Source organism: Aythya ferina, assembly GCF_964211825.1.
Source record: "Aythya ferina genome assembly, chromosome: 7".
NCBI classification, from domain to species: domain Eukaryota; kingdom Metazoa; phylum Chordata; class Aves; order Anseriformes; family Anatidae; genus Aythya; species Aythya ferina.
This window is the reverse complement of record NC_140302.1, coordinates 30,882,059-30,952,273: the sequence shown is the minus strand read 5'-3', so window position 1 is coordinate 30,952,273 and position 70,215 is coordinate 30,882,059. Positions and strand designations below refer to the sequence as shown.

The window sequence follows — 70,215 nt, the reverse complement described above, 5'->3', positions numbered from 1 at the left end:
TGACTCATCACAACTTTCATTCATTACCAACATGAGTGGGATGGGAGCTAGAGCTTGACCGGAGGGGAAGGCTCTGCAATGCATCTCAGCTCTGCTCCAGCCTTTTCCTCTTGCCGTCACCTCTGTCTTGCAGTGGCTGACATCCTCTATTTCATTCTTATAAACTAACAAGAGTCAGTGTTCTGTTGATAGCTCCTGCTTACACAGCTCTGCAGGCCAGCTGGTATAGACCAAGCCTTTGGAAGAATGAAAAAAAAAGGGACTTGTATTCCATGTAAAACCAGCCAACAAAACAAGTTCTGCAACAACTGAAACATCTGGCTTTTTGCCTCAAGCTTGTCAGGCTTTCATGATGACAAGGTCATATTATTCAGACTGAAACATCCTTAAAAATTACTTACTGTCCACTACCACTCCATATAGCAAGGAGTAGGAGATGCCCTTCCCATCACCATAAATTAGCTTTTCTGTGCTCTGCAGAATTATACCCTTTAAGAAAAAGCCCCCAGGTCAGTAAGGCCGGCCTGGTTGCATGACAGGCCCCCAAGCCCCTGCAGCAACTCTACAGCAGGGTTGTGGTTACCACCATGAACAGTGCCTTCCCCGCTTAGCCTGCTGCACGGTCCCATGGATGGAGACCCACGTGCATGGGGCTGCACCAGTTATAATCACAGCAGAATGTGTAGCATAATGCACAAAACATTTAGGAAGTCCTCAGGTTCCATGGTGCAGGAACTTGAATTGTCTGAATCTGAAGCATTTTGCACAAAGTTCTCACCATTGATTATTCTTTTTCCCTACAGAAATATTCCCTTTCCCTACAGAAATAATAATAATAATAATAATAATAATAATAAATTAAAAAGTGATCAACAGATTAACAGCAGGATTTTTTCTTCTCCTTTACTAGCTGTCTCTTTCTAGTGTTCCTGTGATATTTGTTTTTTTCAGCTTTGTCACCCAAAGATATTTGAAAAATAAATCAACAAAGAAAAAAAAAAAGAATCAGCTACTTCAATAAAAATGTAATCTGTCAATGGGAAATCTCACTCAAGCTTTCAGAAAACCAAAACATTTTAACCAACTCTGGTATCAATAAATAATACATGTTTCTGTATGTGTCCATGTGTTTATGTAACATCTGAGGTAGTAACTTCTCTGGAAAGTGAACTCACAAATGAAACGCAACTCTCATTTTCTCTTTAAACTCCTCTCCTTTATAGAATTACTGCCATGCCAGATGCAATTTAAAGATGTGTTTTTCTGTCCACCTCCAAAAAAGTGGGCTAGAATTATTCAAGCCATCAGTTACCATATTTTACCATTCCAGATGTTTCACTGCATATTTTAAAGAAGGGAGGAACATTAATTAATAAACACCTCCTGTAAGCTTCTACTCGCTGTAGCTCCCTGTCCCACCAATTGTACCCTGTGACTACTGGGTATAACAGCCCACATATACACTTGTACTTCAAAATTCAGTGCCAAAGATAAACCAGAACTGCTCCAAACTTTTGGCAAGAAGCAGTTAATTTTGACAGTAAATATGGCAAAACAAGCTAGTTGTTTCATGAGCAGAGGACCCAACAAACCCGGGCTTCCTCCAGCCAGGCATGTGCACCCTGCCCTTCCTACAGGCTGCACTTAAGTTGGCCCTTCTCCCCTGTATATTTATATAATTCTTTTCCCAGACGTAATTTCACACTGACTTTCACTGGAATAATATTCAGCCTTGTTCCTCAGTTTTCTGTGGAGCTTCTGTTAAAACTAATTGGTCCCCCGGGACTAAGAGCATTTGGCGATATCCCCAATAACCTGTTACCGATTCTGCTCTCCCAGGGGAATAATTAGGGAGAAAATTCATTGGGGAAAACTTCATGGAGGTGTCTTACTCTTTTCCTTACTAGCATGGGCTTTGCTAGGAAATTAGCTTATGGTCCTGAAGAACTGATCTGGGTGACTGAATGGCTGCCACCACCTATTTGAGCTCATTGCCAGCAATCTCAATGAGATCTGATGATGTGCCACCCCATGAGATGAACAGTAGTCCCTTTTCTTCTGACATCTCTGGCTATTCCTCAGTAATATTCTGTTCTTAAACTGAGCCTATCACCTTGGCATCTGAGTCACCCACCTGTCAGTAAGCTGTGGGAACTGCAGAGTGGCCACACCACCCAGTAGCTATTTGTACAACATAATTAATGCACCTTCCAGTTTTCTGACTCCTTCTGACTCCAGAATTACAGAGGTGTTTCAGACTTAGAATGAGGATGAAGTTCCATGAGCATGAGGTTCCTCATTGCAAGAAGCTCCTGAAAATACTAAAGACTGTTCAGGGCAAAATTAAATTATAGCGAGATATTCTTATGCCAGACTTGAGAATTTATGCATTGAATGCGTATAAGCATGTAATTGTACACAATAGAATAAAAACAATAAAAAAATAATTTTAAAAAGAACATAAATAAATTTTTGAATATTAAATTTTGATGTAAGTACATCATGGCAAAGTCTTTGTCTTCTTACAAGTCGGTATGTCATTGCACCCCTAGAAAAAAAAAAGACAGAATAAATATTAAAAATCAGATGTTTTAATTACTTCTCCAATCCCTGCAGATCTCTCACATGTATAGTGCAAAATTAAGGGCAGAGCCCATTCAGTGGGCAACTGCATTCTTTCTTTGACCCAGAGTAGAATTTTACCAGAATCAGAAAACTGTGGACAACATGGAGAAATTCTCATTTAAGTTCCCATTTTCCTATCCCTTTGATGACAGACTCCCTGTAAATGAAAATGGCCACCCAAACACACCCTTCTGCTTGATAGGGACCTTACCATCCCATCACCCTGATGTTGAATGGATGCAGTGGAGCTGTGTGAGGGATGACAGAGGCTCCTGCTCGTGTTTACTCCATCCTGGAGCGAGGTGTGATTGTCTGAGTGCTGGACACCACACACTTACTGATGCGTAACTGCAGATTTTCTCATTTAGCCAATTGCCCTGCACTCTGGCTGGGGGTGTGTAATTTGCATAATCATTGCCCAGGTACAGTGCAGTGAGTGCATCCCCTGCTCTGGCAATCAGCCACCGTTCACCCAATCAGGGATTTGCATAATCCCTTTGCAGCTCTTTCCCAGCAGCTTCTCTCTGGATATGCAAATCCCTCCATTCTCGTTGGCTGCTGCAATTCCCCTGTGCTGATTGATTTCTCTGCTGTTTCATTTTTCAGATGTTTTCAAAAAAAAAAAAAAAAAAACAGCTATTCCTTTAGCTCATGATGTCCTTTTCCATGAAAAGAAAGGAGAAACCACACTGGCATCTCCATACAGGTTGGTGTCTCCAGTAACTTCCTCTCTCTTTCCCTTTTGGTTTTCCCTGTCCCACTATCCCACTCTCGGCAAAAAAGACAAATGATAAATTGACAAATGTCCATTTTGTGATTCCACCAGGAGACCCATGTTCCTGTTTGCACTCGAGCTTTGTAAGATAACAGGTAAAGCCGGGCTGTGGAGAGTTGCTTTTCTGGTCCTTTGGGAAGGTGAAAGGGAAAACAGAGGATGCAGAGCTGAACAAAGAGCAATTTAGAAATGATATGTCACCTACAGAAATACAGGTCCTGATTACCTTACGGTACTTAATCCACAAGAAAGACATTGAACTGTTGGACTGGGCCAAGAGGAGGGCCAGGAAGATGTTCAGATGGTTGGAGCTATGAGAACAGGCTAAGGGAGCTGGAGGTGTTCAGCCTGGAGAAGAGAAGGCTCCAGGGACACTTAATTGTGATTTTACAGTACTTAAAGAGGACTTACAAAAAGATGGAGAGTGACTTTTTATACTGACAAATAGTGATAGGACTAGGGGAAACAGTTTTAAACTAAAAGAGGGGAGATTAACATTAGGTGAGAGGAGGAAATTCTTCCCTGTTGGGGTGGTGAGGCACTGTCACAGGTTGCCCAGAGAAGCTGTGAATGCCCCATCCCTGGAGGCGTTCAAGGCCAGGCTGGATGGGGCTTTGTGCAGCCTGGGCTGGTGGGAGGTGTCCCTGCCTGGGGGGGGGGGGGGGGGGGGAGGTGTGGAACTTGGTCGCTCCCTTCCAACCCAAGCCATTCTATGATTCTACAATCAAAATAATTTCCATTGTTCTTTCTGGTTTTGAAATCTTGAGTTTAATATGCTTTCAGGGCAATGCAACCTACAGAAGCAGCTAACACGAGTTCTGCAACACCAGCAGCCTTCACGTAACCCATGTAATATCGCTGCATGTTATATAACTATGAAATCCAGGGGTAGAATCCTGACTTCATCAGTGTCAGAAAATACTACAAGCACATTATATGAAAGCAATAAATGGCTGTGGCTGATTTTTCCTTCAGCCCATTTTAAGTGGGTATGTGTAACTCCATTTGCTTTTAATGAGTTATATGAATGCACAAGAAAATCACATATAATGAGTGTATGATGAATCATCAGTTTCAAAAATAAAGTTGATTGCCAACACTAGCACAATCGTAATGTTGAGGTCATGGCTTCAATCTGGAAAAAAAACATCTCAAAGATAATTATTTTGTTTTGGGAAAATAAAAACAAAAATTATATTAACTTCAACTGGTAATGGAGTAAAAGGTGCTTGCAGTCTGGCTCCTGAGGTCATAGGCTATTTGTGAAATGCAACACCTTTTCCAAGACCTTTCAAGGAAATAACCTTAGCAATGATGTATGGTACAGCCTAATAGTCTAAGAAGAGTCTTTTGCTGACCACTTAAATAATCATGTGCTCAGATTCCCCACATTTTACGATGTCACAAAATGCCGTAATCCATAAATCTCTGGTAAATACCTACTTATCTCTAAAGCACCTACACATACTGTTGACAATGTTTCTGCAGAACTGTAAATTCTTACTAGTTACAGGTATTTTAATGTTTCTGCAACTCAGATATTTGCTGATGTGCCTTAGGAAGAAATATGCTCAAGGCAAAATTTTTACTTTATTGCTGTCTGTAATAGGCAGATATTTTTCTTGCAAGGGATTTCCTGCAATAAATACCATTGTCATTCTTACTACTGAAGTTGTTGCCTTGAAACACCTTGTCCTGAAATACTGCCTTTCCAAGCCATTATTCTATAACTATTTCAGCTTTTGACCTAGTTACATACAGCATACAGAATGCTACTATTTTCTTTCCCCTATTTCCAGGGAAAGGACTAAGCAAAAATATTTATTATTCAGGTCAAAATTGTTAATTTAGAGATACCAGGAGACAGGTGCAAAACATCTTTGTCTGAGACAGTACTTTGGCACCAGCTTATATTAACGGGCATATTCTAGCTCACATCTCTTCCATTTTATATTTCCATCTCAAAATTACTATATCTTCCTATGGAAGTATCTGTTGATTCTGTTACTGCTCTTCTACTCTTGTAAGGTTTTCTTCTTTCAACATTCTAGATTTCATTAAAATGGATCTAGAATAATCTTTGTGCTGTATTTGTGGAAACACAAGCAGAGTAGAGGAAAAGAAAGGTTCAATAGGGATAATCTAGTCAAGACAGTAGCCACATTCAGCCACTTTGATATATGCTCAAAACAGCACCTATAGTCCATGTCTGGATACAGAGGATAAACTGTTCTGTTTCCTGTCATAGAGTTATCTCAGCCCAACAACTTACAGTGAGTTCTGCAGAGAGGACTGTGGTTGACATCTTCACAGGGTAGCCTGAAATAACCTCAGCCAGCTGAACAGACTATGCATAGCATACAATTTAAATTTGTCCTTGTATTGAACAATTTTGTTCACAACAAAAACTTGTTGGGAAGCCAGTCAAGTGTGGCAGATTAAATCCATTTTTTAACCAGTCTGAGCTGTTGTTCTCTTTCCTCATTATAATTTTGCCCCAATACTAGTTAGACAATTTTCATACAATATTTGACAATATTATATTTTTGTCTTGCAAAATACAAAAATGCTTCATTAGTATCCCAGCTCTCAGTGCAGTCTTCTATTTTAATTTGTTTTCCCCAAACCATCTCTTTTTTTCATTCTGAAATGTAATGCTTGCCTTACCTGAAATGAAATGTTTGCTTTCTCACTGGAGTGCTGTAACTTCCTGTTTGCAAGTACTAAACACCATGCTCTTTAAGCCGCAGTTGCTATTAATAAGGGCTTCGATGACTGACAAGTCCCTACTTCATGCCTCTTTATTTTACCCATGGGAGATAGCTGAGCTTTATTGTTTGATTTATGTACATTGACGTTCGGATAGCACTGGCCACTTCCATTTCGGTTGGAGTGGAAACACATTCCTTACTGGCTCCCGATTAAACATTTGTTTGGCAATTTTTATGTCCACTCAGAATCTCTTGCTTTCTAACTACTTAAACACTGCTCTCATTTTTTGTCATTTTCTAATCTCACATACTCTTCTGAGTGTGGGAAGAAAAATAACTCCCATATGCCTCGTTCTCCCTTAGCTTGCCCAGTTCTTCCAAAATGTCTCTGTATAATTATTGTGCTGTTAAACAACCTATCCAGAATTCCTTAGAAATTTACTTCTTATCTCCCTTGGAAGTAAATCACAGTTTAATCACCTGCCAAAGCTGGTATTAAGTGTCCAATTAAAAAACAAACCTTTGCAGCTTATCACTTTATGTGGTAAGGAACAGGTGTGTTTTAGGTGACTCCTGGGCCAATGTCTATTGAATTATCTGGTAGGACTCCCACTGGCTTCAGAGGGTGATGAGGCAGATGGTGAGGATTTGTTTGGGGTAAGAACTAGATGGATATCTTCTGAGCCTGGCTAACTCCCCCAAGGCTGATTGAAGGTTGCAGGTCCCAAATTCTTAAGGATCTGTCCCTTTTCCTTATTATATTCGACAGCCATACAGCTGGGATTTTGCACATTGAACAGAACTGGAAATGGCAGGTACTTAAGAAAGCTTCATTAAGAAGAGCTGCTGGAAGGCTAGGGGATCACTGGCCCAGGCTTCTTCACCCTGTTTTTAGATGGTGAACACCTGCCACTGCAGCGCCCAGTAATGTTACTGCTGTTGTCTGACGGATGGATTTGGCATGAAGTTTGTCCTGGCAGCAGCATTACGGTTGTTCCATTATTCATGAGAACAAAGTCAGCACAATTTTGTGCAAATGACACCAAGAAACTGTTCCAAGAAAATGTTCAGATGACGTTGTTGGGCATTCAGGTGGGTTTAGGCTGGGGAGGTGCTGACATTTCCCACCACTCCTCAGGACATTTCAAAACTTCACAGAGAGCAGGCAGCAATCAGCAGAGCAGCAAAGTCTCTATACTCAGATCACACCTAGAGAGATTCGTCAGAGGAAAAAAAAAAAGGGGGGGGGGGCAACATTCTTATTTGCCTTGCCTTTCCCTGCCCATGCTTTAAATCTGATCCCCAAGTGGCACAGCAGAGCAGCACCAGTTCTCTTTCTGGGAATCTCTGTATCTGGGGAGGCGACCGGCTGTATTTGCTCATTATTGATCTGTAGGTATTCCATCACTGCACACAAAGAGAGACTATTTTCCTTATATTTGTGCTGTCCTGTTTGCGTGCCAAGGATGAATTCACATACAAAGCCATGTGCTGTACATAAGAAGTGCAGAATCCCTTGTAAGTTTTTCTGGTCACCACCACCAGCCCAGCCGTATGCAGTGCCACTGCCCAATCATTCCTACAGACACCACTGACTCCCCTCTTTTACTGTGCACTGTTCTTCTGTGGTGCTGAAGAATGCACTGCACATGCTGCTCTTTGCAGATACCTTCACTCTTTAATCTTTTATGCAATCTGTACACGTGATGTGTACTAATTGGCAGGGTTTTTTCTGTATCTAAATGTTGTCATTCTACAAATGGGCCATTTTGTCATGAGGGTTCAAAAACTATTTCTTCTCCTTTACTAAATGTCCTAGAGGTAACGCAAATCACAGAAAGTTGTGACTGAATGGAAACTTCAAGTCTTTAGCTGTACTTCTGATTAACTCTGCCACTACAATGTACAAAGCCCTTTCCAGTGGGCATTGTTGCAGATGGATACATCTGGGTCAGACCTTGAAGACCCTGCCTGAGGAAAACTCCCACTGAACTCAAGTCCAGAGTGAGAAGGGAAGGCAGACCCTAAAATTCTCTTCAAATAAATCAGGGCTGATTATCAGTGAGTGATGAAATGACCGTTTTTGCACAATGATATGTACACATTTGGCTGTTTGAGTTTTTTGTAGTTACATTCATTTCAGTCATCCTGTTAAATGAAAAACAGATGCCACCATCAAGTATTAAAGCTCACAAAGATGGATTTTCACATTTCTTTTAGTGAGTGTTTTTATCAATAATACACATGAAAAGGGCCTGGGAAGTTTTATTACATTAATTTAGCCACCATAAATCAACACAGAATGCAAAACTCATTTAAATTACCACCTTAGGGCCAACACAGGAATGATGAAGTGTTATGTTCCAACCCTTACTGTGGATTTGGTGAAAATCCTCTCTTTAAACATCGGTGAAGTGATCATGAGGGAGTAAGGACCGATGGACTTTCTGACAGCTCTCTTCTCTCAACCAGAGAAGACAGAGAAGCAAAGGCAGCCCTTGTGCAAAGGCAGCTCACAGTTGGGTGTGTGTTATCAGCCCCTGCCCAGGTCAGTGCAGAGGAGAGATGTGGCTACATGGTGTTTGCTCAGCCTCAGCAAAGCTCATGTTTTCACCTGGGAAAGACACCAGTTTAATAGCTCGTGTGTCATTCTGTGGAGGAGTCATCATGCAAAGGGGATTTGAGCTGCTGTAGGCAAGCCAGAAGGATGCATGTCACCCATGGGCGAATGTGTGCCACAGGTCCTGCCCACCACACTGCCTCTCCACAGGGGTCCGAATTGACATAGCCCCTGGCTACAAAGGTAGGACTCTTTTGGCTCGTTCGGCTGGTGCTTTTAGCTCTAGAGGGCTGAAAACCCCGGTTCAATCCGTGCTCTGTTAGCCAAGATAGCAGCAGTCACAGATGCTTTCCTAATCCAGCCACAGCTTGCATCTCACATCTCAGCCTTGCTTTACAGGAATCCCCTTTGGCTGTGTAATTGCTGCCATCCTCATACAGTTGTATAATTTCCTCTTATGAATTAATAATAATAATAAAAAATAACATTAGCCATTGTTTTTATTTCTGGTTGTTATTAATTGCTTGCTCAAACAGTCCTTGGCCTTCCTACAGAAATGGCCAGCACTAAAACCAAGCAGAAAACTGTTATTTTGTTAGAATACTGTCAGATGCCTCCTGAAACCAGTATTGAGACCACCAGTTCGTTCCAGAGAGGACATGCTCAAAAACTACCAGATGATCATGACTAATTGGTTCGTGAAGTCAGGTTAGTGGTCTAAAAGTAAAAGGATTTATTTTTTTGTTTGCTTGCTTAATCTCAACACCAATCCTCAGAGCCAGAACTGTTCCATTTTTGTCCCTCCATCAAGCTGTGGTTACACTGATTCGTCAAGATGGTTTGAAATTCTTTTCCCCGGTCCTTTGAGACCAGAGGCTTCTTTGTTCTTTAATATTTTCCTCTCCTCGGTATATTTTAGGATGGTTCTCTAACCCTGTCTTGTTAAACCTAATTGGACAGGACCTTAATCGGGGTGACTACATCGAATGTCATGTTTTCCTCCTCTCTGACCAGTACTGTACCCACTTCCAGGAGCTATTCTTTTAGAGAAACTGTTTCTTAGGAAGTACAAATGTTTGGAAAACAAATTAGCTCCAAATGTGACTAGCCACTCACCCATAAGTCATGATTTGCCTTTTTTCCCATGCTTTGTTTTTTTGTACCAGTCAAAGGAAAGCTAAAAACAAAATAGATTAAATGTTTTCGCAGCATAGCATCAAAGGCTATAATTTTGTCCATTCACATAATTTAAACAAGATCAGGCTTAGTGAATACTTGGAAGGGACCCACTGTAAATTCACAGGAAACCTAAGTATTTCAGGAACGGATGGTGTCTGTGCAAAATAGGCAGTTAGTGCTGAAGCGATGCCACAGTGTGGTTTTCAGGGAAAACTGTGAAAAATTAATCAGTTTGATTAGATCTGGTAAAAAATAAGGAAACATTCTGGACATAAGATTTATGATTTCATTTAAAAGAAGCGAGATTCATTTACTGCAGCATATCTTTTCAAAGAGCTTTGAAGGGGAAAATGGTACTTTCCAGTCGCTGAGTGTTGTTCACATTGTTGTTTTTTCAGCAGCTATTCTGCTGACTGAAATGCAAAGCTAGTTTCTTGATTCCATGATACTTTCCAAAGCACTAACTACCCTGCTGAAGAAATGTGCACTGTGAACTAATTATCCAGTGAAAACAAGCCTATTTTTCTGCTTGTGAACTGTCACAGCAGAACGTGACTTCTGCAAGTACAGAAGCTGATAAGTTACAACACCTTGTTTATTTGCGATGATAACTAGGAAAGACAAGAAACCCTTGATAAAAGTAAGTAAATAAATAAATTAGGCTGGAACTGAGGGCTTCCCCAAACCTTTCTGAGGATGTTCAAAGTGTGCAGCAACACGCTGTCCACCTCCCGTACCGACAGCAGGTCTTCTCCAGGCAGCTGAAGCCTGGTGAGCACTGGCAGGCCTGGGAGGCTGCGTTCAGTTAGCGTGGGAGCAAGGCAGCGAGAGAACTGCAAGCTCCTCCTCATGTCCAATGGGCTCGTCAACCCAAACATCTTACATCCGTTGCACTGGAGTCCTGGTGAGATACTACGTCACTCAGCAGGAAAAATAGTCTCATTTGGATCATCCAGATGCAATCCCAGGAGCTTATTAGCGAAACTGTGTTTGAAGACATTGAATCGCATTCAGTTATGTCGTCTAAAAGTTGCCCAATTCCATATCTTACGTATTCCGCTTTGTGGTTGTCCACTTAAATGCTTTTGCACTGTTCATGAAAGCATCAATTGCTCTGTAAAGGCTAAATAAATACATAATTGTGTTTCAGCAATATAGCTTTCCCCGAAACAATTCTTAAAAACATTCACAGATAAACCCATTGCCATTTAAACTGTGTCTAAAACATGAGTTTTTATTCAGGGTGAAATCCTGGCCCCAGTGAAATCAATGGGAGTTTTGCCATTGACTTCAGTGGGGCCAAGATTTCTCCCTTGATGCGCATGATATATTTTTCCTGACATTTAGTATGATGAAACAGCCCTGGTTCTGATTAGCCCGGGGTATAAATAGTATCAGTCAACTAGAGCAAAATTCAAATCAAACCTCAGGCATCTTTGCTGATGCCGCTTTGTTTCTGAGAGCTGAATACTAGAGAAGAGACCCAAGTGGCTATTTGGAGGCAAGGACCTCATCTGAATCATTTTTGGTGGATTTGAATTTAACCATAAATCAGTGCACGGGGAGCAAAGGGTTAGTAATCATGGAGACATCTATTCATATGTCTTGTGACATACATTTTTCCAGCGTGAATTCTTCATTAAAAGAACCCTTGATGTCTCACAGCTTGTTACCAAATTGGGCCTTGACTCTTAATATAATTTAGATGTGTTTAAAATATGTTACTCAGAAAAATCGTCTCTGCATTTATGAAAAATATATACAATAATATTTGGAAGAAATCTTCTGGTTGTTTTGACAGGTTTCACTTTTTAATATCTTACAAATGAGCATATGAATATATTTTAACCTGTTGCTTTATATTTAAGTCAACAGTACTGTAGGGGAGAGCGGCACAGCTCATCTTCCGAGACCATTCAACAAATTGCTTGCACATTGCACAGCAGAGAAAAATATTTCTAATCTTTCCCTAGAATTCAGATGGATTTTTTTTTTTACACAAAAGGAAAAAAATAAATGGGACAGTGTCATCAGAAAGCAAAGGAAAAAAAAAATAATGGCGCGACGGCGGAAGAGACGAATTGAGGCTAAATGCGAAGGGAACTGCTGCGACACGTCGTGCACTTCTCAGAGCTAATCCAGCAATTTCCAGGGCCTCCTTGCGTAGGTTCCCCAGCCCACGCAGTGCCCTACACCACTGCCGAGCATCTTCGTGCTGCTGCGGCGCAGCGGGGCCCAGCCAGGCAGCCCTGGCATGGCTCCGCTCACCGCGGCCTGCTCGCCGGCCTGCCCTCCCACTCCCTTGCCTCGCTGCCGTCCCGCTATCTGGCTCTGCCGCACATGTGGGGCTGCGATATGTCTGAGGGAGACGATAGAAAATAAGGACCTGTTATTTGCCTGCTATTCAGGCAAAACTCCCACTGGCATCTATGAGGCCTTAAATAGTACAGCATGTTGCAAGTGGAATTGTTTATTGTGTTCAGTCAGAGCCGGCTACAGCCAGCTCTCACTACTGACTCAACTACACGAAAGAGCTCACCCTCCTGTCATCCCACACTGCAGCGCTCACTGGGCCCAGTTCTGTTTCCACTTAAGCGCTGGAATAAATGGAGGCAAGGCAGCTCCACCATCTCCTTTCACCCCATCTCCGAAAGCAGCTAGAGGCCTGGAAGACGGAGAGAGCGGGTCAGGCTCTGTGCCGGCATCAAGGTCTGGCTGCCTAGGGCCAGCTGCTGCTGTAGCTTGCTCCCCTGAGCTCCAGCACTTCAAAACCACAGAGCTGCTCTGGGTGAGTGCCGGCAGCAGGATTCGGCCTCTCATGGGCCAAGTGGATGCACTCGCCCCTGGCTCTCGTGCTTTGCCCCGTAGCAGCATCCAGACACAACCCCGTAGCCTTCTCCCAACATCTGCACACATCTAGCACTGGCTGGCATTAGGGCTTGCGGGTACTGCTGCAATTTACTCAGCTTTATAAGTTCTTCTTGCAGCCCTGTTCACGCATGCTACTTGGCAGTGCTGCATGCAGCAGGTTGCATTCTTGTTTTAGCGGTGTTAAAATTCATCTGGTATCTCTTTCTTGCTAAGTGCAGGTAGACACACACTCTTGAGTGAATAGGATATGCTCCACTTGTGAAGTGTAGAAGCAGGTCAATAGACAACTTTCAAAAGGAACCATTTAGGATAATTAAGCAGCACATACACACCAGCAAGAGTTTATTTTGTATTGGAAGGCATGTGGTTAGGGAAACAATAGCAGTTTTTTCCCTAGAGAATGTTAATTAAATTGAACACCCTGGAAAACTGAACTATTCTTACCACAAATCTATAAATCAAACTGTTCTGTTTGCTTAATATAATGCTTTGCTATTCTAGTCACACTGAAGTGGGCCAGCCGCACAATGCCAAGATATTTCCATGATGAGCACATTAGAAACACTGATTGACTATAGATCTTATGGATGTAAGGCCAAGCCCGTATCTCATTTACTCCAGAATAACTAAGATGAAAATCTGGCCCACACTGTTCAGATTAGTACATAAATAACATGAAAGGTTTGCAAGCTCTCTAACAGATGCATTATGTACTTGTTAGTTGTGCCGCAGAAGTCCCTGGCAGCTTCAGACACTGGCCAGGACTTTGCTGTGCTAGGTGCTGTACAAATACAGAGGAACAAGGTTTGTCCTTCTGTTTTGCCAGACTAGCTTGAAAACACCTGCACACACAGGGACAGCTTCAGGTATCCTTGAGATATTCCACAGTGATCCAAAACCTGGGGAAAATTGTTCCCCTTTTCTTGATTGAGCTGTGACTCAGGTTCCCAAGGAAGACCCTTGGCATTCCCATTATGCACAGTTGGGAAAAAAAAAAAAAAAAAGAAAAAAAAAGTCATTTTAATTATAGTCTGCCAATTTGCCACTTGCATCTCACTCAAATTTAGACTTAAAAAAAGAAAAAAAAAAAAAAAAGATCAGAAAGTTCATGTTCTGAAAGGAGTTTTACATGTGCTGAGGAAATAAGTTTAATAGCAGGCTCTGTGCTCTTTGAAAGCAACGTGTGTGAACGAGCGTGTGTCCCTGAGACTGTGGCAGGCATTACGAATGGTCACGTAGTGAGAAACAAAGGAGCCACACCAGTGTTCACTGGGGTGCAGCACAAACCAGCAGTGGGTCCGTATCTCTGGGAGAGGTTCTCCTTAAATAGGCATGGTCCAAGAGATGCGTAATTGTTAACGGTCCTCGCGACATTCAGACGATTTTCTGGGCCATGTATGGATCACAGAGCCTGTATAAGTCAGCTGCACAAAAATATAAAGTAATCTAGAGTCAAATACCATAGGATCATAGAAGCAGGAAGGCACACACGGACACTGAGCACCTCACTTGGCAGTGGCATGCCTGCTGTGCTGCTGGCTGGTTGGATCCCACTACATGGTCACCTGCAAGGCATCCCAGCAGTGAATGTCAGGGCTTCTGACACCAGGCACACACCAAAGGCAGCCTCATTTATCATGATGTGTAAATCCTCCTTATTGAAATAAATAATAATAGTAATAGTAATAGTAACAGTAACAGTAACAGTAACAGTAACAGTAACAGTAACAGCAATAGCAATAGCAATAGCAATAGCAATAGCAATAGCATGTCTCAGCATGACAGACACAAATTTTGCACAAATTTCTGCATCCATTCTTTTTCAAGCAAAGCTCACTCAGTGCCTTTCCATCACTCCTCATCCCTGGGCCAGAACTGGAAGGGTTCCCACTGTTTGGCCCAATGACTCTGTTCAGAACAGCAATCTTATCATGAATTAATAATTCACGGTGACAATGGAGAGGCAGGAAAAGACGAGGTGGTATTTTGCGTCACCCTAAAAATCTAAGAAAATGTGCCAGTGCAGAGCAAGGACCATAAGCATGTGCACAGCTCTTTCACAGCTCTGTCACAATTTGCTTATCTGCATGTGTGAGACAGCATGTAAAACCATTATTTAAGAGCATGTAGATTTGCTGGTCTGTAGCATATAACCCAGATATGCTACATATATCCACTGGAACGATTTAGCTGCTACTGGGTTGAAGCTATTTCTTGTAAAAAAGACAGTTCTTCTGCATCAAAACAACGTCATGAGGTGAACATAGCTGGAACTTTCCAAAACATGTAATTTAGCCTTTTTAAGAGAGTTATTTTAATTCTGACATGTATTAATGTTTCAGGCTTTCTCGCAAAATATGCAGAAGTATGTTATATTAAGAGAGAGGTCTCATATGAACCACAGTTGTTCAGCCAAGCACCAGTCACATCACAGGAAAAGATGAGCAGTTCTTTCTTGCTCTTATTTGACCCTTCCAACATTGTATTGTCCCAGCTAATGAGCTGAACATTTTTGCTGATTTGTTATATGTAGCAAATATAGAAGCAATGAAACCCATCTGTGTAATTTATTCATTGATTTGGACTCGAATCCAAGTGTGTTCTGAGCAGCTCTTCTCTGTGTGCATGTGCGAGATGGAATAGCGCATCAGCAACAAAATGCCTTAAACTTACCTGCTTGAAATATCTGTGGATAATTAAAAAATAAATAAAGTAATTAATTAATTAATTAAAAAAAAAAAAAAAAGTGTCTCCTTGTGAGTGACCCAGCAACCATTTCAGAAATGGTGACTGTTTCTGTTCAGTAAGGGACACTGGCCTGGGCCATATGGTTGTAGTAAGAACACAAGATCATTTTTATCAGTTTCCCAGTAATTCCTTCAGTTTTTAAAAAATAAAAATTAAAATAAAATAAAAAGGAAGTATGAAATGCTGCAATAAAATAAAGCAAACTAAAACACACTTTATGTCTTCCGCTTGGTGCTGACAAAAATACACCAGGGTGGTGGTAGTTCTCTGGGTCCCATCTGATTTCCACTTTCTATAAAACAATTTTAATCTGGGGACAAGCCGTGATTTCTGCCCTGAGCTCTTCAAAACACTGGCGATTCCAAGTCACCTGTTAAAAATCATTTAGTGTTTTCCTTTCAGCTATGCAGGGGCCTATCTCTTCCTTCAGATGCAAAGTAACCTTGTGAAGGAGTTGTTTTTAAACAGTTGGTCTCAGCCTGTTTGAGTTCCCTTTGTGGACCTCAGCACCGGGGTGCTTGGCGCAGGCTGCGGGTGCTGCACCGAGGCTCCCACCCAAACATTCCCGCCTGTGCGAGCAGGACGGGAGCTCCCTCGGCACGTTGTTATGAATGAAGGAGGGAGGTTTGTGCTAGCCAAGTTTCTGGAGGCAGCGGAGGGGTGAAGGCCTACGTATACCTCCAGAACTTTCCGATCACACAGCCGTTTTCTGGCCGGGACGTGCAGAGGCAGAGATGCTGAACAGCGCTCGCTGCTCTGCAGAGCCCCTCTGGTTCTTCTTTCCAGTGGGCTGGTGCCAAACCTGACGTGAGCCAAATGAAAGAAGGGGAGAAAGTGCTCCAAAAAAACTGGGAGAACACGTTAAACCACAGGCTATACACTGCACTCAGCAAATGGGGTCACAGCCTGGCTGCAGGGCAACTGGCTTCCCCCATCCTGGAGCTTCGCAGCCCCACCAACTCTGAGATAAACCAAAGACTTTTTTTTTTTTTCTCTGCTCTGTACTTTTGCTTCTCCTCTCCCTTCCCAGCTGAGTGCTGGTGACAGCAGACTCCCAGGTCACTGGCCTGGGGCTGGGAACTCCTGCCACACTCACCACTCATTGCACTATGGTCCTATGGCACCATTTGCATGCACTGCCCCCCAAAAACACAAGATTGCTGGCTAAACCTGCCCATGCACACTGTGGCTCATCGTCTCCCAGACAAATGTCCTTGTCCCTGCCTCCTCACCTGGACAGCACAACCCCAACCACCTGGTGCCCAGCCAGGGAGGCAGGGGAGAGGCTGGCAAGGCCCTGAGCCTCCCTCTGCATCGGCTTCAAGCTGCTGCTCTTCCCCTTCAGCCAGCAATTATGGCGAGAAACATCTGAATCAACACAGCATCATTTACTTAAAGAATTGACAGCGCTTCCACTTGAACTGCTTTAAATTAGGTGACACCACATTCTTTTCCTCCTGTGTGTTTTGTTTTGTGACACCTCCCTCCCCAAACCCCCTTTATTTTTTATAGGAATATATAATTGCAGTCATTTGCCCAGCCCAATGCGAAACATCTCGGTGGAGGGCGAGGGGGGAGAGCAAGCCGGAGAAGGGAGGCTGAGCGGGGAGGCTGAGCAGGGAGGCCGGCCTCACTCCCACCTTCTGCGGGAGGCAGCGGACAGCTCCGGCGGGACGGGACGGGACGGGACGGGACGGGACGGGACAAGGAGAGAAGGGAAGGGGAGGAAAAGGGGGAGTCTGGCAGAAGGGGGGGCCGGCAGGGAGGGAGCTGCTACCTTCCGGCCGCGTGCAGATGGAAAAGCGGGGACATCCACATCAAATGGCATACATGCATAAAGGCAGAGCCCTTCGTTTGCAGCAGGCATGATTAAACGGAACGGCTCGGGAAACCTCCTGTATGAATATTTCATGTTAAATGATGCGATCCCCCTGAAGGTACAAGAGCCCTTCTTAATTAAACCGGTGTAAACGTTGCCTGTTACTCCTTGCTCATTAAATCGCGGGCAGGAGAGGGAAGCTGCCTGAATTTCTGCCTGGTGCCCCAAAAAGACGAAGCGGCCCCGTTCCGTGGATGGGGACACGGGGGCGGTGTCGCAGGTCCCGCAGCGCTGCGCGCATCCCACGGGGAGCGCGCAGGGACCGGCTGGGGCAGGGACAGGGACACGGGGACACGGCGGAGCCGGTGACCGCGACACCTCCTTCCTGGGAGGGGGGGATCCCAGGAGGGCAGCGCTGAAAACCGGCAGTGACCAAGGTGAAGGCTCCGCTCCAGCATCCCATCGCCGCATCTCCGTCCTGCCCCGGGTCCCTCAGCGGGGGACCGGGGTTGTGGAGGGGGGACCCGGCACAGGGGAGGTCGGGCAGCCCCCCCGGACCCCAAAACATCCCCGGTCCCCTCGGTGCTCGGTGCTGCGCGGGCGGAACGGCCCCGCCGCCTCGCAGGGGATCGCCGGGGTCGCTCGCATCTTGCCCGAGACACGCGGTAAAAAAAGCCCGACCCCAAAACCTTTCGGGACTTCGCCACAATGGTGGGAAGAAAGCGGATTTCCGAAAGCCCTTGACTCTGCCGAAGGCAAATTGGCGTGAATCTCCCAGCCGGTCCGCGGCTGAACTCGCGACCCTTCCCTGTACTCCCTGTGACACTTCTGGGTGACATCTTCATCAAGTGCCACGCTGCGAGACGGGCTCTGCTCTCACACTGCTTCCCTTCCTTCTCTTCCCTTTCCTTCTTTTGCTTTCCTTTTCTTTCTTTCTTTTTTCTTTTTCTTTCTTCTTTCTTCCTTTCTTTTTCTCTCTTTCTGTCTGTCTTTCTTTCGTCTGTCCTTTCAGTCTGTTCTTTTCTCCTTTCTCTTTCTTTATTCCTCTCTTTTTCTATTCCTCCCTTTCTCTCTCTTTTTCTCTTTCTTTTTCTTCCTCTTTCTTTCTTTCCTTCTTTCTTTCTTTCCTTCTTTCTTTCTTTCCTTCTTTCTTTCTTTCTTTCTTTCTTTCTTTCTTTCTTTCTTTCTTTCTTTCTTTCTTTCTTTCTTTCTTTCTTTCTTTCTATCCTTTTCTTTCCTCTCTCTCTCTCTTTCAGTCTTTCTTTCTTTCTTTCTCTCTCTCTCTCTCTCTCTCTTTCTGATTTTAGCCAGTGCTATTTCTTAGATCTGGCTTCTTCTTATTTTGCATTCCCCGGGAATTAAAGTAAAATAACGTTATTCTTATGAAAAGACCCTTTCAAGTGTTATTTGAGCAGCCGTTACTCTTCCAAATCCCGTCTTCCTCTTTCGTTCTTTTTTTTTCGTAGCTCCGAGGAACAAAGTCTGACAGCCCACGTAAAGCAGGCACGGGTCGGGCTTAAAGACCTCTGCAAAAAGGCAGCGGCTTTGCCGGGACAAGGTGGGCGATACAGGAGATAACACTCTGGAAAAGGCTTTTATAATCATATTTGGGTCCTAAATATCCCGTCATAGCAAACATCTCGAGCTTACATATGCCAAATAAAATAACCGTGATCGTGTGGATTATAAACGAGATCAGAGAAGAGTTTATCTGGGAATATCTCTCTCGCAACCCACAAGAATGCAGTTTCTTCCCTGCCTCTGATACCAACTTGCTGCTCGAAAGATAAAATAACAGCCGTGGCTGTATCCCCCTGCCCGGCCTTAGCGCAGTCGGGACTCCACGCACTCTGCGAAGCCAGCAAAACCACAAAAAGGTTGTTCAATTACCGATAAAGCTATGAATGAAAGCCACAAAAACAAGGGAATTCAGGACCTTCTCACTACTCGGAGGCTGGGCTCAGCTGCTCTTTCCAGACGCTCGGGACTTGACAGCTGAGTTTCCGCATCTTATCTAAATAGTTTGTTTGGGGCCAGGTCACCAGCACTCATTCAGTCAACGCTCGCAGTCAGAACTGAAATTGTTTTGAATTCTTCCTGCTTTTTTTTTTTTTTTTTTTTTTTTTCTTTAACACTATTATATGGCCAAAAAATAAATAAAAAAGCGGGTGAAACCCAGCACCGCCGATCTCTCGGGGATGGCTGAGCCTCCCCGGGGGGGTGGGTGCTGTGCCGGCCGGGGGTGCGGAGAGGGGACGGAGGGGCACCCACCCTGCTCTCTGCTCCCCAGGACCGGAGCCCTTCTATCTCCGGGCAACAGGAGTAGGGGATAGAGGGACGGGTTCCCTCACAACCCCCGAAAGGGCGTTTAGGGACGTTTTAGGTAGGCACCGCGGTTCCCTGCCAGATGCGCGCCGTGCTCGGGCACAAATTAGGAAAAGATGAAGGGTCCGGGCTCCTCCCTGCCGCCCCCCATCCCTCCCCCGGCTGACACCGAGCTCCTGACCTCTGCCTTCGAGACCTTCTCTCCTTCTGCGGGGAGGCATCGTCCCCTCTCACCCCCCCCCCGCAGGGAGCATCGCCCCCATCCCCAGAGCGGCTCCCCGGGGGCAGGAGCCCTTCCCCGGCCACCCTCACTCCCAGACACTCGCTGGTTTGGGATCCCCAGGGTGACAAAGACCGAGGGTGACATCAGATCCCGGCGTGTGCGGAGCATCGCGGGGGGGTGTCCTGGAGAAGCGGGGGCCGGAGCTTTTCTCTCCCTGTCCGCCCAACAGGGGAGGGTGCTGCCTGCAGCCTCCCACCGCGCTGCAGCCCTGGGGCCGGGGGACTGGGTGCCTGAGAGCCCCCCGGCTGTCCCCAGCGACAGCTCCTCGTTATTTAACTGTCCCAGGGACCAAATCAGCCCGTCTTTCTCTCGGTCCCCCCTTAGGGAAGGAAGAAGGATTAATCCTGGGGGCGACGTGCAGAGCATTGGTGGAAAAGCGTGGACTTTGTTTTAAGACATCAAAGGGGAAGGACATAAAAGGATGGACACTACCTTCCAATACACTTTACTTAGCCGGTGACAAAAACTCCGGGCATGCAGTGAATGCGTAATTACCCCCATCTGAAAATTCCCTATCTAATTTGATATTTGGTGCTCAGCAGAAGCTAGCCTTCGTAAATAATATACAAAGTAAGAAACCTAATCCAGCAGGCTAGAATGTTTAATTCATCATTATGCGAGCTAATTGGAAGGTGATTATATGGTAATTGCTCATTAGTGGTGTATATTTATCGCTGTACCTTATGTCAAGGCCATGGGAATTGTGTAGAGGCTGTTCTCTCATTTCAAGGCTCAGTTTCGGGAGCAGGAGCGAAGCGGGCCGGATCGAGTTCTGCCCGACGTCAGCCCCGCTGCTTGCGGTGCCCAGCGCCCCTATAAAGCCGGGAGAGCTCGGGGGGCGCGGGGCAGAGCTGGGAGCAGAGCCGAGCCGTGCCATGCCATGCCGTGCCATGCCATGCCGTGTGGCCGGCCCGGGGACAGCGAGGGGCAGGAAAGCGGGGGGCTCACCCGCAGCCCCCCGGTCTCCATCCCCGGGGCTCCCGCAACAGGCGCTAATTGCAGCAAGGTGATTAAAAGCCAGCGGGGGCTGGCGATTAATGGCCCATTCTCTTTCCAGAGGAGGACCACGGCCTGGGCTCCCCGACTAAGCCAGCTGCCCCGCCAGAAGAAGGGATGGGTTGAGGCTGGGGGCCAGGGGGTGCCCTAAATTCCCACCTGCAGCCCTTGGCAGGAGTAAATGGGAGCTGCAGGAGCACCGAGCAGGGAAGGAGGGCTGCTGGCTAAGGGGGCAGGGGCCGGGAGATGCTCCTTATCGGGGAACGCTGCCCTGACTTCGCCTATTTCCTACCAGCCGGGCAGATAGGCCGTTCGCTAATTAAGGGGAACTGCTAATTTCCGCCAAGCCCTGCGAGGTAACGGCGAGATCCATCAAAGGGGGGAGGTAAAAGGAAAACAGCGTGGCGAAACGCCCCGAAGAGAAGGCTCCGAAGGGACCTGCCCTCGCCCCCAGAGCGGCCCGGGGGACAGGAGAGGGGTGCGGGGGGGCGAGCCGGGAGAGGAGGGGTGGTCGTGGGGGCCGGGAGCCGCCGGCTTTGTTCGAGGGAAAGGGTTAAAAACCCCAAGGCGAGAGGGGCAAGATCCCGAGTGCGGAGCAAAGCTGGGAAGCGTCGAGGTCAGGATCTGACCCTCCCCACCTCGCCATCTGCAAGGGAAGGGGCGGGAGGAGGCGGTGGGGACGGGGTTTGGGGAGGGGGCCCGCAACCGGGACCCCCACCCACCCCACCCCATCCCACCCCATTCCACCGCACCGCTTTGCGGCCGCTGCTCCGCGGTGACACGTCTGGGGAAGGGACGGGGAGGGGAGGGGGACACATTTAACCTAAAACAAGAGCAAAAGCCGGGGGGAGACCGCGGGGCAAGCAGCGGCTCCGCCACGCACCCACTCGCCAGCCCCTCGCCCCGCAGCCCCCGACTCCGCACCGCGCATCCCGAGCGGGGGGGGGGATCGCAGCGGGGCCGGGGCTGGGGGCTCCAAGGGTAGAGCCCCCTGCACCTCCCGGCTCCTCCCGTCCGTCTGTCCATCTGTCCGTCCGGGGGCTGCGAGCAGGCACCCAAAATCGCATTCGAAAAAGCGGCAAAAATCCGCCCGAGCCTGCAATTCGCCACCCGAAACGTACCCTCCCTCCCCCACCCCGCGCAGTTATTTAATATAAAATGTATTTTTAAACACCGCTCGGATAGCATCTCGCCAATATTTATATTTCCACGTTGCCTGGCATCCACTGTCCCGCATTTGTCTTCTCCCTCTCTCTCCCTCTCTCTAATCCTGCCACTTTAAATAGATGAATTAATAAAGCAAATGAGGGTCTAATAAGCTGACTGTCCTGCCTATTGAGGCAGGGGGAGAGAGACTAGAAAGTGCGCCAAATTTGTTTGCAGTGGATCAAGGCTAGCCGCCTTTGCTTCACTTTCTTTATCTTAATTCCGACTTGAAAAGATATAATTATCTAGTTTGAACAGAGCTGCTATCAAATCCTTCTCTAGGCAAGGCAGGGGAGAGCTGGAGTGGATTGCAGTGTTCTGAGCCGCTTGGTGCAGCCGGAGATAGGGAGTAATGAAGTTGTGGAGTCCTGAGATACAAAGGGCATTAACCTCATTAGCATGAAACCTTTTCTTCTAACCATTGTGGGACCCTTTCAGACTCCTAATCCCCCCTATTTTCAAAGCTTGGTTTGTAATAAAGCTTTTAGGGTTTTTTTTCAAAGCTAATGGCATTCTCTGAAGATTTTATTGCTGTTACGCTACATAGGACGCTTAATTTTTTTCCCTCTCTCCCTCTTCTCTCTTCACTTTTTTTTTTTTTTTTTTTTTTAAAGGAGGGGAAAAAGTATATGGTTCCTGCAGAAATAAGCCTTTTATCAAGATGGGAAACAATTTCTAGGAAGGCCCGAGTCTGCTGTTCAGCCGCGACCCGTTTAATGTTTGCCCATTTGCATGGGTTTGAAGTGGAGCGCAGGCTAACTTGGGCGAGGTGAGCGAGGGGAAATGTGCGCCCTGCTTCGCTGCCCGACCTGCACCGTCAGCTCTTCGGGAAGGGGGGAAGGCGACGGGAGAAGTTTACCTTGGGAATAGCTCCACGAAATAATTAGCCCGGGTTGAAATGGAAGGGACCCGCATTGCGACATGCGTCCGAGCCCTGCCTGGGCCTCTCTCGTGTTTGGAGCGCCGGTGAATGGAAAGTCACCGGGATTGTATAGGGAGCGATGGTTAAAAAAAATAATAAAATCGGATTTTTTTTTTTTTTAAATAAAAATTTGCATAGTACCCGATAGAGCCAACACGTGCACGGAATGTCTAATCTTAACTTTTCAAGGCAGGATGTTTAACAAAGCTCGTATTTTCGCGATGCATTGTAACTTCGCCTTATCACAGTGTAAAGGGTAGTCAGATTGTCCTAAATTATGTCCAACTAGCCCCCCTGGATCCACGGATTAAGAGATTAAAGGAGACCACTGGGCAATGCCTCCTCTTTCCCCTTCATATTCCTGGTATGATAATTGCCTAAACTGATTTGCACTTTCACAAAAGCTTGCAGGATTCTTTGTAGCTCGAACAGAGCAGACGAGGTTTCTCTATCAATGGAAATAAAACTGATTAATGCAGTCTATCAGGCTAAGGAGCAAATGAAGCATGAAAAAACAACTGTGTACCCCCAGAAAACCAGCTAGTTTCCTCAAGGACCCAGAACAACTTTTTTTTTTTTTTTTTTTTACTTTTTTTTCTCCCCCCTAGGTCTTTAAGGCTGGAGTTTTCCGCAGAGCCCAGAATCGCTCCCGCAGCGGCGGGGACACGGGCGGCTGGGGCGCAGCCTCTGCAGCGACCTGCGGAGGGGATGTCAAAGACAAGAGCAGGGAAATTAAAAAAAAAAAATCTTTCCCGCAAAATAAAATACATATTTCTGCAAAGGAAACCCCCTGCTGCAGCAGCACTCTCCCTTTCTGCCGGGCTGTTGCTGCGGGCCAGCCTCCCATCGCGGCTCGGGTTCCGAGCGGGGAAGGGGCTGGCTTTGTTTTTCTGTGTCTTTTTTTTTTTTTTTTTTTTTTTTTTCAAGGTGTTTATTTACGGCGAGTGGGGCTCTGCGGCTTATTTTTAGAGGTCTGTTTACAAGCGAGCGGCTTCATGAAGGCGATGCGCCCGTGGCCGCAGGAATGCGCTGCGCGGCTCCAGCGCCCGGAGCGAGAAAAAGTCTGGGGAGGGGGGGAAATAGATGGCTCCAAATTGTAGGGCATATTGATAAATCTTTATTGACAAAATATTGACAATGACATACTTCTTGGAAGTATATAGCGTGTTAGAATTCTAACAAATTAAACACAAAACACAAAAATATTTACATTCTGGTATAGAAGACATGAAGGAAACATTTGTCACTTTTTTTTTCCTTTTTTTCTTTTTTTTTTTTTAGTAGCTCTATGATCTCGGAACGTTATAAGGTCAGTGCTTGAAAATTGCCCCAATGGCCATTAGGAAAAAAAAAAAAATCAATCCGCGATTTTAAGTCCTTTTTCTCTGGATCCTCTCAGCCTGGGAGGTGTCCCCACCGCCAAACCTGGTGGCAGGGTTTGCGCTTTAGTTGTGGTAAAAAATAATCACCAGCCGTTTTCACGATGGGGATATAATTGGAGAGGGGAGGGAGAGGGGGGGTAATTTAATTTGATTTTTTTTTTTTTTTTTGGCAGAAAAAGTTATCACCAGCCCCAGCCCCCCCAACCCTCCCTGTCCCCCCCCTCCCCCTCCCCGTGTTTGTCCATCGGGAAGGAACTCTATGCTTTGTTACTGCTACTTCATTTAGCTTTCACAAACACTTTGACGCCAGAAGTTATCATAAAATGTTTACAGACTGCACATTTCTCGTAAAATAAAATTAAAAAGCACACAGAACCTGTCTTAAAGGGAGAAAAATTACAATTCGTTTCTGTCTTTAGGAACCGGGGTATTTTTTTTTTCAATTTTTTCCTCTTTTTTTCCTTTTTTTTTTTTTTTTTTTTTTTTTTTTTTATGCCCAGACGGCTTTACACATGCAATTCAAGTTTCTGAAACAGGTGTGGGTTTTGGCTGCTTATGGAAATTTTTCTTTTAAAGACGGAAAAAAAACTGTGAAGTGCAAAAAACGTCCTGCAAGGTGGTACTATTTCTTTCTCTCTTTTTTTTTTTTCGTTTTTTTTTTCTTTTTAAGATTTTTTTTTTAAGATTTTTTTTTCCGAATTTTTTTTTTTTTGACGTTACGTTTTTAAAAGTGGACTGCGAGAAACGGAATACCTGTCAATCACCTCGTCCCGGAGAGTTTTGGCTCTGATTGACAGATCCCCTTTGCCAGAGTTGTGCCAGCGGTGCCCCAGCCTGCACCTCTCGCGGTCTCGCCCTCGCTCACTCGCGGCTGCCCTCCCAGACGGGGATGGCGATTTGATGAAGAAGATCCCGGTGTCCCTTCCCCGCACCGCCACGCCGGGGTGTGTGAGCCTCTAACACTTTATCTCGGTGGGGTGGCTGGCTTGAAAAAGTCCAAAAGTGCCAGTTCGTGTTTTTTTTTTTTTAATCGTCCGACGTGACGTCGATTTCTTCTGGACTGGCTTGTTTGGTGGCGATCCTCCACCGGTTAATGTGATGAGTCCCTTTTTTCTTCTGTTGTGAGTCTGAACCTTCCTCCTCCAACTTTTGCCGCTTGAACTTCGTCCTCCTGTTCTGAAACCATACTTTTACCTGCGGGACGAAAGGCACCGCCCGTTAGCCCGCCGCCCTCTACCTGGCCTCTACCCTGGTCCGGGGACCCCCGCACCCCTGGGAGCACCTGAGCCCCTCCAGACACCTGCAGCAGCCCCCCACACCCCCCGCAGGGCCGCGCAGTTTCCGCGCAGGGGTGCGCGCAGTGCCGCCGGCCGCCTCCCCGCACCGCCCGCCACGACGGCGGGGCGCCCCCCTGTACCGCTCCCCCTGGGGGCTGCGGGGCTCCAGCGGCTGGAAAGTGAGCCCAGGGATGCTCCGGGGACACCGGGTCGGTTGCGGGGTGTCCACCGCACGGGAGCCCCCGGCCCAGCACGGTAGGGCACGGCACGGCGCGGCGCGGCCACCGGGAGCGATGCGCACAGAGCCCAGCGAGAAGCTCGGCCCTAAACGGGGTGTGAGGGTGAGATCTTGCTCTTGGAGAAGTGAATAAAATGAAACCAAACCAGACCAAAAAAAAAAAAAAAAAAAAAAAAAAAAAGGCCTAAATTAAAAACGTCCGGCGCTGCCCCGAGCGCCTCCGCAGGGCTCGCCGTCCAGGAGCGATCGTCTGACGGCGAAACCTGTCCTAAATGCCGTCCTAAATGCCCCCCCGGATTTGTTCAGCCCCGAATAAATCTGACTTAACCATCCGGCAGCTGACTTCAGTGCTTTAATTACAGATAGTATTGATCTGGGAGCTATCTCCAGGGCTGGCCACACTCCTCGTAGTGGCCAAAGGTAAACATTTTTTTTTTTCCCGAAGCAGTTTAAACTCTGGTTCTGTCTGAAAGTGCCTGATAAAGGCCCCAGCGAGGGGGGAAAAGGGAACTGGAGCATTTTAATAAGCTGGTTTAACCCGCTTCGCTGCCTCTTCAGAACAGAGACCTGCCCGGCCGGACACACATCTCTGCTGCATTTTCATATTCTCCAAAAGTCCCCCATTAAAAAGCTGAGCGGGGAACAAGGGGTGAGTTTAATTTGCTTTTAGTTTGCTAATTGAAGGGGAGGACGGTTCATTTCTGCACGCTGATCTCCCAAAAGGGAGCTCATTTGTAGGGGACTGGGGGTTTGACATCCGGACAAAAGACCCCAACCAGCTTCGGAATCAAGCAGCACAAAGACCACCTTAAATACAGCTTTCCAGTGGAAATAAGCCTGTGACCGGTCCCTTGTTCGGAGAACCTCATAAAAGTGGCGATCCCTTTTTATTGTTTTGTTAGGGAGACATTTTAAAACAAAAGCTCCAACCTCTTTATTGCTTCCCCCACGAAAAGGAGTTAAAAAAAAAAAAAAAAAAAAAAAAAAAAAAGTGTTACAACTTAATCCGCCCGGAGAACGCTCTGTTTACTGGGAACTTTGAACTAGGCTGCGGCTGGGTATTATTATTATTTTTTTTAAAGTACAGTGCCCCATACTGTAGCGAAGACAATCCCCATCTGGAGCCCTCTCTCCACGATCCTCCTGGAAGGGCGCAAAACAAAAGCCCGGCAGCGGCACCAGCAGCACCACCACCACCACAACAACAACCCCCCCAAAAGCCCGGCCTCTCTTCCGGCGACGAGAAAACCCCGTGGAAAGCGCCCTCGCCTCGGGGCCGAGCCGTCGGGGCCGGGCCGTCGGGGGGTGCCCGCCGAGCCCCCCGCTCCCCGGCCGGCCCCGAGCGCAGCGGGCTCCGCTGGAGCCCTGGACCGCGGCCAGGCGGCGGGGGGGGTGAGGGTGGGAAGGGGGCTCATTGCCATCGGTAATTTCTCCGCTTTTATTTTTAATCTTCGTAGCCTCCCCAGCTCATTCCTCGTTTCGCCTCTGCCGGACCCGGGGCTGGAAATGAGCGCAAAGCTATCCAAAAAAACCGCATTTCCATCCCGGGATCCAAAGAGGTGTTTTGTTTTGTTTTGTTTTTCCTTCCCCCTCCGCCTTTTGTTTTCTGGGCTTTTTCCCTAACTTGTAAATATTTTCGAGGGGCACACCGGGCTCTCAAAAAAACCGAGCGGGGGCTCGCATTTGCCATCAGCGGATCGCCATCCCCGCCGCTCCCTTCCCACGCCGGGGTCCCTGCGGTGGCACCCGAGCTCCGGGGCTTCCAGCGGCCACCCCAAGGAAGGCGATGGCCCTCAAAACCGAGCGAGTTTTTATCACACGCAGCCACACGGGGACGAGAACCACGTCGCCCCCACTTCGCGGAGGCCTAAACCTCTGCACGGGGTTTTTGCACGGGGTTTTCGCCCCCGTCCCCCGGCTTTTTCGCTTCGTCCCCGGCCGCAGCTGCTTCCCCTTACCTGAGTTTCCGTGAGGCTGAGGCTGTGTGCCAGCTGTTTTCTCTCTGCTCCTACTACATAATGGTTCTTCTCAAAGGCATGTTCCAGTCTCAGTAATTGGGATGGGGAGAAAGCTGTACGGATCCGTTTGGGTTTCCTGGCCAGTGCGTTGTGCAATAGGAAGCTCTCCGGGCTGGTTTCATTCCCTGGGCAGCAGGGCAAAACGGGGATTAGCAAAACACCTTCCCCAAAAGCACTCGAGAGGAGTTTTTAGCGCAAGAATTTGGGTCTCCCACCATTACCCGCTGGAGAGCTCTGCCTCTTCTTTCTCCCTCCCTTCTTCCCTCTTTCTCTCTTTCCCATTTTTATTCAGAAAGAGACTTTAAAAAATATTATTTCGATAACTAGGTGCTAGCAATAAGTAGGGAAAGGAGAGAATGGGGAGAAAATCAAATCGTAAACATGAGGCAGGCAGCACTATTAAAAACACACGAGGAAAAAAAAAAAAAAAAAAGTAAAGGAACTGGCCAGAGCCCGGCTGCGGTGTCTGCGGCTTCATCCTACAGCTGCCCTGCTCTCTCTCACCCACCGTATCTCTCTGTGTTTGTTTGCTTATTTATTTCCTGGGAGGCAGGGCAAGGCTCCGAGCGCGGCCCCGGCACGACCCGGCCCGGCCCGGCCCAGCACGGCTCCGCTCCGCCGCCGGGCCCCGCTTCCCTCTCCGGGGCCTCCTTCTCCCCTTCGCCCCCCTGGTCCCGGGGGGGGGACAAACTTCGGGGAGGCCCCGGGGTGCCCACCGGAGCCGGCCTGCTGTGGAGCAGGGATTTTTTTTTTATTATTTTTTTTTTATTTTATATACATATATTTTTTTTGGGGGGTAGGGGGTCGCTCTCCCGGCTGGCCCCTGCATCTCCTCAAATCGGTCCATCCAAGGTGGAAAACCCACCGAGGGTCTCTCCCCGCAAGTGCCTTAAAAATCGTTGCAGCAGCAGCAGGAGGAGGGTGTGTTTGGGAGCAGGCTGTGGCTCAACACCGGGACGTTTCCGCCTTTCATCTCCCGCTCCTTCCCAATCGCCTGATGGCTGTGACAAATAATTTGGTGAGCGAAACCTGTAATTTTATTCTGCGAGGGTAATAATCCAGCTCGTATCTCGGTCCGCCTGGCTTCGGGGAGAGCGGCTCCTTTTCCAGCCCGGCTGCAGCGGCTGCGGAAGGCCAGGGAAAAAAAGGGGGCTCGCAGGTGGTTTGTTTTCGTTGGGAAATAACAAATAAATTTTGAAAAAAAAAAAATTAAAAAAAAAAAAAGGAGTTCTCCGAGAGGAAGCTGATTTTTTTTTGTTTGTTTGTTCGCTGGTTTAACGAAAGAAGCAGGGACTGGACCCATTACTGGAGGAAATCTTCTCCCCCTTCGGAGAAGACGCTGCCGGTCGCAAAGGGTTAAAGAAGGGGGATTTTATTGATTGGGCGCCATTGGGTTTGGTTCTTTTCCCTCAGCTGGGCAGCGATCACTCGGCAGCCCGGAGGCTTTCCCTGCCTGCACCGGCCCTCAGTCCCGGCTCTCACGGCAGCCCCATATCCTCGGCTCTCTCCTGCGCTGGGCTTTTATTTTTATTTTTTTCCCCCTTCTCCTTCTTTGGGCTCCGTCCCAGTCCTTGCTGGGGCGCCACCCGCGCACCCCTCCCGGCTTTCGGGGTCGCTGAGGAGGTTTGAACTAAAATACCCAGGCGGCTTTTCCAGCCCCGCTTCTTTCGGGGAGCAAAAACCCGGGGAAGCCGGGGCCGGCCGTTCCCTGATCTTGCTCGAGGGGAACCCAAACCGAGAGCAAACCCGCAGCCGAGCTCGACCCGCCGGGCTCCGACGGCTCCCGGGGGCCGGGGGATGGATAGGGGCCGGGGAAGGGCTGGGGATGGACGGGGGAAGCCCGGCCGCAGGTGGGAAAAGGGGGGAGAGGAAAAGTTGCACGTACCTTGGAACCTCTGGCCCAGATACCGGTAGCGGTGTATTAGCCAGGGGTAGAAGGTGGAGGGGTCCCTCTGCTGCGAGGCGAAGAGCGGGTGCGTGGAGTGCGAGGCGGGCAGCGGGTGGGCGGCCAGGGCGTGGGGAGGGGGCACGGGATGGACCGGCACGGCCGGGTTCGGCGGGTGCGAGACGGCCTCTGCAAAGACCAAGTCCGGGTTGGAGTAGACCCCCCTGCCGGTGGAGTGGAAGCCGTTGAGAAAAGGGTTCATCGGGCTGGAATTGGCATAGCTCAGCGCCGCCGGCCGGATAGGATCCTCGGAGCGAGACGCGGGCAAGGGGCTGTCTTTGGCCACCAGCGACTCGATGGTGAAACACCGCTTGGGTGCGGGCTGAAACATGCTGCCGCGGCGAGAGTCCCCGAGCGAATCTCTGCCTGGCTCTCTGGTGCGCGGGAGGCGATCCGGGGAAGTTTGCAGCAGGGAGTGACTTGAGGAGGGATAGATACACACATAAATAGACAGGGGCTGGAGGAAAGGAGGCAGCGGCAGCCAGCGGTACCCAAAAGGGAGACACACGCACGCACACACACACACACACACAAGAAAAAAAAAAAAAAAAAGTTGCTGGGAGAAGTTTCCCTCCTGCAAGGAAAAGGCGGTCGCCCCCCCCTCCCTCCCTAAGTCCAAAGACAATCCATGGATGTGATCGGCCCCTTCACAAGTTGTGCAAACGATTTGTTAGTTCATGAGCCTAATTAGTGCTGGGATCACATAAACAGCTTCCTCTGAAGCCTGGTAAATGGCTTGATGATTGGTCGCTATTACTCGCCTTGAGGTTGAAGGGGGAGACTCTTTAAAGTGCGTCAGAGGGGAGGCGAGCGCCGGGCAGCGCCATCGGGAGGGATGGAGCCGCGGATCGGAGTGCGCCGGGAGCGCGCAGAGCGGCGCGGGGGGAGCGCGGCACCCGCCCGGCCCTGCCCGCGCAAGCCCCGCGCAGCGCAGAGCGCCCCCGGCTGCGGGCGACCGAGGTAGGGGGACGGGGGCGGTGCGGGCTGGGGGGGCTCCGCATCTCTCCGCGGGGTGCGGGGAAGGGGAGGGAAGGAGGAAAGCAGCGCGGCTCCGCCGGCCCCCCCCCGGGGGTTACCTCGGTGTGCACGGAGCCCCGCCGTCCCGGGGGGGTGCCCCGCTCGGAGAAGGCGTCGTGTGCCGCTGCGGGGTCGGGCTGCCCTCCTCCTGCAAAGTTAGCGGTGCCCCCCCGCACGGCGAGGGGCCGCAGACAAAGCGCAGGGCAGCGGCATGGTGCGAGCCGGGCCCCGCCGGGCGCTCCCCTACGGGACAGGGGAGCGAGTCTCCGGTCCCGGCCCTGGCCGGATTTTCGCGATTACCTTTGGGTCCGGGGATGATTTTAGGGCTGAGTTCTCCTCCTCCCATTGGCTGGGGCCGCGGAATAATTATGATCACATCCTAATACTCTTGGCTGGTGCTTACTGTTTATTGGTAGTTAAGGATCTATTATCTATTCATCAGCCTCCCATTTTTGCCAATTACATTCTTCTAAAGTGAAGTACCAGCAGGTATTTTGCACATTTACAATTAATGATAAAAAATCTGGCGTGCTTTAAATCTATTACGCCGCTGTGTAATTTATCTTAAAGATGCAGAATTGCTAATGTAAATTAATGTTTCTGTCGAACCGAGGGGACGGGGGGAGGCTTAAAACCAGCCCAGCGTTTCTTTCCTTCGTTCATGCACTTTGTTTTCTTTTTCCTTCCCACTTTATCCACAAAGAATCCGTTACTCCGCCGCATTAAACCAGGCTCCAAAACGCTGTCGAAGCGGTGCGGGAAGGTCCTCGCTTCTTTCCAGTAAAGGGCGAGCTGAACTCTGGGCGCCTTCCCCGCTCCCCGATAGCTGATATTTTTAACACGACAGCAAACCGGGCTAAATAGATGGGACAAAACCCGGCGAGGATGCCGGGTTTTTACGCCTTTTGTTTAGGGACGCCTTTCCCTTTGTGTGCGCCGCGCTGCGCGCACTCGGTGCGGGGACAAGTTCGCTTTCCGTGTAAACATAAGTGTGCTCCCCGGCCCGGAGCGGCTGCACCTACGGACAGCACAGACACACGTGCATGCGATGGCAAGGACGAAGTGAGAGAGGTGCTCGCAGGGAAGGCGTAACTCAAGGTTTCTGAGGGATTTTGCAGCGCGGTGCGCCTCTCGCACGGTGGGGAGAAGCTCTCCTCCCGGCCGCCGGGCGCAGAAAGGCACGGCCCCGCCGGGCTGAGGCGGATTTGCCCCCTTGTGTGCCTTGGGAACAGCCCGAGGTTCAACTTTTCAAGTCCCCTCGCCCCTTTTCTGCAGCACCTCTCACTGAGCCGGCGGTACCGCCAGACGGCTGGCTGCGTTGGAAGGAGCCAGGCTCAGAAAGTGCCCTAAACACGGCGGGTGTTTGGGGTGCTGAACCCGATGGGATCTCGGCTCCTGAGCACCGAAAAGAGAAAGAGAAACTTTTCTTTCTCGTAGGAAGAGACGCGATCTGCCTCTGCGTATTTACACTTCCCCGGGACTGCAAAATGAATCTGAACTGGAAAAAAAAAAAAAAAAAACTATTTTTTTCCTTTTTTTTTTTTTTTTTTTTTCCAGACATCCTGAGATAATCACAGGGCTGCTTTGAAAATTGCATCGAGCAGTTCGGCAGCCGGGGAGAGAGGAATTACACCCGTGTGAAAACCAGCCTCACCGGCACGCACGGGGAGCGGGGAGCAGGGAAAAGCGGCCAAAACGCTCGCTCCTTTTCCCTCGCCCCTCTTCCCTGGGAAATATTCGCTAGGCTGAAATCCCCTCCCGGAGGGTGTCCCTTCGCTCTCGGGTGGAGAGGGGAAGGCCACAGCTGCTGCTCAGAGGGAGCAGGGACCTGGAGCTTCCCCTGCCCGGCACGGCTCGGCCCGGCTCGGCCCGGCGCGCCCCGTACGGCGACTGTGGCCGCTCCGCTCCGCGCCCTGCTCGCCTGCTGTGCCTGCTGTGCACATCCATACGTCCTTATACATCCCTATCTATCGATGGATGTGCCTGCGTGCCCACGGACAGAGCAACCGCAGGGAGCAGAGCCTGGGGAGCACCGGCTCCCTGGTTTTGTCACGGAGAAAATAGGCCGGGAATGGTCGGAACAGAAACCAAGAGGGCTCGGGATGGGGTTTCCCTGTATTTTCCGCATCCCCCTGGTTCCCCATGTCACTCTCCAGCCGTGTCCCGGGGCACCACCCGCCGCTGCCTGCGCTGCCCGGGCCGGGGCCGCTCGGTGCCCACCGGGGCACGGCTCCCGCAGCTCCTCTCGGGGGCTTTGCCGGCCCCGCATCCCGACGGGCCGCTCTCCCCTGTCCTCTTGGCGTCTACGAGGAGAAAATCTGGCAGGGGCTCCCTTCCCAGCAATCCCCGATCTGCTCCAAACACACTTGGAGGCAGCCTCTCTCGGAGGGAGGGGTGCGCTACATTCGCAGTCAAATTACATGGCTGGCCTCAGAGGCAACTCGCTTCGGATTTCCAAACTAATACTCATCTTTTAAAAGCCGAGCCAAGAAGAAAATGCGAGGAAGGCCTCAGATGCGGGAGACCTCGGGGTAAGGCGGTTGTTTACGGGCTGATCCAAGCTGAACTTTGCCGGGTGGGGGCTGGCGGGGAGGAAAGTTTCAGCCTGCACGGAACTTTTCTTGTTCCAGGCTGGATTTGTCCGTCCCCGCTCCCCTGCTCGCAGGGAGCTGTGTCCGCAGCGGGGCGGAGAGGTGGCACAGTCGGGTCGTGCCTGGAGAGGGCTTGCGTGAATTAGCGGGCTTAAACTCACAATTTAATTCCGTCCTGGGCATCCTAAAGCCCAGGAGGTAGGGCCGAGGGTGCTGCAAACCCTTCACAAAAGGGCGCTGCGAGAAGGGAGAGAGGAAAGCCGGGGCCGCGCAGCGCCGGGCCGGGTACCCGGAGCCCCCGGGGGCTCCGACGGGCAGGTGGATGTCCTCCGAGGGGGTCTCGCTGCCACAGCCCGGCTTTCCAGCGTGGATAGCAGCCCTAAAACTCTCCGTTCCCATTATTTTGGCCCTGCCGTGATGGCCCGGCTTTAGCAGCACCTCCGAACAGGGGGATGCGGCGGGAACAAAAGAGGAAAAAAACGAAGCGTCGGGTGGCGACCCCGGGACTCACCACCGGGTGCCGGGGGAGCGGCTTTCTGCCGGCATCCCGCACCGCCCGGCCCCAGCGAAGCCTCTCCGGGCCCGTCCCGTCCCTGCCCGGGGCTCGGTGGCGGCGCATCCGCGGGCCCGGAGCATCCGCGGGGCGGCAGCGCCCTCTGCCGCCGGCAGCTCCCTTCCGCGGAGCCCTTTTTGCGCGCATCAGCCGCAAATTTGCGCGCCCCGGGCCGTCGCCGGTCCCCGCGGAAGGCCGCTGTCCCGGCCAGCCTCGGCCACAACCAGCAGCGCCCGTCCAAAAACCCCGCAGCTCCGGGGATGCTCGCAAGGCACCCAACCATCCCCTGCGCTTTTTTTCTTCCTTTTTAAATTTGATTTTATTCTTCACACCTCGTGGTTCGTTGCACGTCGTTGATGACAACGCCGTCGTGCGCTCCTGGATGAGGGGGACGTTTTAAAATTATTTTTTTTATTATTTTTTTTTTTTTCCCACCACCTGCCGGCTGCGTCCCGGCGGGGCACCGGCAGCAGGGTGCTGAAGGCGCGGAGGTCCCGGCTGCCCTGCGAGCTGCGTGTTCCTGAGGGCATCTCCACTGCGAAAGCCCCGATTCTGCCACCAGGGCTCTCCCGGGATGGGAAGTCACCAGACTCAAAAACTCAACCGAGACCCGGGGCAGCGCTGCCGGGCAGCCGGGACCGCACCAAGGGGGGGGCTCCGCGCATCCCGGGGGATCCCGTGTGGGCAGAAAGGTGCTGGGAGAGCAGCGGTGTGTGCAGAAAAACTCTTGCACCTGATGCTTCTCTCGCTGGAAGATCCCAAAGGAAAAACGAGAGTCCCCCTCGCAGCCCCTCTCTGCACTTGGGCTGCTCCGCACCGGGGTGCACAGCATCCATCCTCTTCCCTTTGCGGCCAGCTGCTGCCCTCACCCTCTGTGCCCCCACCCCGGCTCAATATTTCCCCCCCAAATTAGTGTTTCCCAGCTCCGGAGCGAGCTGTGCGGCTCCGGTGCGCGGAGTTGGTTAAGAAAAGGAGTTTTCCTGCCCTGCCCGGTGCCCGCCGGTTCCAACCCCAAAGCCCCTCCAGCCCCGGGACTCGGCCGCCCGAGGTTTGCCCGGCGGCGGCGATGGCACCCGCCGGGGCTGTAGTTGCAAACTTTTCTCAACTTTCCTCCGGACTGAATTTACCGCCGTCGAAACGGAGAGGAAACAATAAATCTTCAAAAGATTAATTTTCTAAGGAAAAATAGAAAACTGCACTATCAGTTAACATTAGCTCCGCTCGGTACTTTTTGTTACTATTGGAGTGCTTTGAGTTTCTCCTCGAGACGTTGAATTTGGTTAGTGTTGCCGGTGTAAAGTGCTCCCAACGGGCCCGATCCTGCCGTCCCGCCAGGGCACGTTTGCTTTTCATTTCACGGTGCTTTTTGCTGGCTGTCAGGGAGGGTCGTTGCTATCTTCTGCGGGATCGAGGAGTTTTTATGCAGCACACGGTGCCATGCGCTGCGGCTGGCCCTGCCGGGGGCAGTCCCCGGGGAACCCCAAATGCCATGGGGCCGCTTCTGCATCCTCACCCGGCAGCTGCGAACCCCGCAGCTCGGTTGAGCCCCGCGGCAAGTGAGCTCTGCCCCGAGCCCCCTTCCTCTCCGCCGTTAGCTCAGTGGCCCGTTCGTTTCTGTCTTCCCTCTCGCCCATCTGCTGGCGAAATTCGGGCTTGCAAAGAGCTGAGGGCATTGCGGGGGGATTCATTCTGCTCCCCTCACCACCACCGGCACCACCTCCAGGCATCTACCTCCCGGTGACCCGCATGAGGCCGAAGGGGTTTGCAGTGAAGGAAGCGGAATAACTCTCAAATAATTCTCCAAGCTTCCAAAGTACAGCGCTTCGATATTAGCACGTTAAAGTGTCGTTTAGTGTAGTAATCAATACGGATTTCATTGTAAATCACGATTTATTATTTTTTTTTCGAGGACTTGAAGAACGTAATTGCTTGCAGTGGCACCTTAAGAATCGAAAGCTAAGTGTCCTGCTTTGACACGCATAACCTTGCCGAATTCCTTCCCTGGCTGACGTGTTCCCAAATTTTCAGGCTTGCAGGGATGTGCGCGCTGTGGAACTCGTAAAGCGTGCGTTAAAAGAGAGCTCCTAAAGCAAAATCAGCCTTTTACGTGGATGTTTTAGGCCCCCGAGACCCGAAGTGGCTTTTTATCCGTGCATAGTCTATGTCCCACAAATACGTGCGGGCTGTTTCTTAAACTGCGTGCGCGATTCCATCGGGTTGCCGCTCCGTTACGTGGTGTTGGATGCTCCCATCCAACAACCGCATTCAACCCTAGGCTAGTCCCTAGTTAAAGGCTCTTTTACAATCTACATTTTTTTTTTTCTTTCCTGGAGGAAGGAAAAAAAAATAAGTTAAAAGCTTTTTTAGGAGTTTCGGCAAACTTCCCCCCGGCGCGGTGCGTAAGGGAGGGGACACCTGGGGCAGGGGTGGCTGCCTTTTTTCAGGTCACCTCCCTGCCCGTTCCCGTCGGGGCACACGGCTCGCAAACCGCCTGGCCGCCTCTTTGCGCCCCAGGAACAAAGGGCGAGGTCAGGCCCCTCCGGGGGAGTCCCCGCAGAAGCGCTGCACCCTCCTGCGCGCACCCCGCTCCGCGGGCGCAGACGAGCACCGGGACTGCGCGGCTTGGTCAACGCCTTGCCAGCCTCCAGACCTCCCCGCAGGTCCCCGGGCACAGCAGCCGGGTGGCAGGGCCATGCCGAAAGAGCCTCTGCGAGGGGCATTTTCTATGGGAGCAGAGGCTGGGCTCGGCGGGGGCTGCGCGCCCGAACCCCCTGGCGCAAAGGGGGAGCGAAGCGCTGAGCACCCGGCGGAGCGGGGTCCTCTGGAGCAAGGAAGGGCAGCGGGGGTGCTCCGGGGCTGCCGACCCCAAATCTCGCCCTGGAGCTTTGCGGGGCTGCGGAGGCGCCGGGGAGCCGGCCTGTGCGCTCCCGCTCTGCGGCCGTTGAGCCGGCAATCGAAAGTGACCCCCTCGCCCAGCTCCTGCGAGGTCTGGGCTGTTTGATGCTGGAATCCAACGAAAGTCTGAACTCGAGGGGTAATTTTCTCCATATGGGCAAGCGAGCGCTCACGCAGCGGCTCTCTCCAAAAAACTTGCCTACCTCCGATTGTTTTTCACTTTCCACAGACAGTTACGGGAAAAAAAAAAAAAAAAAAAAAAAAAAAGGAAAAAATAAAAGATAAGAGAGAGATCATATGGTGAAGAAAGTGCTTTTTCTCGCAGGTCGGAGGAGGCGGCCAGGCTGCCCCGCCGGCGCAGGCTGCGCTCCCAGCAGCGAACACCCGCACCGCGCAGCGGGCGCCTCCGGCCGGGGTCCGCGGGGGTCGCGGAGAGGGAGATCCCCCCGCAGACAAAGCGAGGGATGGAGAAGGCAGGGAAGGAGCCTGGAGCTCCGCGTGGGAGGCTGCGAGGAGCCTGCTGAGTGCCGCAGCGGAGCGACGCTGCTGAAAATGTGCTCGGCAGCTTCTCGGGGAAGCGGAGCCGAGCCCCGGGCAGCGCTGCCCGCAGCTCCCCTCGCCCGCAGGGCGCAAACGGGGGAGCGGAGGCCGGGCCGAAGGCAGGGAGGCGACGAGGCAGCGCTCCATGGGCCTCCCGGCCTCCCTCCGGGAGCCTCGCACAGGAGGGTTTTCCCCTTCTTATTTCGCGAGGAAGAGGAGAAGCTGGCCGAGCAGGGAGGGTTTGGGGAAGGCTGCAGCCCGGCCGCCGTGCGGCATCGCGGAGAGAGATCCAGCCGCTGCGAGGGGAGAAGGAAAATCACACCCTAGCACTCGATATGATTATATATTTTTTATTTTTTTATTTATTTTTATTTTTTTAAGGCTTCAGTGAAGCTACCCGACTTGTTAGCCGTTCGCTCCGTCCAGCCAGGGCATCTACGAGCGGGGATGTGCGCGGAGGAGGCAGCCGGCACCCTCTGGTCCCACGGCGGCACCCAAGGGCTCCGCGCAGCGCTTTTCCGCAGCCGGGGCTGCTCCTTTCAAACGAGCAAACCTGCCGTGTTTGGTCGGTTGTTCGGTGCTTTGGTTGAAAGAGCCGTGCCGTTTTCCTGCTCGCAATTTAGCTGCCAGGGAGCCTTCTGCTCCCGGCGATCGCCGCCGTGACGTTGAGTTATGGAAACACTACAGGTGTTACCGTGGTGCTGGGGAATTAATTCGCCTTCCTTCCCCCCCTCCTCCTTCCCGGAGTTATTTCCTAGCCTTCCCAGATAGCTGGGAAAGGGTCCCACATACCCCGGAGCTGTAAATTGAGCGCTGAAATCCTTGATCTCGCTGATTCTTTGGAGAATTAAATCTGGCCTCAGTTTACGGGAGGAAGCGAAGTCAATCTCGGAGGTTTTGCGAAGAAAGGCTGTTATTTCCTAGAGGATAGGCGTTTAAGTTGTTAAATATTAGTTTTTAATTACATATTGTTCTTTAAAAAAATAATATTTATCCTCAACTCCGGGCAGGTATTCAATTGAATTTTCAAGCCATCAGCTCACCAGTCTTTACACGAGTGATAGAAAATAACGCAGCGTGCAAGAGCCCGGCTGGGCTCCTCCGGCTTGAGCGCTGCCCACCCGCTCGGGGCTGCGGGGGGGCCGCGGTGAAACAGCTCAGAAAGGCAGGGGGGGCTCCTTCTGACACAGCCCCAGGGGGACCAAACGCCCTGCCGAGGGCACGGCAACAAGGATCAGAGATTTGGGCTGCCCCGCCAGGTCCCTGAGGCCACGTCTCACCCGCAAGACACCCCTGCGAGGGGCTGATCCTGCCCCCCCACCTGCACAGCACCGCTCCCCAGCACCCTCCGCTCTGCTCCTTGCACAAAAAAACCGCTTCAACTTTCTTTTCGGGCCGTGCCCGTTTGCCATCACCTTTCCCCACAGGCTTCCCCCCAAGCCCGCAGTTTCCCCGCACCCCAAGTGGCCCTTTGGCAAATTGAGCTCCTCCCATCCCCGACACCTCCACCCCGGCCTCAGCATCTCGGGGCTGGGGCCGACCCCCTTTGGGGTAACCCCAGAGGGGCAGGCACACGGGCACTGGGGGTCAGAAGCGGATTTTGTGGGTTCGGAGGCAGCGAGGGCCTTGCTTCGGCGTGTAAATGCTACTGCTCCCCGTGAAGTGGCAGAGCGCACTGAAATGAACATATGCGGGGAGGCATCTGCTCAGCTAGATGCATCTCGCAGAGGAATATTGGCTTTTCACCTCCAGGTCCTAAATGGGAAATATAAAGAGGTTGATGTCGTCTATTCTGTTTGCAATTGCCTATCCTAGGATTAAAGAGCTCTCCGTTTTACTGGCTGTCTTTCATTTAACTGTTTGGAGACCAGAGATGGAAAATATTTGCAGAGAAGAAAAGAATAGCTGCATGGGATCATTTGCCATTCAGTGTGAAAATATTCGAACAAACCCATTTCTATCCCAGTGCCGCTGAAAAAATAGCACATAGCCGTCAACAGCCCATTGCGCCCTGCTGGACAGCACGGAAAGTTTTAGGCAACTAAATTCCTAATCGGAGACAGCAGCAAACAGCACAATCATGTCTTTGACTAAACTGTGGGGCAGCTTTAATTGCAAAAAAACTTCTCGTAATGGCTAAAATATTACGGGTTGGGTAAATGGGAGGCTTCCTGCGAGGGGCAGAGCGGGCAGCCTGGAGGGGCAGCGCCCCGGGGGGCGCACGGCCGGGCTGGCACAGGGGGGGAGACCCGGGGGGCACCGGGGGAAGAAACAGGGAGGGGAGTTGAGGTTTGGGGGGCCGCACGTCCCGAGCATACAGCTTTTTGAACTGAGAGCCACGAAGAAATTAGCGTCGGGGACATTAAAATCCCTTCCCCTTGTCCCTGTCACCACGGGAGGGACGCTTCGTGCTAAAACGCACTGCGGGAAGGATGAGCAAGGCTGGCCGCCCCCAGATCTGTCCCAAGTCCCCCAGAGGGTCCCCCAGGAGGTCCCCCCGCGGGTCCCCTCGGTCCCTGGCTGGCCGCACAGTGCCCACTGGTGGCTGGCCGGGTGGGGAGCACAAGGTGCAGCCAGCCCTGGCATGGGGCCGCCTGCCCCGGCGGCTCCTGGAGAAGGCTCCTGGCACATCGGCTGCTGGTTCTTGCTTGCACTGGGCATCCCAGAGTGGGAAGGAAGGGGGGAAGAAGGGAACGGGGGCGCCCATGTGTCCATTTCCAGCTAAAGCTGTGTCAACACCCAGCACCCAGGGGAATCCCACCACTGCACCGTTCCCGGCAGTCATGTGCAGGCCGATGGAGTTCTAATGCTCTGGCTCCTAAGAGCCTTCTTGGAGGAGTGGCTGGTTGTGGATTATTCTTTTGCTTTGCAATAATGCTTAGCAGACCCTTGCAAGGGTTAGGGCTCCCTTATGCTAGCTAGGCTGCGCTATGGATGGAGCCAGATGACAGTCCCTGGCCCAGGGGTGTAAGAAAGAGGACAAAGTAAGTGTCTGCATCTTGAATAAAGCAGAAGAGAAAGTGTTGAAGTACAAAAAGCTCTTGGTGAGAAAAGGTGGAGCTGAGGACAAAAGGACGTTGCTAACTCCTGTGTACTACTCAGGAGCCTTCTGCTCTGGCTTGAAGTCAGTGGCAAAATATCTCTTGCTACTTCACGTGCAAGATTAAACCCCATTGCATGATGATCTCATGATCACATCTAGCTTTCAAATAAGATTCTGCATCTTGCTCTTTTCCTACAATCTTAGACCTGTGTATCTCCATGCTGAGCATTACCTGGTACCAAGGCAGAAGTGCTGAGAACACCACAAACCCAATCTCAGGACAAACCATAGAAGCAGGACATGCAGTCACAGTGAAGACAACTTGCGTATGTGATTTAGTAATTACATTGCAACACTTAATCTCTGCACTACTGCGTCACTCAACAACGCTTCCTTAATGCTTTCCATGGAAAAAACTCCCTTTTTATTTAGAACAATTAAATAGTTATCAAGTCATCAAAAAGGGCCATGTGAACTCAGAGGAGGGAGTTTACTATCAACTTTCCTTTCTAAACATGGCTATATAACCTGTATCTGTGGTCAAAATGAAGGAACAAACCTGAGGCCTCAGAGGGGATCAGTTGCATCAGGTTTATTTGGCCTTGTATTTTTCTTGGCTTTTCCAACTTTTTCAGATAATCAGTAAACACTGATTTTTATCTGTTGTCCTTAGATTTGAGAGTCTCAGGCAATGGGTAAGGAAACATAGCTCCAGTCACAGCTTTTCTTTCCACCTTAACCTGTTGGTTAAGGTCCCGTGGCACGCAGAAGTGAAAGGGAAAGGTAAAGCAGACACACACACACCCAAGCCTGGCCTTCCTTTCCATCTGGGTCAGGCTGCAGACCTCACCTCCAGGATGAACTCCACTGTCAGCCCCAAGCACGTTTCTTGCTGTCAGACATGTTCCGGACAAATGCATAATGGCATTGTTTTGGGGCAAACTATTTCCTTAGGGCTGTCTCTTGGGCAGCTTGCCTGCGACATAAACACGCTCTGAAATTTAGATCAGAAACATTAGCAACTACCAAACAAAAACATACAACACATGCAGGCAGCCAAAATACAACACATTACCCGTCAGGTCTCTGCTTATGCAAATACTTGCAGCGAGGTAGAGCCGCACTATGTTACCTGTGAAAAGTTCATTAAGAGGTTGCCCGAAGCTGTGTTTTTTTAACCCACAGCACTCACTTTTCAGGCAACTCACCATTCATCCAGCAGAGATCACGGGGCACCGGCTGCTTTATTTTACATTCCTGATCCTATGAGCGTTGTGCCAGGCAAGCAGGCTCCGCAGCAAGGGAGAGAAACACCAAATAAAAGGATGGTCCCTGCCCCAGAGCACTCCCAGTCTTAATATAAGGTACAAAGCAGAGAGGGGAAAAAAGGGAAAAAAAAAAAAAAGGAAAAGAAAAAGAAAAAGAAAACAGCAGGTGGAGACAGGGAAGTGAAAAGAAAGGATGAGACAGTGCTGATTGGTGTGATAGCGAGCAGCCTCAGCACAGCAGCTGCTATCTGGCATCAAATTCTTCGCATAAGCGGTGGCTGGATGGGGCCTACGGGGAACTCGCCAGCACATTTTACCACATGAGCCATACGTTCTGTGTCACAACTGCCAAAAGCACTTTGGGGTTGTAAGGATGGTTTGTGGTTGTGGCTTGGCAAAAGGCGTAAGAAGGCAAGAGTGTGTGCCTTTCGACTGCTGATATGCCAAGAAGAAAGAAAAAAAAAAAAAAGCAAGACTCTCAAGGCCAGGCCTTGTGACATTATCATGAAAAGAAATGTTTATTTATAACGAGGGAGCAAACTTGTGAAGCACAAAACCTCACTGGCAGTCTCCAGTGCTTTGGAAGTGGCATTCAGAAAGTCTTCCCAGACAGTCCCTTCCCCACGCTGCCAGGCCGTGCTGGAGGTGGGCTGGGAGCAGGGTTTGAGAGCTCCCCATGCCTGCGAGCATCAGCCAGGTATCCTCAGGAAATCAGCACCTGGTAGGAGCTGGGCTGCCCCAGGTTCTTTGCTTGCCCGCATCTGGCACGCTGCACACCTCAGTTTGGAAACCTTGATCCGTATTAGGTTACACTTGGAGTTCAAAAATCATTCATGTCAGCTTGAAAACCACATCCCTTAAAACATCATGTACTTTAGCATTCTTTCTCTCCCCCCCAGGTCCCTTGCCTTTCATTTAGCAGCCTTTTAAGACCATCATGTGCTTGAACTCTAAGCTGCTCCCGGGCATCTAAAAAAGTAATTGGAGTGTTTAGGCTTTAAATGGATTCTCTTTTCAATCTAAATGGTATCACACATCAGAGATGTCAGAATGAGTGGCTGAAGAGAGATTAGAAATTCTCCTAAACAGTCTGGTAATTAAATCATCTATACATCCACATATTTGGCCGAAGAAACTCTAAATGCCCTAGGCCCCATCTCCCATGTGCTCCCACCACCTCTCAACATGTGCTGTAAAAAATCAACACCCAATCTCAGCTGAAAATATTGGGCATCAGTCCCGCTGCCAGCTGCCTGTTTGGGCACCTGCCAGTGCCTCTCTCTGAGGGAACACTGCTGTCCCAGTGGAGCATCCTGAAGCTGCCTGACTCTAGCCAGCAGATGACAGAATTAGACACTATCCCACCTTTGGGAATTACACCTTCATCTTTTATTCCTCCCATAAATTATGTAGTGTCTATAAACCATTGCGAACAAGAATATGGTAAATAATGACTACATTCTGCTCCAAGTTCAGACCTGAGAGCAGTTGTTATAATTAAGTCATATTAGTTACTTACATTTTTAATTACTTCTTCTGTGCTTACATGTTTTTCTTTTCTCTGCAAGGAGTCATAAACCAACAGGATAATGCCTGGTACAAGTGCACGAGGTGCTCAGTACCACGGCGATGTCCTGCACAAACCCTCTCTGCAAAGTCCAGCCTGCCAGTAACAGCAGAGCAAAGGGGCTATAAATAAAACCAGTCCTTCATCTTCCCTCACCTTAGACCCATGTATTGATCTTAAGGCAGCGCACACCTGAAGTGCACCTCTTTGATGGCAAGTGGCCCAAACGATCACTCTTTAATGTTCTTAACTATCAGCTGTTTGTTTTTGTTTCTCCCTTAACTCACAGAGGAGCTGCTGCACAGATGCTCTCACATTTTGTTCATCTGACTGAATTTGGAGAGCTGTGTGCGGGCTCATTACTGACACAGGAGCATAGATAGGCCCTTTTCCTACTCCTTCCCTTCCAAAAGAATTTAGTAGGATGAAGAGGTCAGCAGCTGAGAAGGCAATGCAAAAGTTTTCCTATACTTTTCACTGTACTCACTAGCATGGGAATGGCAATGGCAACTCTTTCAGCAACTGCACCACTGGTCTCTTATCATGGCAATTGTTACAATAGCTCCAAATTTCATAGTCTCAAATACATGCTGCCAGCTATACTAATAGATAACAACATCTTAAAGTCACCAGCATTGAATATAATTATGTCAACTAACCCTCTCCAGATATATTGTCTGAAAAAAAAATAATAAAACAATTGGATTAATTGTATTCCTCTACTCTGTCATTATGCTTGTGTGGTCCCCTTCCAGCATGCCAGCTGATGGTAACAATGAAGTGTTAACCCTAAACAACAAAATCTTCTGTGAGGATTTTACATACTGGAAGATCAGTTTCTTCATGCCTGGAAAGGAGTTTGGTGACTCAGAGCAGGCCAGTAACCAGAGTTAACCATGCAATATATAGGGTAACTCCAGCAGGTTCCTCCAGGGCACTTGTTCACACCCTCTGCCAAAAGCCACAAAGCACCTGAGTGCTGCTCAACACATTTCAGGTACTTCATACAAAACAGCGGCCTCGCAGTCAGCATTTCTGAGCCACTTGGGTTTGGGGAATGTGCATCACCATGGGAGAAACCTCTGCTCCTTAAGTGCAGTTTGAAAATTGAATTAATGTCTTTTAAGCACTCCCTTCTTTTGTCCTAAGCTAAGAGCACCAAAGCAGTCATGCCCATGGAGTCCAAGAGCAAAGTGGCAGGGCATGACAAACCAGCTCTCTTCCAAGTGTCTGCAGCCTCCACATTTGCAATTTCATTTGGGCTTTCTGAAAATGCTCTTCAATGAACTGAATTACTTTCAGTTGTAAATCTAAGATGGAAAAATGCAATATTAGGCATATCTGCTCTCTATCCCTCAAGTAATATCCATATGCACATTCCTTCCCCTTGCCAATCTCTGTTTGCTCATGACTCTGCTGGATTTCAAGCAAAGGACCCTTGCATATGGTAACAGCACTCCAGTGGTCACAATTCAAGGCAGCTGTAGATTTCTAGATGAAATACAATATGGAAGTCCTTAAAACAAACAGAGCCTCTTGGGCTTGCAAGTACAGAAGTGCCTGAGACCCACTGAATACACACAACAGCTCATTCCTTGTGCTTCTGAAGCTCGCTGGAGGAAGCAGGGCTTGTCATTTAGTATAGTAATTATAATGATTCATTATTATGATTATTAATTGTAATCATATAATCACACTAATGATTAATAATTACAGTAATTACTATTCATATGAGAAGAGGACCTAGAGGCCCCAGTTAGAATATGGGCCTCACTGTGCCTCTTGCAGCATGGACAGGGCACTAATGGTGTAGAGATTTTGGATAAGGACCCAGAGCCTTCAGATCTGCGCCCTGTGCTTGCAATATGCAATATGCATAACCTTGTGGGGAGCCACGCAGGGTGTGGATGAAAATGTGCCACTCTGTCAGTAATGGGGGGCCAAAAGGCAGAGGACACTCTTGGGAATGACAGTGGGACAATGACAGGAGAAACACAAAGCAATGGTGACAACTTAGAGATGGGGCTGCAATGGTTGCAGAAATGGGGCCTGCTTCTGTGCATCTCCTGGTTCTCTCACCCCAGGCTTGAGGCACGGTGCCAATCACTGCCCAGAGCCAGGGGCTGCCAGCTCCTTGGGCTATTCTTGCCCTGTCAGGCCATGAAGATGTCCTTCTTGAGGTGTGTTTTTATTCGATGCTGCCTGAAAATCGCCCTGACTTCTCCAGTGCCCTTCTCCGTGTCATCTACACGGTTTAAACTTTTGACTCTGGGATTTATAAACATTACCCTCAAATGCTTGTGTAAATGCTCATATCTCATTATACCATAACTTCTACCAAGCAAGGGATGACAATCTGTCTTGTCTGCTTAGGAAGTGCCTGCATTAATTGCCCAGCCTGCAGTTTGCGGTCATCGAGCCTCCACAGAACACTTTGCTCACCCCTGGAGTTTGCTCTCTGCAGCAGTTTAACATATTGCATGCTAATGCAAGAGCCTAATACTGCATGCTCAGGGGCCTCTCGGAGCCAAGGTACTACCAAAGTTACTGGGCTTAATCACAAGTGTAAAGATAAGTATGCACAAGTCTTTGCAAGATTAAGCCCTTGGCCTATTTTTATTTATTTATTTATTTTATTCTGCCTGTGTGTAAATTGCTGCTTGCTTGCCACCTCCTTGTACATGTTTAGCTTTTGAAGAGGCAAAAGGTAGGGAGTCCTACACCCAGTGCTGCAATTTATCTGTTCTTCTCCAGTTTGCTCCCAAACTGAAATTTCTTTGTTCTTCTAGTCTAGTTCCAAATTGCTTGGTTTATAAATAAAAGCTATTGGGGTTTATTCAATTTAAAGACTGCAAGACAGATTCAGCTGCTGAGATGTAAGCCAGTCTAACTTAACTAACTTAAAAGGTTTCTGCACTAGATCAACTGATAGAAACAAGGAACAAAGCCTAACTTTCCAGGGTTGTAAAATGGGTGAAAATCCATTGCTTCAAAAACTGGGGAATATAAAAAATGGTGACATTTTATATGGTGCTCTCCCAAGTCCCCAAAGAGAAATGCAGGTGAGAATAGGCTTATCTTGTTATTATCAAACACTGCAAAGTTGATCTCATATTACATGGGCAGATCTGCTACAAACTTCATTAGGAAACTTAATGAAAGCACATTTGGTATGTGCTCCATGACACAATGCAAAGAGAAAAACAGGAGCGGCCCTGGAGGTACTTGGGTTCTTTCAGTAATGCAAGAAAAGATACTGGCTGGTGCACAGGTACAGACGTCTTTGTTTTTACAGGACAGTGTTGCTGCTTAACAAAGAATTGCACAGTGTGATGGGATTGTTCAGGGGATTATTATTAAAAAGCTTTGCATCTCTAGGTATTCTCAATAAAAACGTCCTCAGAAAGGAAAGCTAAGGCTGGAAAATGAAGTTCGGAAATGACAAAGTTAAAGTTTTTCTTATGACCCGGTTCCTGATTACGTGATCACATATGTATGTTGAACAGGGAGTGAGGCGGAGCTGGAGAGTCCAACCGGGTGAGTTATGGAGGAGCCTTGTCTGATTCACTACAAAGGTTAGATGGTATGCACTCTATGAGACATGTGGCCGCACAGCAAACAATGAGCATAAAAATAAAAATTGAACGGCTGCCTCATTTGCTAAGCACGTCCATCTTGTACATTGAGCAAGTCTGGGTTTCTGCAGGAAAAAAAAAATAACGTCTGATCGTATTAGCTATATATATACACTCCATGCGGATACATCAATATCGGATGCTTTATAAAGCTGGGATATGTCCTGGACTCCAGACAGATATAAGAATAAAAGACATCTTAGAGAATATTGCATTTTTGGCAACATGTGTTGGCTCAAAGGAATTGTAAAGGAAGTAAATTAAATACTACTAAGAATGTATATATTTATAGCACTTTTCATACAAGGATCCCAAAACACCTCTCAAAAAATTAAGCTTCACAACATTGCTGTGATCTAAGTAACAAGTATATATATATATATATATATATATATATATATATTTTTTTTTTTTCTAATCTGCAAAGTGAATCAGAAAAAGAAGAGGTAGGTTAACCAGACCATCAAGAGCAAGAATGTCTGAATTTTAGGCTCTCATTTTAACTCCCAGCCCAACTGTCTTCTGTGAAAACATCCAGGGAAGCTATTGATTTTCATGCTCTCTTGCCCTTCTCCAGCAATCCAGCACTATGCTCAGGCATATGGTTAACTTAAGGCCATTGATTCTTGGCCTAAGTTTCTGAAAAACATTTTGGAGTGCAGTAGATATGGTAATGCAGAGAGAAAAAGTAGGTTTATAAGAGCATCGGTCATTTTACCAACCGTGCCTAGAATTTCCTGGACGTTACAAATGTTCAGCAGAATTCCCGGTGTCAGACTGTATTAAAATACTGTCCTCAAAAAGGAACATTCCGAATTTCCATGATCCTTGCCAGTTTCCAATGATTTGACGTTTATTTGAGCTATTGTGCAAAGTTTTCTGTTGAGTCAGATCATTCAGGGCTAGCTGCTGGGACCACAGAGTGTCAGCAGGACATAATTCATCTGCAGCTAATGGCAGCACAGTTTATTGGATAGGTAATGCTTCTACTTGCAGAGAGATGCCACTGGGAAACTCTTTTTATTATTATTATTATTCATTTTTGTTGTCAGAAAAGGCATTAAGCATTCTGTTTCCCCTTTGGTCACCTGTTGGATTTCTTTAGGAGGAGAAATGACTCTGGTATCTTTGTAGGGTGAGAAGAGGGAGGGAGAAGAAATATATTGATTTACATTATGCCCATGGCATCCAGTTCTCTGTATCATCTTTGTTGCTTTGTGTCTTTGTTGGATGATTTGATTTTATCTTTCTGATTCCTACGAGTACACATACACCTGCTCAACCTCTGCATTTTCAGTCTACTCTTGGGGGAATTTCCTCAAGTGCTTGTACCAAGCTCGTTTATTTTATAAGTGAATAAATACCCACAAAGATTATGCCTCACTGTTGCAGCATGAGCTACAGTTGAACAAAACTTCCCTGGCTGCACAGTGAGCCCAGGTCTTTGAGCCTACATATGCTTTTTGTGAAAAAGCTTGCCTGTAAAGGTAAGCAAGATTTTTTTAATATATATATTTTTAAACTGTTCTCAAAAGTAAGTCTGCATGGAGCTCTAATTAGCTTTTACCTCCATAGATGGAACATCTTGGCTTGAAGATAGAATTTGGGTTGACTTAATTGCTTAGATCTTAAGCCATGCAAGGCAAAGACCCTGTGCGCTGCGTGCCTGTGTAGTACCTCGCAGTGCTGGAACCAGCCTGACGTTCCTCAGCAAGACCTCAATGCAAATAATGAATGCAGCTACATAAGAGGACATTGAGTGACTCATTCTAAACCACAAGATGTTTGGACTGCAAATAAAGAAAGATATGTGGGATATAATCTGCTGCTGAGTTTTAACACAATTCCTGTTAACTTTGAGCCACGCACGGACAGAACAATAGCAGGCTATAGATTTTGTTTCCGTCCTCAACATTTTACTGAGTGCTGTGAGACTAAAACGTTTTGAAGGTTATATCCAATGTCCTGCAGAACGAATGACAAATGTCAACTCTTACACTCCTGCAAGATCTGAGCAGGAATAAGACAACTCTATAGACTGAGGCAAGTTTATTATTACAAATACCTTATTAAATCTAAATGGTAATGGCATTCCAATTAGCTCATTGTTAGGAATCTTTCATGTTTGACTTTCATTTAGACTGATTACGGGAATAATGCAGACCCTGTATAAGTAATTGGCACAAAATAAAAGCATTTGAGCTGCAAAAACCCTCCTAGAGGCTGCGCTCTTTTAAAAAAATATATAAATAAAAGCTTCCTATCTTTCCCAGCTCATGAGCTCTCTCTGTTCACCATAATAATGAGACAACCCATTGAGTCTCCTGTGGGCCTGGTGGTATCGCAGTCCCCTTTTTACCTTCCCCTCTCTTCTCAGCAGCTGTAGGGGGGCTCCTTCCCTTTTCCTCTCCACCCTCCCATTCCCTCTCCCGTCGCCGCAAGCCTCGGCACTGTTCCATTGATCCTGCCCAGACGTGGGTTCTTTCACACCCAGATCACAGGCTGGCCTCATCGCCCACACCATCCTCCTCCTTCTTCTCCTCCTCCTCCTCTTCCTTCTCCCAGCAGCCGTGCCAGCCTCTCCAGCGATCAGAGAGCAGCAGGGAATGTGCCTTTCGGTGTACTGGCTGCCTGCTGCTTGCAGAGAGAGGTGTTTTGTTGTGCAGCAGGGCCTCCATCAGTCTGAGGGAGGCTGGTGGGTGATTCCTTGCAGTGGGTCCTGCTTACTTCCCTCAGAGACAAGGGTGTCGGGATGCTGCTATGCCAAGATTTTGCTTTACAAGACAACCCAGGCCCTGGAGGTTCCCCTTCTTTCCCCAGCAGGGACGAGACCCAGAGCAGGGCACCCACCCAGCCATGGAGAGCTCAGGGCACACAGTGCCTGCAGGACCCAGCTCTCGACGGGGCGCAGGCTGAGAAGGAAACATCATGTTGTGAAAGAAGCTGGTTTCGGGGAAAGGCATCCCAAACCACCGCCTGGAGCCCCAGCTCATTAGGCTAAGGGAAAGAGCAGCACGAGATATTTGGTGAGAAGGGAGAAGGCCGCAAGCATTCATCTCTGCCAGACTTCCCTTCCTCCGTCTCTGACTAATCTGGTGCCAGCTCCGTCCCGTTCTGGGCACAGAGGCTGCAGTAAAATGTGCACCGTAGGAACATTTTCCTGCTCTGGATGCCTGCCTTGGTCGCACCCTGCTCTGCACCGGGGCCAGACACAAGCCTACACACACCTCGTGGCCCGTCCCACACCGTGGTGGGGGCAGGAGACCCAGCAGGTGGGCTGGGGGTCTGGCCGCGCTCCAGCCCCTTCCCCACGATGGGATCGAGCCGGGAGCAAGGCTCTGGATCCCAGCTTGCTGGCAGGGCCGACACAGCATGTGTTAACCGTATGACGGCGCGCCAGGAAAGGTCTCTCTGGTGTGGGAAGGGGAAGGGCCAGCAGTTCCTATTTGGGAACTATTTGGCTTCTGCAGGGCTCTGGCTCTGTAGGGTGAGCTAGAAGCTGTGTGTAAGCAGCAGCAGGGTTTTGGGAAAAGCTGGGGAAGTAGATAGCAACAGCAGGCAACTGTTGAATAACACAGAGAGGCTGTGAAATCCTCATCCTTGGAGGATCTCAAGGCTCAGACAAACAAAGCCCTGAGCAGCCCAGGCTGAATTCAGTGCTGACCCTGCTTGGAGCGGGAGCTCAGAGTAGAGATCTCTGGAGGTCCCTTTCAAACCGAATGGTTCTGTGATTGTGTGACGGAACGTGGGCTGGGAACGCCTATTTTGCTGTTTCAATTTGGTGAAAGCATCTTCTATTTCTGACAGCATTGGGCACAGAATCTCTCCCATCACCAGAGGAGCAGTGTTCAGAGAAACCCATCTGTGCTGGGGGCCTTGTCCTTGGGGTGCCAGTGCTCCCCACACTCCCTGGACAGCCAGACTGCGACCCTGTAGATGAGCATGGTAATCCTTTGCAACAGATCTTCTTCAGTGCTTCTGCAGGGTGAGGGACTACCAGCCTGCAGGCAGTGTGTCTTCCTTCCTTCATCTTCCCTCTTGAGAACCGGTGATGCTCCTGATGACATCAGGGGAAAGATTTCCATGGATTTCCATAGGTGGGTCAGGACTTCCAAGTTTTTCTGGGCAGTGATGCTTAGTGGACCATCTCTACAAATATCGGTAGTGTTTTATTCAGTAACATTTGATGTATCATAACCTGGCATCACAGTCTTGTTAGGAATTAGGTGCCTGGGTTTTGTGTGTGTGTGTGCAAATAATGAAATAACTGGCTCAAAAAGCTGCAACAGGTGAAATGACAAGTTATGGGCACATGCCTAACTAAGGCACATAGTGAAGCATGTGCTTAATTACTTTTCTGGACTGAATATGAGTACTTTCCCAAACTGAAATGGAAAATTGCTCCGGAGTTGAAATATATAAACAGACCTGCACAAGAGAAGTCTGTATTGTGTGAATGAGAAATATTCCCATGGTTGGCTAAGTTTTAAATTAACTCTGATTTTTTATGGGACTCTTTGAACCAGAAACCACTACAGAACTTTTAATACTAAGCTGGCAGTAATTTAGGCATGGCCGTATTGTCAGGCGTATTTATCCTGCCTTTGTATTTGTAACTGGTTTGTATTTACTTGTCACATTAAAATAACCAAGAATTCACTTTTGTATGTTTGAGCCATTCTGATGAGGTATGTGCAGATAAGAGCCTTGCTATCTGTCTGCAGTAATAAAGATGAAAAATCTGCTGACATGCCAAACAAGCTGTAAACTAGGGCATTTAGCAATGTTCATTTTAATGCTTAAAACCTCTATATTGTCATTGTAAATTAGGAACCTCAGGTGAAATCTTGGATGTGTTGAAGTCATCTGCAACAGTGGATCCAAGGTAACTAGCTTAATAGCTACAAAAGTCTTATGAATAACCCTATTTCCACTTCTGCCTGTAAGGTTAACCAGAAAGGAAATTATGCAGAGTAAATTTTCTCTGTTTAAAACCCATAAGCCTTACAAATTATATTTACATTTAATTAAAAAGTAGACACATTAGCTATTTTTTCTGCACTTTTTTTTTTTTTTTTTCCAGATTCTGCACTTGTTCAGAATTTCTCTATGAGATGTTTAATGATAATCTTTTTATAAATGTTAAGATGTTTAGATAGGGTTGCCTTTAACCCAGAGTCTTGAATTGTAAGTTTAATAAGTTTTCAAACATATTATTAAAAAGTGTGGACAAGAAAAAAAAAAAAAAAAAAGGAGCAAGAACAAAGAATCAAGGTGCATTGCTAGTATTCAGGAGTGATATGTTCAGGGAGAGATGAATTCCCTCTGTAGCCCTTGAAATGTAGCTTTCTTGTCTGCTTCAGAATTAAATCATCTCCTTATCTCAGCTGTATATCCATACTGTAGTCTTTATCTCAGCATATAGGCTCTGTCAACATCCTAAAAGTTATAGCCAGAAGGATTAGTGATTTTGGTATCTGGATTTTGATGTGTCTGTTCAGAGAGCGCCTAATTTGGGTTATGATTTTTTTGTTTATTCTGTGCTTTTTGTTAAGAAGTGTATTTAATTGTGAGAAAAATAGCTGGAGACTGCAGAACATTAAATTTCCAAAGCCAACATGAATCCTAAGCACCGGTCGGCTACCAAGAAAACTCTGTCCTCTGCTTATACCAGTATTGACCCACAGCCTCTGAGGAAGCTGGATACATGAAACAAGTATGGAGATGAGGGACAGAACCTTGTTCAACGGTGAAAGCAGACCACAAGGACACTGCTGTCCCTAAGATCTGCATTGCTAAATTATCACCATCTGAACCTAATTAAGCACTTGGGGGATCGAGGTAATAAAGCATTGAAGCCATAAATGTATTGCTCATAGCAAGCAAGTTCAAATGAGAAGGATGAGATAATCAGGCCAGGGGGAGGTGAAAGAGGGAATTCTGATGATTATAGTTATTTGGAAATCCATGGAGGGAGGATCCCTATGGCTGAGAAACATTTCCACACCTAGAATTTGTGGAGGATGAGGTTTTGGTGGTGACTAGCACTTTGATGTCTTTTCCTTTCCCCGCCTTTATCTAAGCTTCTCTTTAGCCTCAACCAGCAGCTTGCTCCCAGGTGAGGTTAATTCCTAGATGCTGTGGGGAGCTATCAGCCAACTTATTAAAACCCTGTTTAATTAGTAATGATATTGCATTTTCACAAAGGAGGCATGTACACAAAGGGCTGAATTTACGAATTACAGTAACAGAGGATAATCTACAGAGAGACAACAACAAGAGATATTAATGCAGTGCCCAGACTTGCCCATGGATTGTGCTTAAAGCCGTCCAAGTGATGAGTGTGTATGTGGGATATTTGACTAAAGGCTCACATAGCACAAAACAAAATAAAGCAAATAGAAAAAGGGAGAGAGAAGAGAAGAGGACGGAAAAAGGAAGAGTTTCCCGAGGCACTGTGTCACTATGTCAGTTCAGAAATCAATAATCTTCCACTGGAGAGGCACTGGCTCTGGGCAAAAATGAGCCAGGAGGCTTCCCCGTGCATGGTGTGCTGCAATAGCAACTCTGATGGTGCTTTGGAAAACCCTAATTAGCTGAGCACTAAGAAAAGTGTTTTCTCTTGCTCCAGTGGACCTCTTTGTCTTTATATTTGGTGTAGAGAACACAAGCAGTACCAATCTTTCCTTGCAGGAATCACAGCAAGGTCAGAAATTTGGGGAGAAGATTTTACCTTAGCAGGGTAAGTTAGGGAGGCTCTAATTGCTTGTAAACTAGGCACAGCTACTGCTTAACCAGGAAAAACAACATATTTTATGAGAAGTATCTTAACAAAATAGGTCTTCAACAATAAAATATCCCTATGAGTATTTCTCAGGTTTCTGCCATTTTCTCAGTAAATGTCCTACCAAAATTTACACTTTTTCTGCTCTTCTTTAGACTGTGAAGGTCCGTCTGTGTTTTCCACTGCAAGTTATGAAACAAGCACTTTCCTTCTCCTGGAGATGGTGATTTTGTCTAAGCTCTCCTAAAGGGAGTGAGCCACAAGGCTATCTGTAGGCATGCAGCTCTACCAGCTCACGAGGAATTCAGCAGGGGAAGACGAGGCACATGCTCGATGGTGTGTCAGTCCCAGCGTGATGGAGAGCTTCCCGTGGGATCACACCAGACCTAATGTTAGTGGTGAGTAAGTGCAACTGGATGAATCACAGCTTGTAAGGAAGATGTAGATCCTCAAAAGTACCTGACTCCATCGGTCCTAGGTCCTTGAAGCAGTATAGGCATGTAACGGCCATCGATTGCAGGGGGTCTGCAATAATTGCAGGGGGTCACTGTAACACGCCCCCCTGTGGATCTGAGAGCTGAGCAGAGGCCTTGGACTCCAACCTCTACAACAACAACAACAAAAATAATAAAATGGGTGACTTTAGGATAGCCCAGAAGAGAGGAACGAGTGTCAGTATGGGATCACCACGTGCAAATAACCCTGCTGAGCACCAGGCTTGCCAAGGTATATGGCTCACTGAAGTCAGTGAAAGGATCCTTCACGATTCCAGTAGATCAGCCCCAGAGCTTTACTTTCCAGCTGAGCAGGCTGGAGCTCTGCCTGCCTCCTGCCTCCTCCCCAGGGCGAGCAGCCCAGAGACAGCAAGGCAAGTTCGGCTTTTGATTTAAACAAGGTTTGGCCAGGGCCCAGGCTGGCCCGGTGCGAGCCTCTGATGGGATCAATAGTCATAAGTGACTTAGCCTGTGTCAGAGTGCAAATGACATCTCCGGCTGCCACGTGCAAATCCTGCAACAGTAAAGACGTCATTAGATACTCCACATCTGAGGCAGACCACTCCTGCCAAGCCCCGGCCCCACAGAACTTGGCATGACTTATAAAGATTAATCTATTAGTATATATTATAGTTACCATTTAATATTATTCTCCAAATTGTCAGCAGGGGAGTTGAGACTGTGGGTAACCTGCAGGCCAATGAAATTTCAGGAGGAGCAAACTTCTGAACTTCTGGAGCTGTTTCTCTTCCCTTGCTTTCCACGGAGTATTTCTGGCTGGCTGAGCGATGCGTGGAGCTAGGGTGACAGCCTGTGGCAAAACAGAAGAATTTCAATATCTGAAGCTGTTTGATTTCCACTCTCTTTTGATCTTTTCTCTGTTTCCTGCTTGTCAGGCCAGACAAAGGTGGTGAAGTTTGGGTTGCTACCATCAATTCGGGTTTGGAGGATGGCAAGTTGCCATCCTTTATTCCAATTGTTTCTGTCCACTCCTCTTTATCACAGGTCTTTTCAGATGCTGCAGTAAATAACAGCCCGTTTGACAAAAGGGTGCAGTTCCTGGCTGCATGACATGAAGGACATAATCTTGTGCACATCTTTACAAGTGTCTGTCTGGTGGGTTTGCTGCTTGGCTCCAAAGGAGAAGGGCAAGGAAGCAGCCCAAACTTCGGTTCTGCATTTTTCCATATTTCTGTCCTATTCCTCCTTCCATGACATGGGCACTATTACAACCACCTCATGCTGGGGTCTCCTTTGACAGAGCAAAAATCCTCTAACTCAGGGGCAAGGCAGCAGCCTCTGCATTCCCAATAACACATTAAGCATTTTTTCACTCCCAGAAATGTTTATTTTGGGTCAGGGTTTTCTTCTGCTGCTGTTTTTTCCTCTTGAGCAAGAGAGTTTTTTTTAAAAAAATCGATATTCTTTCTATGCTCTGCCTGAATTAATCAAATAAATTTTCTTTAAAGTGACACTAAATGAGTTACAGATGGTTTTGGCCTTTTACAGGTTGCAGAAATCACCCATTACAGTTCTTTTAATTTATCAGTGAGGGAAAATAAAATGGCCTCTTGCTCCCTTTGCAATAATAATCAGAAACAGTCTATTTGGAGTTTAATTTACCCCAAATACGTATTGATAGTTGCAATGAGGAATATGTGACCTCTTTGGGAGTCACCAGCGGATGGAAGGTGGATAGCTTTTATAAAACCACCTTTAATAAAAAAGAGTGTTATATTGAGTATGTTTGGTGGTGTATTTAAGCATATGGTTTCCATATCAGGAGCTAAGATGGCAAACACATGCTTTACCTTCTGACTAACCTTTCTTACGCTCGTCATTTCTTGCAAAAAGAAAGTTGCGAGGGATTTTTATTTTTTTATTTATTATTTATTTTACAACGCTGACAATATGGAAGAGCTGAAGAAACTTCTCAAGGAATGCAAAGCTCGTGACATGTCTGCTTTTTTTTTCTTTTTTTTTTTTTTTTTTTTTTTCCCGCTTGCACAGAGAGGAGGAGATGAAATTTGTCTGTGGGCTTCGCCCGACTCCTCCACACTCCCGGTGGGACCCAAGGGAAGGGGACGAGGCACAGCGGAGATGGGATCCCGGGGGATCCCGGCGCAGATCCCCATGACTGGATCCACTCCTGCGGCTCCCAGCGCTGTGACCCCCGCCCGTGGGGCAGGGGCAGGGGCTGCCTGGCTCCACCAGTGATAAATCTAGCGGTCCCCTCGCTTTTTCGTCACTTGCCTAATCCTGTGCCCTTCTTTTCATGTGCGGTAATTGCTACCAGCTGCTCCCGCAGCCCGAGCCGTGCGGAGTTTGCAAACGCAGAACAATGGCAACAGCTGTTTCATTTCGCCTAGGGCCAGCGCTTCCTGTTCAGTCTACATCTGCCCTGCTGTGTCCAATTTATGTTCCGGGTGTTTTCCCCCTGACCCCGCTCCGGGCCGAGGAGGGGCGTGGGGGGCCCGCTGCCCCGGCCCCGGCACAGCCCTGCCAGCTGCCCTGCACGCCCGGCTGGGGAGATGGCCTGCCTCCGCTAACCCAAGTCATAGCGAGTGGCACGGGACAGAAAGAGGCATAATAAATATATAAATAAAGGAAAAAAATCATGGGAAGGTGAGCGAGTGCATCCCTTGCAGAAAGGAGAGCTGCTCCATGGTGGGATCCCACAAGGGCCTGGAGCCAGGAGCCATCCTGGATAGGCTGTGAGCTCATTTCGGGCTCTGGAGTTGACCAGGATGAGAGCCAGAGTATGCAGGATCCTTGTGCTTCACCTTTTGGCACGAATTCTTCCTCTCCCTCCCCAGTTTTATTTCTTTATTTATTTTCCCTGAGAAAGCTGCTGCATTCTTTCCCGAGTTAATTGTATCTCGCTGGGTTGGATAAGGCGTATCTCATTAGAGGGGGAGAGATTTACCGTGAACTTTAAGCTGCCTTCTCCATGCTACAGAAAAGAGATCCCTAATCAGCACAGTATATATTTTTCTATAATTGCTCTCTGGCATTCCCCCTCTTTCCTTGCTAATTAAAGTGAAAGAAAACTGTGGTGAAATGTTCCAGTGTGTTTTTATAGGAGAAGAAATGCTAAAACCCCATTTTGTTTATAAATACAGAGTATTTAATGGTGCAGAGAATCAGCTGTTTTCACAGGCACGCTGCTGAAATTTATCACTATTTTTCTTTCTAGAGCACGGCTGCACTCGGGGACCAGCTTCGTGGGGGAGCAGAGGAAAGGTTGCTCCCTCCTGCACTGCACAGCAGCCCCAACCCGAGGTATTTCAGATTGAAATACTCGGCACCACGTAGTGAAATATTACTATTTTTTCTTTCAGGACTACCCTCTACTGAGAACTAAATAAATAAAAAGTGAGCAAAGTGCAAACAGTAGTGGGGGTCTGCAGCTACTGTTATTATTCTGTGTTTTCTGGAGCTCGTACGATGATTCCTCCTTGTTGGAAGGGTTCATCTCCCCCTCCCTTCACGTTTGTGTTTTGGAGCCTGAATATGTGATGCACACATATGGCAGTGGCCCTGGCCACGCTTCTCCCCATCACCTGCAGCCTGTGTCCCCTACACGAGCTCCTGCAGATGGAGCCCAGAGTAGGGGAGAAAAGAAGAAACCTGCAACGTTGCAGGGTCAAGATTTCATCCCAGGTCTCCTGGGACGAGTACTGGATTTTTTTATAAAGCTGGGAGTTGGGGGGTGTAAAGGAGCAACAGTATTATCCTCTGTTTGGTACTTAGGAAACTCTGAGTTTTTGGAAACTGCGCTAATTGTCAGAGGCAAGAAAAATACTGAAAATACTTGCAGATGTGAATGAGTCTAAAAACAGAACAAAAATAAAGTCTTGGATATACGATTTATTTTTAACTTTTAAGATTATTTAAGGTAGACTCTGGCTTTTAAGTAGCCAGTTCAAGGTTTCTAGAGCTAACACCACGGCAGCTGTTACAGCAGTGGGATTTACCATTCTCCCCTACACTCTGTAGCAACATTTTACAAAGGTATAAAGGCATCTGAAGGACGTTAAGAGCAATCACTCCATTAGAAGGGGCTGAATGTATTCACAGAGTGCCACACACCTCCAGAAAGGCAGCGTGTGCTTGTTCCTAGCAGTTAAGGATAGCTTGCTGAGAGGTTGCCAGCATTTTCTTCTTATGGGAGATGGCATTATATACCCTTAGTGAGTGCCTGTGTGTATCCATATGTATTGTGAATGTGTATGTAAAGCTGTTCTTCCTATTTATCTGAGGAAGGCTAGGTGGCACTAACCAGTTCCTGCTGCATCAGCTCTCTTTTTCCATCTTCTCTTTATGTGAATTTATTTGGGACAAGGGCATGCCCTCTGCTACTGGGGACAAGAAACCTCCCAAGTCCTAACAGAGCCACATGGAGAGGGAACAGGACAAGGAAGGCACAGATCTGTCTCACGGCTGCTGGGCCTCTGGCCTTGGTATTTTGGGCATCAAGAGGGTGACACTGGGTGATATTGGTCGCCATTCACCCATTTCCCAACCCCACCAGTAATTCCCAGCTCCAGGTGGTGATGATACTGGTCTCGTGCTCCCTGTAACCCCCAGCCATTGCAGTAGAAGACTGGGCAGATGTGTTAATTAAAGAACATCATGATGAACAAAGGTGTCCCACACAATGATACGCAGTCACAGACACTCTGCAGGTCCTCTGAGACTGGGAATTATTCCTACAGTTTTGGAAACTCTGCCCATACAATGTGCATGTCCCTCTCACCGGGGAAACACACCCTGTTCTTGCAGTGTGAGCATGTTGTGTTTTTTACTTAATAATACCTCTCTGCAAGCTTTCATGATTTGTTCTCAGGGTGGTGCTAAAAAGTTCCAGGTCCTGGCCTTTGCCACAAGGCTGCCACCCTTCTTTCCCTTCCAAGACGGCTGGTGAATCTGAAATAGCAGCTGCTGTATTTATTTTCCTATGAGCAGGTTATTTTTAGGGGAGACGTGGCCATAGCATCGGTACCTGTTCGCTGGATGGAATCTCCTGCATCACGATGATAATACTTGAAATTTTTCAAGTCAAGTGGGATTTACTTTAAAACACTGGCAACACAAAAAAAATATAGATGAAAATGTGATGGTTTCGTTAAGCAAAATGCATTTTAATGCACATTTCATGAGGCACTGATCTGAGAGGTACCTGCAGGGTGTAACCCACCGTTTCATGGCACTGTACTCACGGGACACACAGAGCTGGCTGCCTGCGGCACGAACAGCTCCCTCCCACCCCGAGGGTGATGGCACCCAGCCGGGGAGCACCCCTGTCCCACACCACGCCACCCGGGCCCATCACACTGCGCCTCTGCTGACTCCAGATCCCAGCGCTGCGCGCGGTGCAAGGCGCAGGAGGGGATTCAAAGGCGCTGGTCACACAATGGAGGCAGAGTAACTAGCTGCTGACAGATTTATGGGTTTTAGCCCAATTAAAGTGCTGTTTATTGCTTTTAGAAGGGGCCTGTTTGTTTCTAATTTTAGAAGTAGGTTTGGGAAGCGAGTAGCTCGGCAGTGAGTTGTGAGTGTGGGACCTGAGATTTTCCACTTGGGCTGATGTTATTATCGATTACTAAGCATCACTAATAAGTATTTAGCCCAGTATTTAGCTCATTCCACCATGGCAGGGCAGAAATGCAGAGCACCACCTGAGTAGCAGCAACACTTTTGCTGTGAATGGTCTGGGCTTTGCTTCTTTCACTCTGAATGGCATCCTGCCAGCGCTCCCCTCACTGCCAGGGCTCGGCAGCAGCATCCCCCTGTGCCGGGACATGGATGCGTCAGGGAAGCCCTGGAGATGTTTGCAGAGGGGATACACCAGGCCGGGAGCAGCATCTGTGGATTTACTGCTCGCAGTGGGTGTAGCACCTGCATCTGCTGATTTTGGTGTGTGCTTGAACCTGTTGCTCCTTAAAGAGCTCTCCTTGTTCCCCCCGCACAGCATCTCTTCTGATCTCTCAAGTTTGGGGATTTCATGCATTCATGTTGAAGAGAATAATAAGCGGTGTGAATGAACATTCACATCTCTGGCCAGATGTGATGGGAACCTTGGGCGAATTGCCAGAAAGAAGTGGAGAAATACCAAATTCTGCTTTTGAAAATAGAGCTGGAATTCAGAATCCCTATGGCCTGTCCCTAAATTTGTGCACTTTTTCTGTGCAGCAACGGGGAAGTCACTTTGATGTCAGCTCCCAACCATCCAGAAAAGCTGGATTATAAAGCTGTTGTAAAACTCGGGTACTTGTTTGTGCAGTGCTCTGGGAGCCTGCAGTGAAAGGCAGCGGAGAGCTGCGCGGCTCCCTGTGGTTTGTAAAACATGCACCAAGCACCATTTACCAAAGGCAATGACAGTGGATTTTAAACAGGGCTCGACCCAAACACAGGATCCTCATGTTTCCAGGTCCCGGAGAGATTTAAGTTCTGAACTTGCATCCAAGCCCGGCGTCTCTGCAGAAGGCAGAAGGAAAACCACACACCAGCACGCCAGCCTTGGGAGCAGGAGGACTTGGGGGCTCGGCGCCATCCCCTGCCTGCTCGGGTTTGATCTCCTGCTGCAACTGGGGCATCCCATAAAAACTCTTCTTGAATGGAGGCAACTGCCAGAGCCCAGTAAGCCTTACCTTTCCTTCCTCCACCCTGAGTCATCTGCAATAATCCTCCAGCTTCTGGCTGAAGGCACAAAAAATAAAATACAATAAAAAAGATAAAAGGGAGCATGAATCAACTTCTGTGGTAGCTGAGGCTTCAAATATGCCCGAAGATCACTTAGATTGCATACTGCTTGGGCCGTATGCCATCCTTTTATTGCTTATCCATGTACAGGAGAGTTTGCTGACATTCTGTTAAAATATATATATTTCTTTTGGCCAAATTCAGAAATCTTTTAGAAGAAAGCAAAAAGATTTGAGCTAAAACTGATTTCCCCCCCAAACTGTTTTTTTTTGTTTTTGTTTTTGTTTTTGTTTTGTTTTTGTTTTTGTTTTTGTTTTTCAAAAAGACATAGAAGAAAGCAGGTATTTTTTGAGTTCAATAAAAACAATATACTTCTGCTGAAAAACACTTTCAAGGCTGTTTGTTTTGTTTTGTTTTGTTTTTTTCCTGTAGCTAATTTTTTGGCTATGTCTAACATACGGAAGCTCCTTAGTAATGTATCTGCTGTAAATGGGATTATTTCTGAAAAACAGAAGAATGTTAGGATGCCAAGAGGGGAAAACATAATCTCACCTTTTTCTTTTATCCTAGCAAATAGCTTCAGCAAGCTAACAGTCAAGGAGGTTAAAATATTAATGGATCCTGCACAGACCACACCAGATGGAAAAGATCTGAGCTGGGCAAAAAGCTCCTTGTTGAAAGTTTTTGTGCTGTTAAGCAAAACCTTTTCGGAAGGGTAGAGCACCAGGCACAGGAGCATCTTGCCATTTGGACACATTTTTGCCATACTTCAAAGGGAAAGTTGTGAATTATTACTTGCGGCGTCAGTGATGCTTGTTCCTTCTAGCGCTCTGAAAACCTTCCTTCTCTGATGAGGTTTGGTCCTGCGGGCCACTCTTAGGAAAAAGTCTCAAATTGTGCTGTTCTGCTGAGCTTGGAGGGGGGCAGTGCTGCAGCAAGGGGAGGACTGGGAATGTGTGGGAAGGGAAACGCCCCAGTGGTTTTGGTTTGGCAGCTGTATCCCACTGCTGCCCCATGCTTCCCAAGGAACTTGGAAAGGCCTAACAGCATGGAGCTGCAGAGCATCAGCTGGGCTTTTGGTAGAGACAAAGGCAGCAGGGGCTTTGCCCTGGCTGCCACAGTGGGCAGGAGGCAGGAGAGGCACCTACAGGGGTTTCACAGGTTTGTAGGTGCTGACTGTCAGACTTAGGAATCCTTCAGCATCATCAAGCCAACTGCACTACTTGAGGGAATGATTGTTCTCATATAACTGGATGCATATTAACACTCAAATTTCTTCCTAAGTAACCATCTATACTATACATGTATGATGGAAATAAATATGTGGAAGGAGCTTTCAAGCCAGCATGTGGGCTTTCTACTGACATACTCTGCAGCCCTGGGTGGATTTCCGACTTCCAAGTACCTCTTGCTCCCTCTCTGATGAGTTGCTGTTTGTATGGCCCTGCAAAAAGACTGGGGAGAAAGACACTGGGAGACAGCAGTGACATTTGGTAGGTAAAGGGAGAATATTTTCAGATCATTGGATGCCAACAGCCCACTGGCAATAGGGCATTTGGGAGAATCCACTCTTCTGGGCATGTCACAAATATGTTAAAAAAGGAAGAAAAAAAAAAAAAAAGTGTGATGCTCACAATCTAATGACAGGGTGTGTTGTGTTTCCCAGACACATCCCTGACATGGGCTAAGATTTCAAAACTGATTCCCGCTGTAATGCCCAGGGGGCAGAAGTGAACCCGGAGGATGCTAACACACCAAACTGTTGGGGTAAAGGTGTTTTATGTAAAACCTGGGCTCCTTTGGATGCTTATAAATGGTGAGACTGGCAACATGAGTTCCAGCTCACAGAAGTCATCTGGATTCATGGCTGATAGACTGAGCTTTGCTGGACCTACTCTCAGTATGGCACAAATCCTACTAATAGGTATTTGTGGGTATGATTGTGGGTACAGAGCTGTCCCTGTAAAAAGAAAAATCTGGATTAAAATCTAGTTCTCTTTCCTCAAACACTTGGGAATGTTGCTCGTAAGTGGTGCAGGGCTCCGAGGGCTCACAGCAGCGCCACGCCGAGCTGGAGCCGCGGTCAGCCTTCCGAGCGGTGTGGAAACCGAAGGCTTTTGTGCATGTGGAAAAAGCCTGTTGTTTGTGGGCAAGGCCAAGGCCTGGCAAAACGGGAGGTATGCTGTCTGTAGCCAGGCTCGGCAGAGATTAATGAAATCTGATTAAAAAGGCTCACAAAAACAAAGTGATTCCATCCCTTTCCTTTGTGCCCAGCTGCTCTCCACCTTCCCCAGCACGTTTAATTGCCCCTTTCCTAGGCAAGAAAGAAGCACGGCTCTGTGCATCACGGCCTGGTGGATGTTCCCGGCACTGCCACATGAAACGGAAGCTCTATTTTTGGGGGCTTTTTTCTTTCTTTCTTCCCTTTTTTTTTTTTTTTTTCTATCTGTTTGAATATTAAATGCCAGGAAGATTGGTAAAGATTTCAGAAAAACAAATCGACATTTGGCCTAGTAAAATATTGCACACAGTTTTTCCTTTCTGCTTTGACTTGGCAGAAGGTTGTGTGAAAGCTCAGAGGAGAAATATTCAATTTTTTCCTTGAGGGAGACAGGAAACTATTAACAAACAGTGCCGGAGCACAATATCCTGATATGCCCTTTAAAATTAGCTCATAAAAGCACAAAAATGCGAGATGTGTACATTAAGATTAAATTCAGAAATCACGAATGTTCTGGTAGGAACTGCTCTGTTTTAAATGAGGTATCTTGTCAGCTCTCACAATTTCTTCATGATGCACACAATGTTTTTCTTAACACTCCAGCTGCTGAAAGCATGTGTAAGAACGTCTCAGATTTTTGTAATTAAAGCAAAATCTTTTTTTGAGTAAAATATCCTTAAAATATGACAGAAATGGTCATAGCTCCCCAGCAAGTTCCCAGATTCCAGAAAAGTGAGAAGAGCAGCTCCTGATGCCTTATGGGGCCACCAGATTGACCTGCCCAAGCTCCCAGTGCCCCCACTCAATTTTGGGACCCGCTGCAGCTCCCCACCTGGTGTGTGATGGCTGCTGTGCTTGTCAGGGTGCTGTGGGCAGCTCCCAAAACAGGAGGGCTGGGTCTCGCTACGAGCAGTCCCTGCCTGTTTTAAAGCCAGGCTCGTGCAGGAGCTGCAAGCTGCATTTTATCAGTCCAGTAGCAGGGAGGGTCAAAACCTCCCGTGCTGCAACTCCGTCACGACGGCTCTCGGCACAATCCTGCGGCAAAGTGGGGGAAAGATAATAAAATTCAATTTACTATCGAAATAAAAGACAGAAGGCGCAGCGGTTTGGTTCGCTGAAACCAGCCGCTTCTCAGCTTACTGGAAGTCATTGTTGTGCTGCCAGTTTGCCATGGAGCAGATGGACCAGATGCCATTTGGGGGCTTTGGCTGGGGGAGCTGGCAGCTCCTTCCCTACAGGCTCCAGAGACGACATTAACCGGTGCAGCAGCCTGGGAGATGGTGGAGTGCTTGAAGACAAAAATGTCGATAATTTTAATCTGTAGGACTGGAAAGGGTGGACAGATTTGGGGAGGTTCAGGGCTCTTTGACTTGGGTCTGTGGGAGGCAGGTTTAGAGGAGTCAGAAAGGAACAGGGGTAGAAATGATGGAAACAATGAGTTAAAAGCCCTGTGGCTGTAGAGGAACTGAGCTTCTCTGCCCAGAAAAAGCACAGGGAATTACTGTGTGATGGGTAGGATGAGGAAGGTCCCTCTCCTCTGCCCCGCTAGGAACGAGCAAGGAGAAGGGACCTGCTGTGAGGTGAGATCTGACTCAATCAGAGCCCAAGAAGAAGCCAGGACTGAGGAGGAAACATCCTGAATGGGGTCCTAAGACAACCTCCGGGGCCCACTCCAGGGCTGGGGCTGTCAGAGCGAGTCCTGGCGCCCACCAGGCTCCGTGCGGAATCATCCGCCGTGCCGCGCTGCTCCGACATTAAAAATAGGGCAGAGGCAGGGGTGTCGGGAGAAAAACATCTCTAAGTGCTGTCTGCAGCGAGTGCGTGCACAAACCGCTACTGGGAGGCAGCGGCTGTCGGCCTGGCAGAGGCTGGGCCGGATTTTCAGCTGGTGTAAATCAGGAGGGCTCCGTTATTAGCGCTGCACTGGCTCACAGCAGCTGAGGCTCTAGCCGAGTCACTGAAGTGGTAAATAGTGCTGACAGCAAGTTGTGGCTTCGACAACCTTAAATGAACTCCATTAAGTGCTCGCTTCTGAAGAGAATGTTGTTGAAACCTGGAAATGAGGCTTTCAAAGGTTTAACATATTTGTCTGTTGTAGAGGGTTTGTTTTGAAACCAGATGCAGCGAGAGAGGCAGCGCTGCTGCACATGGCAGGAGGGGCGGCGTGCGAAGGACAGATCCTGCTCCCCATCCTGCTGGAAAGGGAAGGAAGCGACCTCTGCAGAGCCAATGTCATCACATCAGTGCCGGCAAGAGCTGAGGTAGGGCAGGCGGGCACAGTTCCTCCCAGCGAATTGAAGACGATGACAAGCTAAAAACCTATCTGAATAATTGAAAAATGTTGGTGCGGCTGCATTCTTGGAAATAAAACTGGCACACGGTCTGCAGAAATCACAAAGTGGTGGGAACAATTGATCATGACAGGGTTGGGTGAAGAAACAAAACCGTTCCCTTGAGGGTTTGAGCAACTCGCAGGCAGCTTTAGGAAGCCAGTGGGCAGGGGCAGAAGCAGGCAGCACAAATTGGAGCAGCACCACTGTGACTGTGTTGGCCCCCTGGGCCAGGCTGGAGACGTGGGGCTGGCCACTCCGACGGGCTCCAGGACATGGTGCAGGACAGCAAGAGCTTATCCAGGGGACAAACGTACTACCAGATCACAGCTGGTAATGAATGCAAGCCTCAGGTTAGATTTGGCAAGAGGGCTCTCTCGTGCATTGATTTTTCAGGTTCTTGGTCAGACACCCTGTTGGCTGTGGCTGTGGACACCTGTGGCTGTGACAAAGCAGACTCAGGTTGGATGCAGTGACTGGATCTTTAACCTTGACCACCTGCACTGTGAAGGTACTGGCAATTTTTTGTGTTAACATCCCTCAGGATGAGAGATTATGGCATTGAGTTGGCCCAGGAGGGCTCAGAGGCCCCAACAGTTCTCTCCTGCATGTACCCAGGGATGATGGAGAACGAGAAGCCGTGCATCACCGGGGCCCCTGCCCTCTTGTCAGGTCGGGGCTCTCCTGTCTATAAGACCAGGCTCCTCCTGGCACACGTCTGGGATGATCGCTTCCTCATAGAGAGCATGGGACCAGAACTCAGCTGTGATGTCCTCCCTCCTTCAACGACAGCATCCTTGGCACCATGCTGAAACGTTTCTGGCAGAGCGGCAGGAGCCCTTCCTGAGTGCAGAAGATAATTCGGTGCTCTTTGTGAGCTGGGGGTCTGGAGGGACAGCAGGGACATAAGGACACAGCTTTCCTGCCCCCAATTAGGATGCTCACATGCATCCTAACGTGGAGCTGGGGTTTCCAGCCCTGCTTCCAGCCCAGGAAGCAGTCTGGACATCCACCTCTGGGGAGGCAGATGGAGCTGCAGAGGTGCTGGCCAGACAGCAAGAGCCCAGCAATGCCATTCTGCCTGGTGCAGGGAAGGAAACACATCTTTATTGTGGGCCAATAACTGCAGCCTCAGGATTTCCACTGGAGGAAGCCTCCTTGTAGGCAAGCCTAGCAAGAGGCTGCAGGTGACCACATGGGCTGGAAGGAGACAAAGAGCAAAGGCAAAAGTGGATGGGCTCGTGGAAGGCTACAGGAGGAGGATGTTTCAAACCACCTGCTGGCCTCAGAGTGCTCTGGGAGGTGCAAAGCAAGGAGGAAATAATTTTAATTCAAAGCATGTGCTAAAACACAGCTGAGATCAACTAGTTTTCAGGTGGATCTACCTGGGAAAAGAAAAGAAGCTGGGAAGCCTAACTGATCCACTGTACTAGGATTGTTCCTTGCATAGACCTTCATCTTCTTAAAAATAAACAATGGCAGAAAGAAATGTATGAGAAAACATTTTTTGCAAGTCAGATAACAGAAAATTTATTGGCTTCTGATGCTCTGCTTGAGTCTAATGCTGGTTCATTCAGTGCCACAGCCTTTGAGAAAGGAACTGACAAAGAAGCTGGCTGCCTAGAATCGCAATAGCGTAGATGGACATGTTCCACCATCACATTAAGGCTCCTCACTAGCCCACATTCAATTCCTTGGCCAGATCCAGCAGAGGACAGAGGCATCTGCGAGAAGAATTTCAATAGAATTCCAGAGAATTACAATGGAATTACACAACAACTCAGAAAATAAAATTTGTTAGTTATTATGGTTTGTATTTCTGTGGGTTCCAAATAAACAATCTCAGTGTAAGTATTCCAAAAGCCATTGGAGTCTGTTCTCAAAATTAAATAAATAAATAAATAAAAAATAAATAAAGGAGGCAGATATAAAGCTCTACTCAGTGCACTGTTTATGCAACAAGCATTCAAAAATGGGTGCCATCCAGACACGCCAGTACCACATTGTTCCTACCTTAGAGAGGTTAGGCGCTGAAGACCTAAGCTAGAGAAAACTCAAGCTATAGGTGAGAGAGAAGAGCAGGTGACAGACAAGGTTTTGTTTAGCCTGCAGTATCTGAGGGACAGGGACAGTCTTTTTGCTCTGTTTATGCCATCCACAGCACAATTGAGGCCCTAGGGCTTTTAGGCTTGACTGCAGTACAAATTATAAACACCAATAACACAATAAGGTCTCAGATATTTTAAGGTTGGTTGTCTGGAGCAAACTATCATGCATTCATCATGTGGCAATGTTAACACATGCTCTCTATGCCTAAAATTAGGAGTTGTTTTTTTTTTTTTTCAGTGAGTTCTGAAAGCTATTCCGAAAAAGCTATTTGTTTTTCAACTGAAGTGTGCAATCTGCTCATCCACAATGGCATGTTGATGATCCCTGTGTTATATTGATATTGTTTTGTAGGCTGCAGGCATGTTTATTGCTGGGGCATCATAAATGTGTTTCTTTTTTTATTTTTTCTCTTTTTTATTTTTCTTCTGCTGCTTTATGCTGTATAAGGACAGAAACATTTCTTTGATTATGAAAGCCTGTTTTTGTTTTTTTTTCCAGATTTCTTGTTGACATGAATAGTCTTTGTCTTTTGTTTTCCCACATTGCTGGAGGATGGTAGCAAAAACATTAATGGATTTGGACCAGCAACATCACTCAGAGTCTGGGAAAGGAGGAAGAATGTCTCATCCTTCACTGATGAAGCCTAATACTAACTCACTAGCCCATCCATGGCACCAATATTACTGCCAGCAGATGCAGAGTTTCCAGAGGCAAATGAGCCACTAAAGGGTACAAAGTCTTTCCCAATATGGTTTAACACTTGAGCAACACAGACCAAAAAGAAATCAACTCATGCATATTGCCATATCAGACTAGAACAAAGGACTTGAATTCTTCAGTGAATAAGAAACCAGAAGGAAGATCATGGCGGTCAGATAAGAAGTTGGAAGTGTTGTGAGCCTTCAAATAAAGAGGTTAAGCATACAATTAAAACCACAAAGCAAAATATCTGTTGTAAGCTGCATGGATAATCAATATTGGATGTGATGCCTTTTAATCAGGGGGTCTTTTAAACAGCTTGAGGGGAGGCAAGGTTGGAGGGATAAGTATTTAATTGCAAGAGCAAATTTGCTATTTGGGAAGTTGTAATCCATGTCTGGTAGCAAGCTCCCCCAAAAAATGTAGGTTGCAGTGAGGATGGTGTTAAGCAACAACGTTCACAGCGCTTAGATTGCCAGCGAGATAAAAGGCCCTATTTATTAAAGATAATTCTTCTGGATTAATCTCTTTTCTGTTCTCAAAGCACAATGAGGACATTGAAGTGTCCTATCCAGATGATTCTCTCCAGACCTATGATACAGCAATTGTGAATGAAAGCTCCCTGACCACAACCTCTGGACAAAACCAACACTACCCTAGAGCTAGCAAGCTGGAAAGGCAGCTATTTCCCAGAACCTCAATAGTTCCCCCCAAAAAAGCATCTGAGCAAACTGTTTTTTTACATTAAATTGTCCTCAGCCAAAGTGAAGCGGGTTATTGTCTTACTAGAATACGTGTTGTTTTTTTTTTTTTTTTTTTTTTTTTAAACTTAAGAGCTTTTGACAACTCTGAATTGCCTCCCGCAGCCCCAGCACATCCTCTGCAGCCCATGGGATGCCGGGTGACCCATTAGGCTGCAGCTTTCCTTCACTCTCTGACTTCTCCTGCATGCTGCTGGATCCCAGTTCCAGTTGGCATGTGGTGGTTCTCTGTTGATGAATGAGCACCATTGAGCAGATGGGATGGAAACAGAGCTGTTCTTGCCATTCAGTCAGCTCCTAATGAGCAGTGCTTTGGCACCAATGTGCTGAGACGTGCCCACTTCTTAAGAGCTGGTTTTTCATTTACGTGACCCCATGTGACAGCTCCCTCTCATGAGATTTCCTCGGACTTGATTTATGAAATCTGACTTCCAGCTGTACGCTACTTGGGGCACAGACCAGTGTGATGCTCCTTGTGAGGTTCGCAGCTTGCAGTACACAGCAGACACAACAACGGTTTTAAAAAGTCAGCCAGTGGCCCCAAAAAGATTTGTCAAAGCTAGGGGAGGGAGGGCCATCTTTTGCAGGAGAGGGGAAGTTAAGAAACGCGGGAGCTGTGCTGTAGGAAAATCTTCAGCTGAACTGTTTTCTTCCTTATACGATTGCCTATGCTGAGCCTATTGAAGGAAATCTTTGGGAAAATACCTAAGAGGATTTTTCCTTTCAGATTAAGTGATTTCTAGATGATTTTACCCATAGCACATCAGCAGGGGGGGTGAGTTCAGCTGCACTTTGCCTACACCAGAGAAAGAGAGGCTCACTCTTCTGAAAGTCATCTGCTAAATTAATGAAGACAAGAATGTACATTAAGCTGAACCTATTTAGCTTATTAAAGGCTCCTCTCTCAGATCATTTCCTTCTGTGTGTGTCTCTACATCGCGGGCTCTTCTGTTTGTAATTTCCAAAGTTTAAAAAAAAAAGAAAAAAGAGAGAGAGAGATTGTATCTTTTTAAGGGGTTACCCTCAGCTTTCAGCAGTCAGAAACTGTACTTACAGTAGTCAGCCTAAAATCCCATAGGAAGATAAAAGACCTTGCCGTGTGCAGTTAATGCAATAATAACGA

At 48.1% G+C, this 70,215-nt stretch overlaps 2 protein-coding genes and 1 long non-coding RNA gene across 6 annotated transcripts; 2 read left to right on the top strand and 1 right to left on the bottom strand.

Annotated features, from left to right (window-relative positions):
- The first annotated feature begins 24,017 nt into the window (after positions 1-24,017).
- Positions 24,018-25,537, top strand: LOC311440219. Its single transcript, XR_014695271.1, has 2 exons — positions 24,018-24,539; positions 24,655-25,537. It is a non-coding gene; the product is annotated as an uncharacterized lncRNA (long non-coding RNA).
- On the bottom strand, positions 25,366-31,186 carry EMX2 (empty spiracles homeobox 2). Of its 2 annotated transcripts, none has more exons than XM_084526816.1 (4): positions 30,957-31,186; positions 29,821-30,299; positions 27,876-28,060; positions 25,366-25,596 (listed from the first exon to the last, which is right to left on the bottom strand). In XM_084526816.1, exons 2-4 carry the CDS (start codon positions 30,209-30,211, stop codon positions 25,429-25,431), a joined length of 744 nt encoding a protein of 247 aa, XP_084382942.1. In that variant the 5' UTR covers positions 30,212-30,299; positions 30,957-31,186; the 3' UTR covers positions 25,366-25,428. The 2 variants fall into 2 exon arrangements, with proteins under 2 accessions (XP_084382942.1, XP_084382943.1); XM_084526817.1 differs by having other exon boundaries at positions 29,821-30,337; positions 30,957-31,128.
- Positions 31,187-33,130: 1,944 nt separating this feature from the next.
- Positions 33,131-70,004, top strand: LOC311440218 (uncharacterized protein). Of its 3 annotated transcripts, XM_084526818.1 has the most exons (5): positions 33,131-33,428; positions 53,929-54,171; positions 57,464-57,549; positions 60,701-60,909; positions 68,131-70,004. In XM_084526818.1, exons 2-5 carry the CDS (start codon positions 54,163-54,165, stop codon positions 68,145-68,147), a joined length of 321 nt encoding a protein of 106 aa, XP_084382944.1. In that variant the 5' UTR covers positions 33,131-33,428; positions 53,929-54,162; the 3' UTR covers positions 68,148-70,004. The 3 variants fall into 3 exon arrangements, 1 of the variants encoding a protein (XP_084382944.1); XR_014695270.1 differs by lacking the exon at positions 60,701-60,909 and having other exon boundaries at positions 33,137-33,428; XR_014695269.1 differs by lacking the exons at positions 53,929-54,171; positions 57,464-57,549; positions 60,701-60,909.
- The last annotated feature ends 211 nt before the right edge of the window (positions 70,005-70,215 follow it).

Excerpts from the sequence above, each read along its gene's own strand:
- LOC311440218 (XM_084526818.1), top strand. Across the intron at positions 57,550-60,700 it reads CACAGCAGCCCCAACCCGAG|GTCCCGGAGAGATTTAAGTT; the intron begins GTATTTCAGATT and ends TCATGTTTCCAG.
- EMX2 (XM_084526816.1), bottom strand. The coding sequence starts at position 30,211 with ATGTTTCAGCCCGCACCCAAGCGGTGTTTCACCATCGAGTCGCTGGTG. Across the intron at positions 28,061-29,820 it reads TCTGGGCCAGAGGTTCCAAG|GGAATGAAACCAGCCCGGAG; the intron begins GTACGTGCAACT and ends CCTGCTGCCCAG. Across the intron at positions 25,597-27,875 it reads TCAGCCTCACGGAAACTCAG|GTAAAAGTATGGTTTCAGAA; the intron begins GTAAGGGGAAGC and ends TTCGTCCCGCAG.